Source organism: Suncus etruscus, chromosome 2, assembly GCF_024139225.1.
Source record: "Suncus etruscus isolate mSunEtr1 chromosome 2, mSunEtr1.pri.cur, whole genome shotgun sequence".
NCBI lineage: Eukaryota > Metazoa > Chordata > Mammalia > Eulipotyphla > Soricidae > Suncus > Suncus etruscus.
The window spans coordinates 82,440,223-82,512,311 of NC_064849.1; positions in this window are offsets into that span (position 1 = coordinate 82,440,223).

Genomic DNA, 72,089 nt, shown 5'->3' on the forward strand with positions numbered 1-72,089 from the left:
AAAATTTAATTTGGGGGCTGGAGAGATAGCATGGAGGTAAGGCATTTGCCTTTCATGCAGAAGGATGGTGGTTTGAATCCCGGCATCCCATATGGTCCCCTGAGCCTGCCAGGAGTGATTTCTGAGCATAGAGCCAGGAGTAATGCTTGAGTGCTGCTGGGTGAGACCCCCCCAAAATAAAATAAAATTTAATTTGTTTTCTAAAATAAATAAAAAATATTGCAGGGTTCCCAGAGAGATAGAACAGCAGTAGAGTGTTTGCCTTGCATGCAGCCCATCAAGGAAAGATTGTGGTTCGAATCCCGGTATCAAATATGGTCCCCCGAGCCTGCCAGGAGTGATTTCTGAGTTCAGAGTCTGGAATAGTCCCTGAGCGCCGCTGGCTGTGCCCACCCCAAAAACACTCCAAAATATATATATTTTATTGTATTCTGTTGTTGCACACAAAAGTGACTAAATACATGCATAAAGTATGTGAACATAATTAGCATAAACAATGAGAGAACATACTAAGTATCAATCATGTGAAAATTATTCTGCATATATACATATATGTATATATATTCTGTTCTCATACTAGAAAAATGAAAAGTGAGCTAGGTGTAACCCCAAAACAAAACAAAATGAAAACACAAAATGATGAAAACAAGAAGTTATCACACAGAATATCACATTATATAAAATTGAGTGAAATATTTAGAAGTGGTTTATATGACTTTAATAAATGTCAAAGTAATCTTACTCGGCTTCCCAAGATAAGCATACCTTCTAGTAAAATGTTTAAGGCCTGCTGTGTTAAATTAGTCAGTCTCCTGAGCTGAAAAAACAGGTCAAAAGATCCTAGGACACTGGGGCATCATATATCATAATTGTGATTTTGTGAGAGTGATAAGATATACATAAAAAAAGAAACTTGTTTATAGATATATTTTCAATCATCACACTGTATACAATTGTAAGTGGAGGAGGTTCTCTCTGGGACCTAATAAAAATATAAGATTTCCCTGGACAGAAATACAGCCAGTTCACATAAATTGTTGAATATGACATTTGTGAATTCTGTAAAATTAAATTTACAGAAAGCTTAGGTGAGTAGGACATAGTAATCATATGTATATACTTCTAGTGAGTCAATTTACTATAATTGTACATTGAAGCTTCTCAATCATCAATTATCAATGACAAATGTCATGTCAACAAATAAAATAAGTTTTTTTATTTTAGATCTATGGAAAATATTTTTAAATTAGTAAAAAATCATTCAGAAATATTTTGAACTATTTCTCTCATTTTAATTTTTTATTGAAATCACATTGATTTATTAGAGAGGTGTCTTTTACTCATTTAAAATAGATATTGGTATATTTAGTTAATAATTAATACATATTTTAAGTTAGCTTAAAAAGCTAATCCTAAATATGTCTCTACTTTGGGATTCACCAAACCTGGAACTTTTTTTTTGAGATGTGAACTGTTGATTTAATCTTTTTATTTGGGTGTGTGTCGGGATTAGGCTAAATAATAGTCGGTGCTCAGGTAGGCTTCACTCCTGGCTTTTAACTCATAAAACACACCTGGCTAACAAGATGGGGTACAGAGGATTGAATGTAGGGTGACTGTGTGCAAGGTACAAGCTGTACATCACTCCATCCCCTTTGATTCAATCTTCATTCCAAATCAGATTCCACAGTGTATTACCCATGTAAAACTGGTCATGACACTGTTCACCTAAAATTCACTTTTCTCATGTGAAAAATAAAAATTAAAAAGAGGATTTAATTGCTTGCTGCTTGGTAACTTCATATAATTATTTTAATGCTTAGACTAATGCTAAGAAATATCAAGTGATTTAACATTTTTAATCTATTCTTAAGCAAATGATAACTGTATAGCTGACTCCAAACCCGGATTCTTTCATTATCAAATGCCTTGAGTCGTAAAAAGCCAAAAAGGAATGCAGAGAGGAGAGTATTTCAATGACTTTACTCATCAATTATTAGTTTTCCTTTAATTACTTTTCATTTTCTACCCCTTTCATCTGTTTTCTTCAGAACGCTGAAAGTACCATTCACATTCCTGATGAATTAAATTCAGTCACTTCTGATCAGTTAGAGTAAAAAAAAAAAAAACAGGCAGCATTACTAGAAAAATACTATCAAGTTTTAAACCTTGATTTATTAAACCTTGATTTTTTTAATATGTAAGAATTCACATTTATTTGTAGTTACAAAACAGTCACAAAACTTTTTTTCTGAACGGATCTTTAAGATAAATGATTTTTACTAATGATATTGGCCCACAAAATTAGATTTAATACCCATTTTGTCTGGTAGAGATGGAAATAAAGTATTTTCCTACACATTTTTATTCCTTATTTCCTCTTTAAGTGTCTGTGGTTTTAAGTTAGATAGTGAACATTTATAGGAAAATATTAAATCTTGGAAATATATTAATTCCAACTATAAAATACATCATTTATTTCTGGTAAATACTATTTAATATATTTTCAGCTCTTAGAATTTTATATGTAGAATACTTGTTTATTATCTCTTTCAATAGAATCAATTTGAATTTTGGCTTTTATGTAAGAATTTGCATGCTGAATGTTGGCAGAGAGCAAAAGCAAAATATTTGCTGAATGAATGGATAATTTAATGACAAGATGAATAAAGTGAATAAATGAAATAAATTGTCTTAAGTATAATTTTAATAAAATCTGATGAAATGAAATTTTAACTCCCACGCTGCTCTGTAAAATACTTTGTTCAGATGTGGTTTTCTGCCTCCATTTTACAAATGTTTTAGATCTATTTTTACTCTAAATGAAAATTATGCAAATCATAGTTCATCACTCTGTAAAACATTCTGAATGAAGTGTTTCCAGTTATTCACAATTAGTTTGATAGCTAAGGTTATTAAACTAGTTTTCATGCTTATTTAATCTTGCTGGTTTATTCATGCACTTGCAATTTTTGAGGTTTTCATAGTAATTATAGAGGAGGAAAATTTTTATAATAAATTAAAATACTCTTAGATACAAATAAGTCCTTACTGATGTCCATATTTGACTCAAAATTAGATATACAAATAAAACCACTGTGGTGATTTTAATCAACATCATTTGAAGCAAAGACAAGTATCTAATTGAGAGAGGTTTAGGTCAAAAAATTGAATAATTAATGCTTTAATTTGTAACCCCATGGTATTTTATGAGTTTAGTTATAAATTAGTAACTCCTGAATTCTTAAATATAGTTGGCCTATAATTTATTCAAATAATCTCATAAACTTTATAGATAAAAATTATATTTTATTAATGTGTATTATCTAATGTTAATTAATTAATGTTAATCAACTAATGTTAATTAATGTATAAGAGTGTATTAATTCTTTGGCCTCTATTCTCTCTTAAGGTAAGAACTTAAGAATAGGCCTAAAAATAATAATTTAATGAAATTGTTTTTCTAGTCTTCTATGCTAAAATCTATCTTAGATGGATTTGTTAATATACTTGTCTAAATGATTAAACTCAAAAAGTTCAAGAGATATCCATATAGAAATAGAACAGAATAAAAGTAGGTCTTTCTTAGAAACCAGAGCTACTTACAGTTAGGAAACAGAATAAAAAATCTACTGTGCATTTCAAAGGATATATGTGAAATCTTAATACCGAGGTGATTGGAGGTGGGACATTTGAAAATTGAGTAAGTCATTGGGCAGACCACTCAGAAATGGACAAATTCTGCTTCATAAAATAGACCTCAGAAAGGTCATGTTCTTACTTCTTCCATCATGTGAGGATATGATTATCTATGAATAATAGATGATTATCTATGAATTCATAGATGATTATCTATGAATCAGAATGTAACCTTTACCCAAGTTAAATGTGCTATCATATTATTTGGATACAAGGACCATCCTAGACTTTGAGAAATGCGCTTATTTCTATTATTTATAAGTCTGTAAATCTATGGCATTCTCTAATATCAACTTGATTACTATATATATGTAATATATTTAATATGAGCTTTCAATGTATAGAAGTCAAAGTTCGAGAACCTCTCTCTGTCTCCTGTGCTGTGCTGCATTCTTGGCCTGATTTCATCCTGTGTGTGGCTTCATCTGCGGATGGCTAGCCTTCCTTGGAGGTGAGTTGATATGCCCAGAAAGGAAGAAGCCTCTGAACTCTGCTGGAACTCTGATGCCAGCACCTCTATCTCCTGTGCTGTGCTGAATCCTTGGCCTGATTTCATCCTGTGTGTGGCTTCATCTGCAGATGGCTAGCCTTCCCTGAAGGTGAGTTGATAAGCCCAGAAAGGGAGGATCCAGAGGAGCGTGGCCGCATAGCAAAGTGGAGCTAGCAAAGCAGAGCGGCCATGCACATCATTTAGCCAATGAATACAACCATACACGTAGAAAAACCCACAGTTGGGCCCGGAGAGATAGCACAGCGGCATTTGCCTTGCAAGCAGCCGATCCAGGACCAAAGGTGGTTGGTTCGAATCCCAGTGTCCCATATGGTCCCCTGTGCCTGCCAGGAGCTATTTCTGAGCAGACAGCCAGGAGTAATCCCTGAGCACTGGCGGGTGTGGCCCAAAAAACAAAAAAAAAAAAAAAAGAAAAACCCACAGTACACGTGTGACATTAGGGAAACAACGCAGGCCAGCGCCAGACACAGAAAATGAAGATGGTAACTCTGATGACTGGAGCATGGTCAACCAACTAGTCAGTCTCTCAGATAAGGAGTTTAGAATCGCAATATGCAGGGTCGGTGAGGTGGCGCTAGAGATAAGGTGTCTGCCTTGCGAGCGCTAGCCAAGGAAGGACTTCGGTTCAATCCCCCAGCATCCCATATGATCCCCTTAAGCCAGGGTCAATTTCTGAGTGCTTAGCCAGGAGAAACCCCTGAGCATCAAACGGGCGTGACCCGAAAAACAAAAAAAAAAAAAAAAACAAAAACAAAACAGAATCGCAATAGGGAAGATGTTCACAGAACTCAAAGAAAGTATAGAAGAGAACACTAATAAGAATCAAGAGAATATGAAGATAGAAATAAAAAAAACTTTAAACTGAAATTTCAGGTCAAATAACGGGTCTGAAAAACTCAGTAGATGAATTGAAAAAAAAATGGATGAGCTTTCCCACAGATTAACAGCAGCTGAGGATAGAATTAGTACACTGGAAGATGAGATAAATAACAACTTCATACAGCAGAAAAGTTTGGAAAAAGCCTTAAAGTAAATGATCAAACAAAGGAAAAATTACTGAAAGAATGTAACAGATGAAAATAGAAGTCTATGATAAGCTCAACAGAAAGAACTTAAGAATCACTGGAGTTCCAGAGACCCAGGAAGAACATCTCCAGAAAGAATCAACGGTCAAGAACATCATAAAGAGAAACTACCAGAGCTAAAGAATACATGTGATCAAATCCTGCATGCCTGAAGAGTACCAACTAAAAGAGACCCCAGAAAAAACACCCCAAGATATATCATAGTCACAATGACGAATCCCACAGATAGAGACAGAATTCTGAAAACAGAAAGATCAAAAAGAGAAATTACATTCAAGGGAACATCCTTGAGATTTGCCACAGACCAGAAACACTCAAAGCCAGAAGGCAGTGGTGGGACATAGTGACAAAACTCAATGAAATAAATGCTTCACCTAGAATACTGAGGCCAGCAAAACTCACTTTCATGGTCTCAAGGTACGTTCTGCCCAGTCATGGTTGTCAAAGTCAGTTTTCTGTAGTTAGCGCTCTTATTTTTTTATAGTTCAATGAATGATACATCTTCTGATTTCCACTTAGTGTTAGGTGATGTGATAGGACCTCCTGGTCTTAGGTCAAGTTGTCATTTCCTTGCTGTCCTCGTCATCTTAACACTGGCACAAGTATATCTCCCAAAGAAGCTTAGTTCCTGGTGTTGTTGCAGTGGTTTGTTTCAGTTCTATGTCTGGGATCTGGGATTAGAAAATAAACTTACACTGTCCAATCACAAGGAAAACCCTATCCTAGGCTATAGCCCAGGTCTCCTACAAAAATCAAGACTTCTTAGTACAGAGGCCCAATTCTGACAACAGAGACTGAACCGTAATTTCCTAGACTCTGGCTTAGGGAACGAGCAAAAACATGGAGCACATGATACAAAAAATTGAACACACCAACAATGTTGGAACAGTACCTCTAGAAACTTAAAGACTCTATCCTAGGCTTTGTCCTAGGACCTGTGCAAAAACCAAGATTGCTTGCTACATTGGCCTTATTTTCTCATCCACAAGTGAGAGGAAAGGTTCCTGACACCACAAATAAAAAAAAAAAACAAACCTGGGATGTGGCAATGAGAAGGTGGTTGCTCCCATGACAATATGCTTCAAAAGTGGAGAAACACTGAATCACTTAGGCCACGGGATTTTCCTTTCTTCCCCAATACTTACTGTGCCTATATAAAAAAAAAAATGGTGGGGTAACACCAAGCCCTGCCACTGCACCACATTTTCTGCTTTTGTTTTGCTTTATTTTTTGTTTGTTTTTTTATATTATCTCACTTCTCTTTTTTCATCCACTTTTTTCTTTCTTTTTCACTTTTGTGGATATTATTAGGTGATTTTTTTCTTTCTATTTTAGTAGTTGATAACAAGTTTTTTCTTCTCTTTTCCTTAACCTTTTTATCTCCAACAGAAGAGCATAACTTGATTCATTCAGCCTCATAAATTGAGGGGGAAAAGAATGAAACCAGGACCAGTCATATGAACATGTAGTGTAAATAATAAATGATGACTGGAACACCAAACAGAATAGATACCCAATCTATAACAAGCTGTAAGGTGGAGACCAGTTACATTAGGATTCTGCGGGGTAAAGGAGGGATATGTGGGAGACAAGATGGGAACAGGAGTGGAGGGAGGACAATATTGGTGGTAGGAAAGCCCTTCATTCATTGTCACTATGTACTGTAAATAATTCTGTGTAATGAACTTCAGTTACAATAAGAAAAGAAAAGAAAAGAAAAAAAAGAAAAGAATTGGAAAAAACTCACTTTCAGGTTTGAAGGAACAATACATGGTTTCACAGACAAACAATAGCTCAGAACTTTACAGACTCAAAAACAGTCTTAAAAGAAAAACTGAAAGACCTACTCTAATACAAGAATGACCAACAGACACACCAAACTTCGATAGAAAGATAGCACTAAATCCCAGGACAATTCTTTCTCTCAATGTCAATGGACTAAATGCACCAGTTAAGAGACACAGAGTGGCTAAATGGATCAAAAAACTCAATCCATCCTTCTGCTGCCTACAAGAAACACTCCTGAATAGTAAGAAAAAGCATAGACTCAAAATAAAAGGCTGGAGGAAAATCATCCAAGCAAACAACACCCATAAAAAAGCTGGAGTGGCCATATTAATATCAGATAATGCAAACTTTATACTCAGGAAAGTTATAAGGGACAGAGACGGACATTTTGTATTAATCAAGGGTTATGTACAGCAGGAAAAAATGACTCTCCTAAACATATATGCATCGAATGAGGGTCCAGAAAATTATTTAATGCAATTGTTGACAAATCTGAAAAATAATATCAATAACAACACAATAATTGTGGGAGACCTCAACACGTCATGGTCAACACATGATAGGTCAACCAGACTGAAACCCAACAAGAATATACTAGACATGAGGAGAGAAATGGAAGAAAGAGGCCTAGTGGATATATATAGGACACTCCATCCCCAGAAACCTGGATACACATTCTTCTCTAATGTACAAGGGACATTCTCCAGGATAGACTACATGCTAGCAAATAAAATATACCTCCATAATATCAAGAGGATAGAAATTTTGCAGACTACCTTAACTGACCACAAGCTCTGAAATTATATGTGAACTACAAAGGGTCACAGAAGAAAAACTTTAATAAGTGGAAGTTAAACAGCCTAATACTGAATAAACAGTGGGTCCGACATAAAATCAAAGAGGAAATCAAAACTTCCTGGAAACAAATGTCAATAGAGACACAAAATATCAGAACCTATGGGACACAGCAAAAGCCGTACTGAGAGGAAAATTTATAGCTTTGCAAGCATACATCAGGAAAGAAGAAGGGGCATACCTGAATAGCTTAAAGACACAGATCATAGAATTAGAAAGTGCTCAACAAAAGGACCCAAAAATAGGGAGACAGAAGGAAATAACAAAGTTGAGAGCAGAAATCAATGAAGTGGAAACACAAAAACAATCCCAAATATCAACAAAGCAGAAGTTGGTTCTTTAAAAAAATAAACAAGATAGATAGACCACTGACAAAACTAACAAAGAAAGAGAAAGAGAGAGAGAAACTTGGTAACTCGTATTAGGAATGAAAAAGGAGAGATCACTACTGATATGACAGAGATTCAAAGGGTAATCAGAAACTACTTTGAGAAACTCTATGCCACTAAAAATGAGAACCTGGAAGAAATGGATAAATTCTTGGACTCATAATCCTCCAAGGTTGAATGAAAAGGATGTTCCATATCTAAGCACCCCCATCACTATTGAGGAAATTAAGACAGTAATCACATGTCTACCCAAAAACAAAAGTCCAGGCCCAGATGGATTTACTAATGAATTCTTTCAAACATTTCAAGAGAAACTTCTACCAATCCTAGCAAGACTCTTTCATGAAATCGAGAAAACAGGAACACTTTCAAATAGCTTTTATGAAGCCAACATCACCTTGATACCTAAACCAGACAGAGATGCTACCAAAAAAGGAAATTACAGACCAATATCGCTGATGAATGCAGATGTAAATATCCTTAACAAAATTCTGGCAAATAGGATTCAATGCCTCATTAAGAAGATCATCCACTACGATCAAGTAGGTTTCATCCCAGGAATGCAAGTATGGCTTAACATCGTAAATCTATCAACATAATACACAGCATCAACAACAAGAAAAAAAACACATGATCATATCAATAGATGAAGAGAAAGCATTTGATAAGGTCGAACACCCATTCTTGATAAAAACTCTCAGCAAGATGGGAATGGAAGGAACCTTTCTCAATATAGTTAAGGCCATCTACAAACAAACCAGTGGCAAATATTATCCTCAATGGAGAAAAGCTAAATGCCTTCCCTCTAAATTCTGGCACAAGACAAGGCTGCCCTCTCTCACCAATCCTATTCAACATAGCACTGGAAGTACTGGCTATAGCGATTAGACAAGAAAAATATATCAAGGGAATCCAGATAGGAAAGGAAGAAGTCAAGCTCTCACTGTTTGCAGGTGACATGATACTCCACTTAGAAAACCTTAAAGACTCTACCAAAAATCTTTTAGAAACAATAGACTCATATAGCAAGGTGGCAGGCTACAAAATTAACACACAGAAATCAATGGCCTTTTTATACACCAATAGTAATAAGAAAGAAATGGACATTAAAAACAACCCCATTCACAATAGTGCCACACAAACTCAAATATCTTGAATCAACTTGACTAAAAATGTGAAGGACCTATACAAAGAAAACTATAAAAATCGGCTCCAAGAAATAAGAGAGGACATGCAGAAATAGAAACACATACCCTGCTCATGGATTGGCAGATTTAACATCATTAAAATGGCAATACTTCCCAAAGCATTGTACATATTTAATGCGATTTCTCTAAAGATACCCATGAAATTCTTCAAAGAAGAGGATCAGCACATTTGAAATTCATTTGGAACAATAAACACCCTAGAATAGCTAAAGCAATCATTGGGGAAAAGAATATGGGAGGAATTACTTTCCCCAACTTTAAACTGTACTGCAAAGCAATAGTTATCAAAACAGCATGGTACTGGTATAAAGACAGGCCCTCCAGTCAAAGGAATAGGCTTGAAAACTCAGAGAATGTTCCCCATACATACAATCACCTAATTCTTGATAAAGGAGCAAGAAATCCTAAATGGAGCAAAGAAAGCCTCTTCAACAAGTGGTGTTGGCACAACTGGCTAGCCACTTGCAAAAAATTGAAATTAGATCCCAGTTAACATTATATACAAAGGTTAAATCCAAATATTAAAGATCTCAATATCATACCCAAAATCATAAGATATATAGAATAGCATGTAGTCAAAACACTCCAGGACATTGAGACTACAGGCATCTTTAAGGAGGAAACTGCACTCTCCAAGCAAGTGAAAGCAGAGATTAACAGATGGGAGTATTAAGCTGAAAAGCTTCTGCACCTCAAAGGAAAGGGCCACCCACTGAGTGGGAGAAACTATTTACCCAATACCCATCAGATAAGGGGATAATATCCAAAATATACAAGGCACTGACAAAACTTTACAAGAAAAAAACATCTAATCCTATCAAAAAATGGGGAGAAGAAATGGACAGACACTTTGACAAAAAGAAATACAAATTGCCAAAACACACACATGAAAAAATTCTCCACATCACTAATCATCAGGGAGATGTAAATCAAAACAATTTTGAGGTACCACCTCACACCCTAGAGAATGGCACACATCACAAAGAATGAGAACAAGCAGTGTTGGCAGGGATGTGGAGACAAAGCAACTCTTATCCACTGCTGGTGGGAATGCCATCTAGTTGAACCTTTTTGAAAAGCGATATGGAGATTCCTCCAAAACCTGGAAATTGAGCTCCTATATGATCCATCTATACCACTCCTAGGAATATACCCTAGGAACACAAAAATACAATATAAAAATTCCTTCCTTACACCTATATTCACTATTTACCATAGCATGACTCTGGAAACAACCAAGATACCCTTCAACAGATGAATGGCTAAAGAAACTGTGGTACATATACACAATGGAATATTATGTAGCTGTCAGGAGAGATGAAGTCATGAAATTTTCCTATACATGGATGTACATGGAATCTATTATGCTGAGTGAAATAAGTCAGAGAGAAAGAGAAAAACACAGAATGGCTTCACTCATCTATGGGTTTTAAAAAGATGAAAGACAGTCTTGCAATAATAATTTTCAGACACAAAAGAGAAAAGGGCTGGAAGTTAAAGCTCACCTCATGAAGCTCACCACAAACAGGGATGAGTTTAGTTAGAGAAATAAATATATTTTGAACTATCCTAATAGTGAGAATGTATGAGGGAAATAGAAAGCCTGTCTAGAGTATAGGCGGGGATTGGATGGGGAGAGGGAGATTTGGAACATTGGTGATGGAAATGTTACACTGGTGTTGGGTGGTGTTCTTTACATGACTGAAATCCAAACACAATCATGTATGTAATCAATGTGTTTAAATAAAATATATATTAAAAATCAATATATTATTTAATCACCATGAAAAAAAGCAAAAGACAAGTTTAGCATTTACAAAACCAGTCTGTACAAATTTTGTAACCAGAAAGGAAAAAATACTCTGTGTTAAATACAACAATTTTCTTCTAAAATAAAAAATAAGATTCCCAAACTGAAAAAAAAAAGAAGTCAAAGTTCAATTTTATCCACATTATATACAATTAGCAGCATGAACCTTTATAGAACTATTCTTTGATATGGCATTATTTAAATAAATTGCAATATAGAAATAATGCAAGTAAAAACAATAAATATAATAGACTGATAATAATATCTTTTATCAAAATGTCTCAAAACAGAAGCTGGAGGATAATATAGTGAGTTGAGCACTGGCCTTGCATGTGGTCAACCGTGGTTCTATCCCCAAGACAAATTTCTGAGTACAGAATCAGGAGTATTAGCAACCTTGAGCATATCTGTGTGTGGACCCCAACTGTGCCAAAGAAGAGGGAAGCCTGGGGAGATATTTTGGGAGTGAAGAACATTACCTTGCAATCACAAGGACCCAACTTTGATCTCATTACCAAATAGCTCCCCGAAGCATGACTAACTGTAGTTTTATGCATCTTCTAATCCAACTGTTCAGCTGCTGGTGATCTTAAGAATGACAATCCAAATGAATGAATATCACCTGATTTAGTACAAAGCCTCTTAACTTGGACTGCTAAAAACATTAACTTAGTTAAAAGTTCCAGAAGCAACCAGTGCAGTTGAGATGTGGTAAGGAAGGAATCCTCATTGTCTCTTGATGGGATTATAATTCATCAGCTATGAAAATCTATATTGAGACTTCTCAAGACATAAAAAAATAGGACTGCCATTGATTCATAAATTCCACTCTTTAAAAATCATCCCACAAAAATATTCTAATTTGAAAAAGTATATGGATCTGAAAATAAACCCAAGTGTGAATGATAATAAGATAAAAACAGATTAAATTTAGCATCTTTTGCTTCAGGATGGATAAAACATAAGGTAGAAGTAAATTGGAATGAGTACGACAAATATTAGATAATATTTTATATGTTATATTTAAAAGAGGAAAGTTATAGATAATATTCAGTGAACATAAAGTCTTGGACAATGGTAATAGAACTGAAAATTCTAAGTAGGAGAGAGTTATGGTGTGGGGAAAATGAAATAATTATGACAGAATATTGGAATTATATTAGTGCATGCGGAGTGCTAAACTATACACCTCCGGCTTGCGAGATAGTACAATGGAAAAAGTGCTTGTATTGTTGATGGTCAACCTATATTTGATTTTCCTTAAACTCCTTAAATTCCAGCAGGAGTGATCTCTGAGTGAACAAAAGAACAAAGAACAAAATCCCAATAAAAATTAGTAACTATAAAATATATACACTGATAAACTGATTCACTAATGTTACCTCAATAAAAAGTAAAAATTGACCAATATAGAAGCCACTTAATATTCAGAAACAAATGAAGTAATAGAATGGACAACAAGGAACCAAGAACTTAAGTTCTTATAATGACTTAATGACCTCATTGGAGTCACAATAATTTTTATAAATAAACTTGTCCCTGTACTCTTGATTTTTCCTCTTCCTTCATTTTTTCCCTTTTTCCTTTCTTCCTTTCTCTTCTTTTCTAAAATAATTTTGCACCTATTTACATGGAAAATTTTTATTATGATCAACTATGTCATCTATGTGATACATGTTCTTTAAATAAAGTAAATTAAATTAAATAATATATGTAACATGTAGAAAATATAATAGGTTACTATTATATAATTTCTTTTAAAATTTATCTTATTAATCAATGATCTAAAAATACTTCAGAAATTATTTTGTAGAAATTGGCAGTGCAAACCTAAAATTTTATTAAACTTCTAAGGCCTAAGTGTTCTAGACCAATGTTTAAGACTAGAGATAATTTAGAAGGTGAGTGCACAGAGACACACATAAAATATTTATAAGAATAAAGGCAGGATGATACTGAGGAAGTGGTAAGACAAATAGCCCATTAAGTCTGAGCAGAGAAAACTGAACAAACCCACACATATATGATTGATTTATAACAAATATGTCAGAGTAAGACAATAAATAGCCTTTGAAATTTTCCTTTAAAAACAAACGATTTACACTTAATCATTTCCAGATTAGCTGGTGATATAAATGTGAAAGGCTAAAACAATAAATCTTAGAGAAAACAGGGCTATTTGAGTAGATAAACTTAAAAATGCCTCAGAAATTAAGAATTCTAAGCCATGTCTGAGAACATCTGATAAAAATAAAAAGGCCAGTTTTTGAATGGAAATAAGTACCAATAGGCATTATGTTTAAAAATTTTAAAAATATGATACCAGTGCCTTCAATGGATTAAGCTAAAATGTAGGAAAATAAATATTTGAATAGGCACTAAATATGGTCAGCAAACATATAAACTTGCTTTATTTTATTAGAGAACAGAAACAGTAGTGCTACAGAGTGACACAAAATATGATATAGATTCTCTTTAGTAGGTGACATTAAAGTGCAGTCAAGATGACATAAACTAGAATAACCGTAACTTTTGTACATGCTGATGAAAATGAAAATATGTTCAATTGCTGTAGAAAACACTTTATCAATATCTCTTAGCAATAAACACAATGATCTTTAAGTATGTACCCAAGCCCAAAAAAACAAATAGGTTTGTTTATGTTTATCTACACTATTTTTCCCCCTCTGGGTTGTTGTTGATAAGGAGGTAGCTCCAGAAAGACCTCTGAATATTAATAGAATTTTGTAATAAACAAGTTTACTAATTTGTAGATTACAAACTCTAAAATTCATTGAGTTCCAGATTGCTGATTTGATTGTGTATGTTTTATATTTTATTCAAAATTCAGAGTTAATGCTATGCGAGTTCTTCAAACACTGTTTTCTTGGTGGGTTTTTTTTTTTTTTTTTAGAAGCTGTGTAAAATCTTTGGGGGGGGACACATCAGGCCTTGCTAAGGGGTTACTCCTGGCTCTGTGCTTAGAAATGCTCTAGAAGGTTGGGAGGAGCATATGGGATGAAGGGTCCAGGGTCCTTCCTGGGTTGGCCACGTGCAAGGCAAATACCCTACCACTGTGCTATTACTCTGGCCCCAGAATCTTGTAGAATCTTTGAGCAGCAAGTTAGCACCATTGTAGGTTTGAATTCTACTTGTTTAAAAGCAGGAACAGAAGGATCAGGATGAGTGTAGAAATGCGGGGTACTTGATTGGTCTCCCCTGCAACCAGCAGCTCCTAGAATCCCAATGACTGTGACTTCTTGACATTCAACATGCTTATCATCTGAATACAAGCTATCATTTTATTTTATCTTGAAATTCCTCAATGCAGGCACTAGGCTTTGCAATCCACTCAAAAGGAAGGTCTCCTTATTTGTTCTCTTTGACAATGTGCCTCTTTACCCTGTGATTTGTGATAAAGGACAACCTTCACCGCTGACAACAACCACAACAAACACAAAACTCGCAGGGCTGTGCCCAAGTGTTCATTTCTGTAGGGAGTATGCCAGAGGCATTGATTATTCATTGAACAGCATTATTTGTATTTGACAGATGCATCAGGCATCTCCTTTAGAAAGCTCTGGATCCACCCTGAGAAAGCCAGCACACGCCAGCAGAAGGGACTTGGCAATGAGCACTTTAGCAGCATGAGGCCAGTCTCTGCCCGCTGTGAACATATTCAGAGCAGCCTCTTGCCAGTCCCAGAACTGCTGGGCAGGCAGCTGCTCGGGACTGGGACTCGTGGAGCTGCTGTTATTATAAAGCAATTCTTTCTCTTGTCACCCTGCAAGCTTTTCCAACTCAGGACTCCACTGTCACCAGCACTAAGCAAGGAATGATTGAGTAGAGAACCGTGCAACATAAATACCTCCTAGTTACATGGACACATCAGGGCCATAGCAGCTACAATCCTGAAACATTCAGTAGAGCAGGGGAGTCCAAGGACGTTCCAAGGGCACACACAGCAAAACAGGGAGGGCCCAGATGTCCCCATCTATGAATGAATCAGAACAAGCAAACCTCTAAAACTAAATATATAAGCATAGGGTTTGATGTTTAAAGAATGAGAAATCTCCCCCCTTAAATCAAACTTCATCATATACTTTCTGTAATTCAAGAGCACTTGACTAGTGTCCCAAAATGCTTTAGGATGGATGCCTTCCTCAGTAGCCTATTTAATCATTGTAAAATGTGCATATTTTGGCTACTTCCTGAACATATTTTTCTACATCCTATAGAATTATGTACTTAGTTTTCCTGATTTTCCCTTAAAGACTCAAGGTCGTTATTAAGTTCTACACAACTAAGAAAGCCAGGAAGAGTGCAAGTATTCTCCTGTCTTGATCCCAGGCATTATTTGTACATTCTACAACCAATGGGTGTCCCAAAGCACCACCAAGCCTCACAGCACTGTATGGCCTGTCCCAGCTCCAGATCTATTAGATTGGCAGAGTCAGGATGCTGTCATAGGAAGAGGCCCCTGGTCTCTGAACCTGGAGGAAGGACCTTCCCTAATCCCCATCTCAAAAGCCATCTGCAGAACTATGGTTTCAGCAAAACTCTAAACTCCTTTTATTTATATTTAATCCCCTAATCCAAATGTTTTTCTTTTCTAATCCAGTTACATTAGACAAGACTTCTATAGTATTCTAGATGCAACTGTTACTTTTGTCATAAGAATCTATGAAAGGAATTATTATATCTCTCTCTTACCCATACATATGCATGTTTCCAAACACAGGACAAAAAACATGTAATTCTTTCTCTTTCTAAAATAAATGTCCAGACAGTCTTCCAGCTGGGATGAGCCCTCTGTTAAGCTTATTATATGCCAAGAACAATCCAGAAAATGTAATTTAATTTTTTAATTAAACCTTCATTTCCATTTAATTGCACACTACACCTTCTTCAGTACTGACACATAATGAGAAGGGAGCAATTGGCAACGTGCTTAAAGGTCTTGCACTGCACCCAAGTAAAATTTGTTACCATAGCAACTGGAATACCACCCCCTATTTATCCCAGATAAATGACAAATCAAAAGTGCAACAGTAATATCAGGGCATTCTATTTCTCCTAACACACTCAAAAAGCTACAAACACTCCTATTAGCAGAGTTATCATTTGCAATAACCTAATCCGTGTAAAGAAACGGCCTTCCCAGGTTCAGTTTGTGTGACACCGTTTTCTTCAGTGTGGTGACTGGAAAGGTTGACCTTGACTTTGAGTTTCTAAAATGCCCTTGGGTTAGAAAAGCAAAGTAGAAATTATTCCCACCGTGGTAGATGCTTTCCTCTGCAAATGAGATTTATTTGTCTTAACCTGAGATGCAAATTAAATTCCAAATGACATCATCTAATAGCTACCGCTGCTACATACCCTTCACAGGATTATTGATTTGGAAACCCAACATTTGTGAAAAGCTAACATGGTCTCTGAGGCTAAACAAAGGCTTTCAGGCTTTTCTTTGCTGTCTTCATGCTTTAGGTATAAAAACTTTATCCCAGGAGACAGGAAAGGGCGCTGGTGGGAATCTACCAAGTTAAGAAATAACTCTAGAGTGAATATGGGTATTAATACATAGTGCAAACTGCAATTTTTTATACTTATTCACATGAAATCCTCTTGTGTATTCAAACATGTATGCATACACAACACACACACACACACACACACACACACAAAATCACATTTGCATCTCCAAAATAAAAACCAGAGCAGCAGTTCTCAAGAGAAAAAAAATTTTTTTCTTTCACATTTCAATTTCTTTGCAAATTCTTCTGTGAAAAAATGCAAATAATGTGGGAAATTATGAACATTTTTAGGAGAAATAAAGAACTCATTTTCCATCCAAATTGACAATTTACAGACAGAAACCTTCCTCTATTTTTGAAAGAAAAAATAGTTTGAAAACATTCCTTAAAAACAGAACAGGCACTGGAGCAATAGCACAATAGTAGGGTATTTACATTACAAGCGGCTGACCTAAGAGGGACCCAGGTTCAATCTCCGGCATCCCATGTGGTCCTTCGAGCTTGCCAGGAGCAATTTCTGAGCACAGAGCCAGGAGTAACCCCTAAGCATCACCAGTGTGACCCCAAAACAAACAAACAAAATAAGAAAGCAAAAACTACCTTCTTTCTAAACCTCAAAGATTCAGGTTTTACTCACTGACAATGCTGCTTATGATCAATAATCAACAAAAACAGCTGTATTTTTCATTGGCCAATAGGGAAAATAACAATTAGCTAACAGCTAATTGAAACACACCCATATGGGGCAGGAGACATAGCACAGCAGTAGGACGCTTGCCTTGCACTCTGACCCAGGCCAGACCTCGCATCCCATATGGTCCCCCAAGCCAGGAGGGATTTCTGAGCACATAGCCAGGAGTAAGCCCTGAGTGTCACAAAGTGTGACCAAAAACCAAACACACCAACCAACCAACAAACAAAGAAACACACCCACATGCAGGAGTGCTTTTGCATTTTGAATTTTGTTGTAGTTCTAGGAAGTCAGAGACAGATTGAGAGCTGTGTCTGCCTGAGCCTAGAAAGCAATGACTATTGTTCTGTACCAGAAGTGTTTCATGCACTGCTTGTCCACAAGTCCTTCTTTATGCAAATAATCTGACAGATACATAGAATTATTTCACCCTTGAACTGGTGAGCTCTTAAAGCCTTTCTTGATTTTTAAGCATCCATCTTCTTGAGCACCAGAATAATTACAGAATCAAGGACAATCACAGACCAGTGCAAATTTTTTTTAATGTATCGGGATGGGAATAAAATGGTGGCACAAATGGTAAGGCATCTGCCTTGCATGTGCTGACCTAGGACAGACTACGATTTGATCTCCCGGTGTCCCATATGGTCCCCCAAGTCAGGAGCAATTTCTGAGAGCATAGCCAGGAGAAACCCCGGAGTGTCACTGGGTGTGGCCAAAAAACCCAAAAAATAATAAATAAAAAAATAAAATATATAGTAAGACAAGCCATATATTATTTATTATTCATATATGTACATATATAATTAGCTTTCACAAAGCTAAATAGATAAAAAAATGCCAACTATAAGGATTTTTCTTCCCGGGGACTGGTTTGGGAACACACCCAGTTATGCTTGGGACTGTTACTGAATCTGCATTCAAGAAGTTCCAGAGCACCATACCCACTGTACTATAATTGTTCCAGCCTCCAAATAAAAAGATTGTTAGGGAAAACTAACATTAGTGGTCTGGAAAGTAGAGTTTAGACATAGTCAACACCATACCTATTTAAATTCACTATTTGCAAGATTTTGTACAGAGATTTAGTAAAGTATCATCTATCTGTTAATCAGTTTATGAAATACTGACTTATTACTAACGTCACTTATTCAAAACAATCAAATAGCAAAGAAAATCCAAGTTTTCATATGCTTACTAAAAATTACCTACAAATCCAATAAATAACTCAGACAAGTTATTTTAATTAACTATTTACTCAAGAAACCTCTCTGATGCTTAAAATGAGACAGGACAGGAAATTCTGGGCTGGGCTATTTTGCATGAACAAAACTTAAATTCACCTTTTCATCATCTCCTCTGAAGAAACAAACAATATTCATCTCATAATATTATTGTGAGAAGTAGGTAAAGAGATAGCAATGAAGGACTCAACTATCAGTAACCAGAACAAAGGCTCTGACAGGGAGGTTCTCTTTTTACGTCCTACCTTCTTCAAATGTACTTGAAAAAGGGGTAAAATAATAAATCTAGTGAAATAAATTTTTCCTCACTGATCAAGAGGTGCCTTTACCACTCCATGACCTAATGGTTTTCTTCTCCTGTCTCAGAGTCCCAACAAAAAAGCTCTCCATCTCTCCAGCATTCATCAAGTTTTATAAAAATAGAGAAAGAAAATGTTATTTTTAAATTAATACAAGACATAGAGATACAGAATATAAATTCAAGTAAATCAATATAGACTGAAACCTTAAAAGGTTCATTCCACTATGATTCGAGATACAATGAATGAAATGAAATACTGGCAGATCTATAAAGAGGTTGATTGGTTCATGCACAAAGTGACCATCTCCTCTGTGCATACAAGTAGCAGCTTTTGTTCCAGTTTTTACCTATTCTTTATTTAATGGTAATAATACAATAAAATATAATTTAAACTAGAGGAATTCGAGGTGAATTAATAAATCTTTTTTTTTTAATTTTTATTGTTACCAAAGTGCATTACAAATCTTTCACTGCATCATTTATGGTATATAGTGACAATGAATGATGGGCATTCCCACCACCAGTGCTGTCCTCCCTCCACCCCTGTTCCCAGTATGCATCCCATATCTCCCTCCTCTACCCCCCAGTATGCTAGTGCAACTGGTCTACACTTTACAACTTGTTGTAGATTGAGCATCCATTCCACCATCATTGGAGTTAAAAAGGATAAGAAAAAGGGTAGAAAAAAATTTGGTGGCAACTACCAAAAAAAGAAAGAAGAGAGAAAAAAAAAGAAAAATGGAAGAAAAAAGAAAAAAATGGACCCAGCAAATAAAAATAAATCTCTAAATAATAACCACAAGCGTGAAAAAGAAAAAGTGGAAATAAAAAGAGAAGGAAAATAAAGTCAAAAACTAACAAATCAAAACAAAACAAGAAAAAGTATGGGTGCTGGGGTGGCAGGGTTTGGCGTTCCCCCCACTTTTTTTTTTTTTGCATAGGCACAGTAAGCATTGGGGAAGAAAGGAATTCCCATGGCCTAAGAGATTCAGAGTTTCTCCATCCTTGAAGCATACCATCATAGGATCAACCCCTGGCTCCATATACACTCATTACCCCATCCCAAAGGCTTTTTTGTGATGCCAGGAAAGTTTCCTCTCGGTTGTGTGTGAGAAAATCAAGCCACTGTAGCTAGCATTTGTGCAGGTTATAGGTCAGGGTCTAGGATAGAGTCGCTAGAGGTTCCTATCCATCCTTGTTGCAGTGTTCAGTCTTCTGTAACACTTGCTCCCTGTTTCCGTTCATTCCCTAAGCCAAAGCCTAGGATATTATGGGTCCAGAGGTTCTGCTCAGTCTCTGTTGTCCAAGTTGAACCTCTGCAATAAGACATCTTGTTGTTGTTGTTGCTGTTGTTTTTTATGTGTCCTGGACTTCAGCCTAGGGTAGGGTTTTTCTTATTAGTCCCAAGGTAGTCTCTGTTCAGTCACAGTTGTCAAAGTCAGTTTTCTGTTGTTGGTGCTCTAATTTTTCACAGTTCAAAGGATGATAGCTCTTCTGATTTCCATTTAGTGTTAGGTGATGTGATAGGGCAGCCTGGTCTTAGGTCAAGTTTTCCTTTCCTCATTGTCATATCAAAACTGGCACAAGTTGGTGCCAGGGTAGTGTTATAAATCTCCCAATGGAGCTTAGTTCCTGGTGGTGTTGCCCGGAGCTGTATCATTTCTACCTCGGGGATCTGGAGTTTCAAATTGGACTAACACTGTCCAATCCCCTGGGGACTGGTTGTATCCACATGACACATGTTCAGGATGGGAGACACCCTTCTGCTATAAAAAGTGAGTTCTTATCCCTAGAAGATAAGATCTTGTTTCTGTGTCTATGGTTTCCCCCTTTTTTTTTTACTGTGTCCATATAAAACGTATGGTGTAATACTGTGTTGCTGGTGCTATTCTGGGTAAGGATGACAGGCTGCACACACAGTCTTTGTCCTCTGGTTTTGTTCTGAGCTTTTATCTCAGTTAAGGCTTTTTGTACCAAGCAGCACCAAAAATGGTAAGGATAGAGAAAAAAATGTATATATTAAAATAGAACAAATAAATAAAACTGAGTTAAAAAGAAAAGGTATTCAAATAAATCAAGTGGTGGAGGAGGCTACTTGTATATTTAGGAATACACATCTTAAGATGTATTGTTATACAGGTATTGAGCTTCCATAGGCAATATAAGACTCCCAATTAAGTCTTTTGATATATTCTTGTGGGGAGTAAAAGCCAAAGTACTTTTCGATTCACAGGTCTTGATTGAGTTTGAGAGATGCTTTGCTGCATTACGAGACCATAGTGTCTTTGAGCTGGGAGTTTTGCTGAGGCGGATTCCTGTATCGTGCGACAGTCCACCAATTGGTGAAGGTGAGAGGGGCCATCAAGCATGAGTCAGCAGGCGTGCTGGCTGTAGTTCTTTGCCGATGCATGAGAACAGGGGCCCAGAGGGTGTCTTTCACTGAGAAGCTGGAAGGTGGTCTGTTGGGGCAGGTCAATCTTGGTGCCTACCAAGTTAGGAACTGAGGGTAAAGAGGGTTAAAATAGGGGAAGATAACTGATCAGGATTGAAAAATGAGGAGATAGAGGAGACAAAGGGGTAGGGGAGAGGCAATACATGACAGCAGCTATATACAATACATATATATGAATTGTTTGTGATTATGGCTTGGAGTCAGTATAGAAAGTCACGTCCATAAAGACAAGTAGCAGCTTTTACAAATAAACTTATTTTTTTAAGGGAGAGGAGGTTGGTTTTGAACCACACCCGGCGATGCTCAGGCATTACTACTGGCTATGTGCTCAGAAATCATTCCTGGCTTGAAGAACCATATGGGACTCTGGGGGATCAAACTGTGGTCTGTCCTAGGTTAGTACGTGCAAGGCAAATGCCCTAATGCTTGCGCCATTGCTCTGGCCCCAAATAAATTTTTTATAAATAAAGATTGCAGGAAATGGGTAGGTGCAATAGCACAGCAGTAGGGCATTTGCCTTACATGCAGTTGATCCAGGCTGGACCTCACTTTGATCCCCAGTGTTTCATATAGTCCCCAAGCCAGGAGCGATTTCTAAATGCATAGCCAGGAGTAATATCTGAGTGTCACCAAGTGTGGCCCAAAAAGAAAACAAAACAAAACAACAACAAAAATTGCAGGAAAGCGATCTTTAGAAAAAATAAGTCATACTAATGGGCTGCATGGGTTGGGACCTGGGTTCTGAACAAAGAGGAATGACATTTTGCAAAGACCACATGCAGGGTTCTCTTCTATTCCGAACAAGGAGAGACAACATTTTGTAAGGATCACATGGTGTAAGCCACATGCTAGGTTTCCCTGGTCATACCAGGTATTTTATCAGGGAAGGAAACAAAGGAGCAGTAGGACTGTATCCGTAGACGATAGCCAATCATTTGAAAGATCATCAGAAAGCTGGACTCTCCCTATATCCCTTCCCTATATAATCAATCCCCTTCATGACCTTGGGCGGGGTTCATCTTCTGAATATGGCCCTAGCGGCCAGTGTGGGAGCTGTTGGCTGACAAATTTAAGTATTTAGCTTTACTCCAGTTGTGTAGTCTCCAATTCTGGACTCTAACACATGCAATGAGTATTAAATTACCTCCATGGAGCTGGTTGCTGCAAAACATTCCCTCTTATCTTCAACCCAGAAGAAAGTAAGGACTAAACTTTGAGGGAAATATAAACTAAGGACTAACTGACCTTAACCTTAGGTTTTGGAGGTAAGGGTAAGTTTTCTTGTTCTAAATAGTGAATTTAGCTCTTAACATCTCTGGGCTAGTTTTAGTGTTGATGAAAAATTCGAAAATAGTCATACTTTTTTTTTTCTTTTAGTTTTGAAGTGTATCCAGTGCTGTTCAGGGCTGGCTTTATACTCAGGGGTCACTCTCTAGTGACTCCTAAGCCCTGGTGGACTTAAGGAGCAATATTGGGAATAAGGGATAGACTCCAGATTAATGACATGAAAGATAATTGCCATACATTCTATATTATATCTTCAGTCCCATAATATATATTGTTAAATTAATTTTACTTTTGTAATCATATTGCAAGCACCAAATTTAAATTTAAATAAAAGATATGTAACAAATTATAGTAGACTTATAATATGTGTATATATATTTATCATGTTTACTCAAATAACAAGTATATACTTAGCTCACCAATAATGCCACATTTTAAGAAATGTATTTATACTTCCATTTTTTCCTTTTCAAAGTTTTAGTTGTTAATCTGTAAATTTCCTACATGAGGAACAATATCTTTTCTGTTCATTGCTACCATATACATCCCCACACAAATATCATTTGGCCAACAACAAATATAAATGTTTATGTAATTTTATTTAATTTAATAGACAATGTATTTTTTCTTACACAATTTTCTTTGTAATATTATTTGCATCTACTATCTTGTTTTATTATAGCTAACACATCAAGTAACTGATAATTGGTGTGGAAGATACGTCTTCTCAGGTACTCTTTCTAGTTTAGTGGAATATTTAAAATTTAATGTTTTAACTGTTAAATATTCAGCTGTTAAAACTTTATTTCTCTCAAGGGCATGCACAGTTCCAGAAGGTCTGTAATCATTATCAGGAATATAATTAGCTCCTATGCTGAATGCTTTCTTTGTTCGTTTCCTCCATGATATTGTAATATTCTAAAATTCCTTTTGCTTGGGGCCAGAGCAGTGGCGCAAGCGGTAGGGCATTTGCCTTGTATGTACTAACCTATGACAGACCACAGTTTGATTCCCCTGGAGTCACATATGGTATCCCAAGGCAGGTACCATATGCAATTTCTGAGCGCATAGCAAGGAGTAACTCCTGAGTGTCACCGGGTGTGCCCCCCACAAAAAAAAATGAAAACAAAACAAAAAACCTCCTCTTGCTAGTAGTTTCTTTCCCAAACCTCACAAGCTGATGTGCTTAAGATATGTATTTTAGGGAAAATGAAATTGCTCAGAGCTGTGAGCAATCTCTTGCAACTGCTGCAACCCCTAGGACTTGTTAGTTTAGGGGGTTTCTAGTCAACAAATCATCGTGAGTCTAAGAATCTCAGTCACCAGAGTGTCAGGAAGTAACTTCTGCTAAGAGAAAAAATTTTGAGAAGTTGAATCTTTGTAGTCATGCATACATGTAGTTAGCAGGAAGTACAAATAATATCTTGATGGTAACTCATGCTAAAAAGAGTCTTGTGTAAAGTCCCAACCATGTCATGGCAGTGGAAAAATAAATGCATAAATTTTGAACCACCCAATATTTTGCAATTTGTCAGCAGTACAGAAAAATTTCATTATTACATTATCCTCAGTTGTCCTTTTATATTTAATAATCTTCATATAGGTTATCAAAATTGTGCATTCCTAGGGATTTTTGTGGTATTAACATGTGTATACTAAAGAGTAATGGTATTTCCTTAGTCTTGAGTATATGAATTTATATAGAAAGGAAACTTTAATTTGTCTATATTTGATAGTAACTGTGCCTTTATCTGTATGCAAATCAGTGATTGCCTAAACAATCAGTGCTATATTAAAATTCTACCTCCTTTTATATTGATGCTAGAAGCAAGTTCTTTAAAGTGTAAAATAACAAAGGTGTTCCCTAACCAACAGTAACCTAAAATCTTATATTATTACTAAAGGTTGCATTATTTTACATATTATCCAATTTTAATAATAGCCAAAGTTATCTTTGAAGCATGTTAACAATTGATTCAATACAGTAACTCAGAATTAAATTTATCATACAACCCAAGTACAGTGCTACAAGGTTTAGCTGTTAAACACATATTATAGGGTGAGATAAGATAATTCTATAGTCGGTTATGTTGATTTCCAGGCTTTTTTTCCTAGTTCTATATCACTATTAGCATCTCATTATAGTTTTCAGGGCCAAAAACTAAAGGAAAATGAGGCATGGAAGAGGCATAAAAGAAATTGAGTGAAGGAGGAGAAACACAAGTACAAAAGGAAGGGGGACAGGAGCCAAGTGTCTCAGATCCATGGCAGAGATAAAATAAATTAAATGGCATATTCAAGCTAAAGTCAACAACAATAGAGACCCAAATTCTAACAATCTAAATATTAAATGGGCCTTTTTACTGGCAGGCTGGGGGGCAATGGGTGGTGTTTGTGATACAGTCTGGGAACATGCTGGAACACTGGTGGTGGGATTTATTGTATTCTGAAACCAAACTGTGCATAACAGTTTCAATAAAATAAAAATTTTAAAGTTTGTGCAGTTCTTAGATGATAAGAAGGGCTCACATCTTATTTGTCAGACTTACCTAACTATACTGTAATTTTAAAAGATGTAAATACAAGCAAGACTGCTGAATGTCTTTTATCTTGGAACTCAGAACACTACTGAGTTCTAATAGGTTTAATATGATGAAAACTAAAGTAGAACTCAATTCTAATTCTTCCTCTAAAAGAAGTGAACTTTTGGTTATTTCTGACCTTATTTAATACTATGCTTTAAAGAATCAGGCATCTTTCTTACTGAGGTTGAGAAACACAAACCTCATAAAACAGTCAGATGAACTGAAGGAGAAACCAGAAAAAGGAATAATAGCAGTAGGACCTGCCAGTTACTGCTTCTTGACAGTGAGAGATGAATGTTGTTAGTAAAGTTTTGTGGGCCTCAACACAACAACTGCTTCATTTATTTCTTGACTCCCCATATCTCAAGGTAGACTATAAAAACCAAATATGTGCTTATGACTTTGTAATACACCAACTTCTCTAGTTTGGATTTAAGTTCCCTGTGTTTTCTCTCCAGCATATCTAAAGATCTCAGGGATTCTGCATCTCATAGACTATATAATTTTAAAAATTTCAAGATGGAGTGATAGTACAATGCATGGAGCACTTGCTTTTTATGCAAGCAACCTGAGTTTGATATACAGAACCAGATATGTTCCCCTGAGCATATTTAGTTATGATCACTGCCAAGGGTCATCCTTGAGCACAGACCTAGGGGTATGAGCACAGTAAAGTTCGCTCACTACAAAATAAATTTAATTATTCACTCTTAGACGTTCTTTTTTTTTAATGTAGTAATATGAATTTAATAGTCACCAAAAACCGTATGCCATGATTAAGCAGAAAGCATCCTAAGGATGCAAAAATGGTTCAATATATGAAAATTAATTTACATAATGTACCAATTTAAATGGAAAATAAAATTTGGATGACCATATCAATTAATGAATACAAAGCTTTTGATAACATTAAATGATTCATGATATACATCTTTTTTGCATTTTAAATGTCTTTATTTTTTAAATGTTATAAATTTATTTTTTATGTATAAATATCTTATTTAAACATCTTGATTACAAATATGATTGTGATTAGGTTTCAGCTATGTAAAGAACACCCCCTTTCACCAGTGCAACATTCCCATCACCAATGTCCCAAATCTCCCTCCATCCCACCCCGCCCCCACCTGTTATACTCTAGACAGGCTTTCCAGTTCCCTCATTCATTCACATGGTTATGGTAGTTCTCAATGAAGTTATTTCTATAACTGTACTCACCATTCTTTGTGGTGAGCTTCATGAAGTGAGCTGGAAGTTCCAGCCCTCCTCTCTTTGTCTCTGAGAATTGTTGCAAAAATGACAAGATCTCTCTCAAAATGAGACCATGGCATATCAGAAAGTGAATGATATAATTAAATAGTGATTTAGGTAAATTTATAATAGTCAATTATTTATATTAGTTAAAGTAAAACCCTAAAATCAATAATCTGAGATCTTACTTTCAAAATTTGCAAAGAAAAGTATAGCAAATAAAACCCCAAGTAAGCAGGGGGAAAGGGCTTAAGGAAGATAAGAGAATATGAACAACAAATTCAAAACATATTAAACCAAAACATTAATGTCCTAATATGTCCTACCTTTTAGCAAAGTACAATTATTTTTTGTTTCTGACAATACTGGTTTCTCTCAGATATCTCGCTTGTTTTTGTGATCATGAAGCATTCTTTAAGCTGCTTGTGGGACCCCATGTGGTGTCAGGAATCAATGAGGATTAATTGTTTACAAGGCAAATGCCTTAATTCCCACATTTTCAAACCCCAAGAACAATGAAATGTATAAATATCTATCTGGCAAAATAATAAAAATGTCTAAACTAAAATTAGTTATAAATGCCTGGGGACATCATTATTAATCCAATAAACACAATAGGATAATAAATACATGTTATAATATTTGTCAATAAAATTGATTTTTAAAAATACTGTGAACTAGACAAAATCCTCTAAGCCACAATCAAAGCTAATTTACTCAGAAATAAATAACCTAAAGACTTATATTTCTATTAGAGTAATTGAATTTCTAGTGATACACTGTCCCACAAAGAAAATTCCAGATGCAGAAAACTTTTCTGCAAACCTTATATTCATTAAGGGGAAAGATACCATCAATCGTACAGTCTTCTATAGAGTAGAAAGAAAATTCTTAGAATTCCTCTTATATAACCACAAACTATACATTATACAGGCATCAAAATAAGTATATATAAAGTAAAGAAAAGCAAAAGCTAATATATTACATCATATAAAGCTTCCAACCAAAACTCCCACATATAAGCCATCAACCAAAACTCCCACATATCAGCAAGTAGTGTATAAAAATGATAATATAAAAATGATCAATGAAAGTTAAAAGTCGGTGTCACTCTGAAATAAAAATGTAATTATACAGACATATGTGTACAGTGTGTTTTTGTTTATATAATTGGATTAAAATATATCTATATATTTTAATCAATAAATTACTTAGGAGAAATAAAAAAAGAATAGTATCTGTTCTTGAAAACAAGAAATTTCTCAGCAATCTAGAAAAAATGGGAAAATCTTTTACTAATAAAGAGCATTTTTGAAAAATTATACTTGCACCATATTTTATAATAAAACAGAAGACTCTTTTGGTTATAATCCTTAACAGAATAATAAATATTCACTATTATCAATTTGTTTTATAAACTTACTTGATGCCACATAGTTGACAAAAATCTAGGAGCCAGGCCTGGGGCAATAGTACAGTGGATAGTATATTTGTCTTGCACACTGCCAACCCTGGTTCTATCCCCTGCACTCCATGTGGTCCTTTGAGTCTGCCAGGAGTAATTTCTGAGCAAAGATTCAGAAGTAACCCTTGAGCACCAACAGGTGTGGCCCAAACCCCACCCCCCCAAAATAACTAGGGGCTCTGTATGTAGCTCTGCTACAGAGCATTTATCATTCATGTGTGAGACCCTGTGTTAGAACTCCAGAAAAATCACATATATATGCATGCATATACAAACATACATATACATACACATGAACAAAACTAAAAGAAATATAAGTAAAAGAAATAAAATGCATCCAGATTGAAAGTAAAAAGTAAATTATATTTTAATAGATAATACAAAAGTCTATGTAGAAAACCTAAATGATTTATTTAAAAAATCTAATAAAGACTGGAGATAGTATGAGAGGAAAGTCATGTAATACAATCATGATAATAGAATATTTGCATGTGACTAACCCCCATTGGATCAGTAGCTACATATGTTTCCCAAACATTGTAAAAAATAACCCAAGCACAGAAAGCAGAAGTAAGCCCTTAGCACTACCAGCTGTGATCCATATTAATTTTGCATATTAATTTTTAAATTTATAAATAAACTAATAAAATAATGTTATGATTGAGGAATACAATATTATAGTAATAAATAAAGAAATATTTAAAGATATGCAATTTAAAATTATTCTAAACATTTTATTACAATTGCTTTAAAATAACCTCAATATGAGTAAAATGTGTGAAGATAAAATCAACAAATTATATGATACATTCGTACATTGAAAAGTGTAATCATTAAGAAAATGTAACATTTGATAGCAAAGAAGACATACTTATTAACTAAATATTTTTAATTTTTTAAATTAATATCTCTTTTAAGCATCATGATAAAAAACATGTTTGTAGCTGGGTTTCATTTGTGAAAATAGAACACCCTCTTCACCAGTGCAACATTCCTGCCACCAACTTTTTAAATTTTTGTTTGTTTATTTCTCAAGAATTACTCCTGGTAGTACAAAGGAAACAAAATTGCGCTGGGGAATTGAACCTGAGTTGGCCATGTGAAGAACAAATGTCCTATAAACTGTATTCCAGCCATAAATTTTAATATTTTAAAGAGGCATTCTTCCAATATGATATATAGTCAACAAATTAAAATCAAAATTTCTATGGTAAATTTGTAATATTAAAAAAACTAATTTTGCTGGTTATGTATGTTATATTTCCAAACAGCTTTCAAATAAAACAAAGTTGAAGAAATTTATTTAAAGAGGTCTGATCATTTATAGAGTTTGGTATTTATAAATGAACAAGTTTGTTGTCATAACCAACAATAGATAGATTTTTTTACTATTTCTAAACTTCTTATTTTTATGAATAGAATAGAATAGACAAACATATTTTTTGGTTGGAATGGAGGGCACATTCTGGTTCCTGAGGAGTTACGAACTGAGGTAAAAAGGATTAAATAAGGAGAAATAACAGATTAGGGGTGATAGAGTGAAAGGATAGAACAGAATTTGTAAAGTTAAGGGGCGGGGAGGAATAGTTATATATCAAGGGGAAAGGACTATATACAACCTAGACAGGCATTTTATACATTACAGACATTAGACAGACATAGAGGTAGCCAACACACAAACTCATGTACACATAGACAATGAAGATCAATCCATAGGTTATAGTTGAAAAAGTGACCCAGGTGGAATGGGGTCAGAACACTTAAAATCATAAAACCAGCAAGTTAGATGGAAAGGTTTTTCATTTTCTAGGCAAATCATCATTGATGAGGGTAAACTATACTTGAAGAAAGGCTTCCTAGGTTAGTTGTGCATGGAGCATTCTTAAAGCAATCATAATTTTCAAGTCTAGAATACTAAGCAATATGGTAATGAGCACTGTAAAAGGAGTCTACACCATAAAGGATTGTCTAACGGGTGTTGACTATTCAGGTTCCTTTCCTTAATGCAAACTGAAATCATGGGTATTATGATGTAATAGTAAACTAGCTTGAAATGAAAATAAATTGCAGTAGCAAACTCAATAATTGAGCATTGTACCAAATGTCTATGGCATGCAATTGCCTATTCCAATGTTATCTGTGAACCTAAACATTAGATCATAAGAGCAGGCATAATCAAATGGAAATAAATAGATTAGAATATCAAGACAATAGATTATTGAGCACTGTATTTTTGTTTTGTTTTGTTTGGGGGCCAAACCAAGTGCCAATCAGGGATTACTCTTGGCTATGCATTCAGAAATTGTTCCTGGCTTGGTAGGCCATATGGGACTCTGAGGGATAGAATCATGGTCTGTCCTACATTAGCACATGCAAGGCAAATGCCCTACTACTGTGCCCCACTCCAGCCCCTGTATTTTGAGTCTTATATTATATAGCACTGCAATACAAAGCCAGGGTGACCAACCTATATCTCCAAGAATTACTGTGAACAAAAATACTAGAGTTACTATGAACGTGTTAAAATTAAGACATTAAAACTTACAGCAAACACTGGAGTGGGAGTCTATGGCTTCCAAACCTATTCTACACATGTTTCTGTGAATAAAAGCATTAAAGCATTATTATATTCATCTATAAAGAGCAATTGATAGTACACCTGCTCAATCTAAACTGCTATATCTATTGCTTGAAGGTCTCTTTATATTTGCTATGTAGAAAATAATATGAGCTTTTGAGTTTCTCCTCATCCATTCAGTTCCTTTTCTTCTCCTTGCTATACTCTGGGACTAAAAGTGTTCAAGACAACTACCATTTAGACCATTATGTTTAAATAGACCCAAATTTTAACTGACTTTTAAAATATAGATAATTTCAGTCGGTGAATTGTCTTTTCAATAAATTGTGGTAGAAAAAAATTAAATGGCTATTGTATTAGCTCACTGGGACTGCTATCAAAAATAACACAAAGGAAGATTAAACAAAAGATATTCATTTTTCTGTTTCTGCCATTTGTACAAAATCAAGGTATTTATTATTCTTTTGGTTTCTCTTCAGGTGCTTGCAGGTGAACTATGAAAGCGTGTCCTCTCTACACATTCGTGCTTTCTTCCTTTGATATAAGGAGACACCTTTTTAATTATTTTTAATTTAAAGCATTGTGATTTAAAATATATTTATAGCTGAGTTTTAGGCATAAAATGTTTCAGCACCAGTTCCACCACCAGTGTCAACCTTCCTCCACCAATGTTCCCAGTATTCTTCCTTTTAAGTTTGATTGATAAAGAGGCTGAAGCGGTGGTGCAGTGGTAGGGAGTTTGCCTTACAAGTGGCTGACCTAGGACAGACCGAGGTTCAATCCCCCGGCATCCCATATGGCCTCCCAAGCCGATGTAATTTCTGAGCACATAGCTAGGAGTAATCCATGAGCATCACCGGGTTTCCCCCCCACAAAAAAAAAAAAGTTTGATTGATAAAGTTTGGCTCTCATAATTTCATTGTTTTTGACTTTGTTGCTCGGATATTTAGTTCTGTCCTTTCTTAACACAACCAATGTCCCCAAGTCACCTTGTCCCCTGTTCTCCATTATTTCACATCTCTGTCTTCCCTTTCACTCAATTTCTTTATTTCTCACTATAACTCTAGGGTCAAGAGTTTTCTAGACAACCCCCAAGCAGTTTTTATAAATACCACATATAAGTGTTATCAAAGAAGACACATTTTATTAAAGATAATGTTTAATAATGCCCTTTTATTTAGCTCAACTTAAGCTAAAATAGAGGCCCTAATGCTAGACTTATTTTAGATGAAAGCACAGAAAGTTAATTCTTGGGGGAACACTATTCAAATATCCACATGTTTTAAAATTCACCTTGTCTACAACTTAAATAGTGTAATTTAATGTGACTTTAAGGAAAGAATATGGGGGGGTTGAGCAATAGCACAGTGGTAGGGCATTTGCCTTGCATGCAGATGACCTGGGACTGACCTGCTGGGAATTAGGCAGGTCTATTAAATATAGATCAACTAGTATGAATTGTAACTTGAAAGAAAATAGCAATTGCTGACAATGATATATTTAAAAAAAATAACTCAAGCAGGGATAATCTATTGAAGTTGGGAATACAAATGATGCACATTAGTTAGCATTTGTTGGTTTCTTGGAAAGTTGAAGATACTGCTACTTATGGACCAATAAACAAAACAGTAAAATGTCTATGTTTCCACCAAAACACGTTTTGTTTAGGTTTCCATAGAAGCTAGGGTTATTATTGCTAACATTGGAAGCATACCAAATGGCTTCTTACTGGAGGAGAATGGATACTAAGTGACATATTGAACATTTTGCCATAAAGAGAATAAATCTGTTATAGAAACGAGAACATCAGAAGTATTCTAGAAACCATTTTAGTAAGTTAGAGGATACAAGATACTTTTTGCTTCCTGAACCTATAAAATAAAATTCTGCAAAAGTTGAAAATAACATGCCAACAGATTAGTGATTGGGTGGCCAAAAAAAAAAATTTAAAAAGTACATAGTTTTATCTGACAACTTTGGAGAGTTGTAGCTCTGCATCTAGCTGGTTGTGTTGGGCTCTGGGAGTTGAGACATTATTGACCATTTATGAGATTTTACTCAATTCATTGACTTTGGGAGTCAAAACTGCAAAATATTATATAAATTTGTATGAATTTTATGACCCTTAAACTTATATTTTATATATTCATGTAAAGAGTTGAGATTTTACAACTTATTTTTAACTAAGCTGCCATGATTTACAAAGTTATTCATAGTTGGATTTTAGGAATATAAAATTTGCAAACATCAGTCTCACCACCAGAATCAACTTCTCTCCACAACCTTGGGAATTCTTCAGGTTCGCTCCCTACCTTACCTCCATCCCAACCTGCCTTTATGACAAGCACATATTTTAGTTTGCTAGTTGTACTCTGAATCTCACAGTTTCAGTGTTGACTCTGCTGTGGATGCAGAGCAATTCACTCCTCCCCAACACCCGTGTCCTTGACCACTGCCTTTTCTTACTTCCAGTCCATTGCTTCTGCTACTAAGAGGATGGAATTGCCTCTAACCTAATACCTTGCATTCCCTCCTGCAGTTATTCAATAGTTGAGTTCTTAAAGCACATTCTGTCCCCAGAGTAGCAAACAGCTAAGAAATAAGTTTATATCCCTAAGATTACCACAGTTCCAACATTTGGGTAAGAACTATTTCACATTGAAAGCATTGTAGATTGGTGACTCTCAGATCATCTTTCAGTGGAGGCTTGTTTGAACTGACTCCTGAGCCCTCTACAAAAGTACTTATAAATGCTAGGAATCCGGAAAGGAATGCATTTTCAGATTAATCTGGGTAGAGTAAAAAAAATGAGTATTCTGTTACCTCAGCTCCCGTTTTTCCCAGGCTGGTATGAATTTGAAAAGGTAACAATAAATTTCCATCTAGTTATTCTTATTCATTATGAGGTGAGAATGTGCTGTTTAATTTCTCAACCATCAACTCATTATACAGAGTTAATCAGTGCAGTGACCACCACTGCTAAGTAAAGTCCTTGGCAACAACATATTCTCAGTAGGAATTGTTTTGCTCCAGAAGGAAACCCTTGTAGCTTGATATAGGGTTTCTTTGGAGTCTTTGTGTGTCAAATTCAACCATTGTTTTTTCCTAACCTATTTCAATTAGATAAACTGACATCAGATCAATTTGAATTTCAAATGGAAGTATAAGACTTTTATAAGAGGAAATTAATTTCATGGTGGAAAGAAAAAGTCATGTTTGCATTGTTAGGACATGAAAGGTGATTATTATGTAGATATACCTAGAGAATATAATTTTCATATAATATGTATTTATTCAAGCTAGGGTTATATGCCTAAATAAATATGCCTAAATAAAAAATGCTCATGAACGAGTAAAGCACATATGAGTCTTTATTATTAACTGTTATGAGTCTTTATTATTAACTGTTATAGAAATTCATATATACACTTCTATTTTACAGGGTGGATGCCACACTCAGTGGTGCTCTGAGCTTTCTCCTGACTCTGCTCAGGGTTCACTCCTGGGGGGGACTCAAGACCCAAATGTGTTGATAGGATTGAAGCCTCAACCAGGACATAACATAACCCTTTTTATTATCTCTCTGATCTCTTAGTTTCTTCACTTACAATCTCAAATACCATAAAAGTTATGCACCTATGTAATTTTAACTCATTAAGTGATAATAATAACATTTTATGTTAGTCTTTTCTGTAGCTAAAAAATAAAGTAAATGGATAAATAAGAACCAAATTGCGCCCCAGGTGATATTTGATAAATGAGAATGTGAAAGTACTCCAAATCTTATAATTTGGGGCTGAAGCAATACCGCAGTGATAAGGTAAGTTTGACTTGCATGCAGCTGACGCAGGACAGACCTGGGTTCAAAAATTGGCATCCTATAAAGTTCCCCAAGCCAGGAGCAATTTCTGAGTGCATAGCTTGGAAATAACCCCCTGAGCATCACTGGGTGTGGCCCCCAAAACAAACAAACAAACAAACAAAAACCAAATATTTTTTTCTTTTCTTTTCTTTTTTTTTTGGACACACCCGGCAGCTCTCAGGGGTTACTCCTGGCTCTGTGCTCAGAAATCACCCCTGGCAGGCACGGGAGACCTTATGGGATGCCGGGATTCAAACCACCATCGTTCTGGATGTAAGGCAAATACCCTACCTATCCAGGCTATCTCTCCGGCCCCATAAAAACCAAATCTTATCATTTGTGTCAATCAACAATTTATAACTTGTTCTAAAAAAAGTTTTCAATTAACTTATTTATTTACTTATTTATTTTTGGTGAAGCAACATATTTCAAGTTGAAGCTTATTTAGAAAGTTGTGAAGGGAAATAACAAGAGAAATACTGGTATATGTACAAGAAAGAGAGCAAAGACTTTTCCAGTGAGGAAATAAGAAAGGAAAAAAGATCACAGACTTGAAGAGTCTGCATCTAAACCTATTAATATAAATTTAAGGGGCCGGAGAGATAGCACAGCGGTAGAGCCTAGCAAGCGCTGACCAAGGACCAATGGTGGTTCGAATCCCGGGATCCCATATGATCCTCCGTGCCTGCCAGGAGTGATTTCTGAGCAGAGAGCCAGGAGTAACCCCTGAGCATCGCCGGGTGTGATCCCCAAACGATATATATGTGTGTATATATATTATATATTTATATATTTGGAAAATATAAATATATATTAATATATAAATATAAATATATATGTATTTATATATAAATTTAAATCTGTTTATTGGTCAAAAGTGTGAAATAAAATAATAATAAGAGTGAACATTTTATGGCACTACCATCTCAGATACTATTCTAAGTGTTTATTTCATGGATAACATTTCAGCAACTTGTCATAATAGTATTAAGGACTAGGTACCATAACTCATTTTTTTATATTTAAAGTCTTGATCATTGAAGTGACTTGCCAAAACAAATGTGACAATAATAATATTGGAGTCCTTATAAGATTTGCATAAGGTTTGATTCTCAAGCTGCTTAAAACTATCACATCATAATGAGTCTTTTAAAGTTCATAGGTTTATATTTTTATTTCTAATAGTTTTTTTATTAATGAAGTAAGATCATTTTTATTGAAAGAAATTTACTTAGAAAGATATGAGGGTAGAGAGAGTGTTATGTATTTTTAGAGAACACAGGCTTCTCCAGAGTTGGAAAAATCCTCAGGGAGAAGAAGAGGGATGTGAGTTGGCTTTGGGGAAAAATATATCTTCAAATAATCTTGGCTAGTTCTCCGTATATATGTATTTTTTAATCTTTATATTACTTTATTCAAACACTGTGGTTGTCATAATACAGTTGGTTGTTTTGTTTTGATTTTGCTGTTTTCACAGTTACAAATTTATTCGTGATTGTCAGTCATAGAAGAAACTAACATCCTTCAACAGTGAAGATTTTTCTGACACCAATGTCCCTTTTTCCTTCCCACACCCCACCTCCTCCCCGCCTTTAATCTGGATCTTGTTTCAGGAAGAGTCATGCACTGTTGACGACCAACTTAGATTTCTGGTCTAATCACTACCTTGAGATTTTTGTGTCGCTTCTCCTCTCTGAGGTCTGCTCCACTCTCTGTGTGGGCCTTGAGACTTCTGCATATGGCTGGTGCCTCCATTTCTCCATCTCAAAAGTGCTAAGAATTCGCATCTCAAAGTGATTCAGTTTACATGCCTTTGAGCTCCTTCATGGTTAAGCAATTTCTTCTTAAGATTCATGATTTCCCAAAAGCCCTTTACCAAAACTACCACCCCTATATTCTACCTACAACATTCCACCCCTAGAAATTTGACCCCTTAAATTTTTAAGGGGTACATACTTGAAGGTTTGTCACTGTAACTTCTTTATGCTGACAAGTAGGCGCAGACCCTATCTATGTAAGGGGGTGAAATCTCATGCCAATTAGTATTAATTAGAGCCCAGGCAATGTTTGATTGGTTTCAGAATTGTCAGCATAAAAGACAAAACATAAAAATTAGAAAAATTTCAAAAAAAGCATGTGGCTCTGGAAATGAAAATCATTTCTTAATCCAAGCAGGACAGAGTATTAAAGAAAATAAGAAAAATGGGTCCGGAGCAGTGGCTTAAGCGGTAAGGCGTCTGCCTTGCGCACTAGCCTAATCCTTAAAATTGGTTCAATCCCCAGTGTCCATTATGGTCCCCCAAGTCAGGAGTGATTTCTGAGTGCAAAACAATTTCTGAGAGTCACCATGTGTGGCCCCCCAAAAAAAACATTAAAAAAATGCCCATAGCTTATGTCCTTTCTTTTTTGTGTTGATAAAAGAAAGCATTGATATCTAATTCTTAAATGAATTTGGTCATTAGCATGAAATCTAATCTGTTTAATTCCCTGAAAGTTCTTATCTTATCATTTGTTATAAGAAGCATTTTAGCTTTAATAACTAACTTCAATGTTGAAGAATTTCAATGTTTGCACTGATGTTTCTGACCTTATGTAAACAAATTACATAATTATTGAAAAATTATGAATATTAACCACAATAAGTTTATTCATATATTTCCTCATATGTACCTACGTATTTTGTGATAAAATATTTAAACCTACTCTGTTTGCAAGTTTCAACGTTCACTATTGTATTATTAACCAGAATCACAATGTTAAAAATTATATTCCTTTGGGTTTTTTCTTTCCTTACTGGAAATTTCTATTGAGTCTTTTCAACCATATCATCCATCTGCTTCATTTGTCAATTAAAATCTCACTGCCATGTATTAATTTGATTTGAGTATCAATATGTTTTATTATTTTTATGTTTAAGATGTAAATGATATAATTCTTTATTTCCTATCCTTTACAAAATTATATATTAAAATTTATACATAGAACATTGCCTTTATTAGCAGTAGAAAGTTAAATTGATTCCATATCTAAACTTTTGTAAATAATACAACAATAATCAAAAGAGTGGAGCTAGAGTAATAGCTTAGTGGTAGGGTGTTTATTTGATGGACCCAGGACAAATCCAGGTTTGATCTCCTGTATCTAATATGGTCCCCCGAGCCTGCTAGGAGTGATTTCTTTTTTTTTTTTTTTTTTGGTTTTTGGGCCACACCCTGTGACGCTCAGGGGTTACTCCTGGCTATGCGCTCAGAAGTTGCTCCTGGCTTCTTGGGGGACCATATGGGACGCTGGGGGATCGAACCGCGGTCCGTCCTAGGCTAGCGCAGGCAAGGCAGGCACCTTACCTCCAGCGCCACCGCCCGGCCCAGGAGTGATTTCTGAGAGCAGATCCAGAGTAACCCCTGAGCTCTGCTGGGTGTATTAAAATAAAATAAAGTAAAATAAAAAATACTAATCTTTTAAGTGTTTATACTCTTCTGGGTTATTGTTTTAATTTTATTCAGATAAAATCAAAAGGTTGACTTGCTGTACCAAATGGTAAGAATAATTTCTATTTTTTGAGAAATCATTTCATCCTCATCAAGAATGAATAATGATTTTCTTTTTTCTTCATCTTCACTGTTATAGTCTGTGTTAATAAACATTTAAATGGGTGTAATATAACATTCCTTGAATTTGCATTTCCTTGATGATTAGTAATATTGAGCTACTTTTCATGTACCTATCAATTTTATGTATCTCTTTTTTGAAAAGTACCTATTTAGATAATTATTTCATTTATTGAATGGTTTTTTAATATACTTTAGAAATTAACACCTTATCAGATACATGAAACAAAAATACTTTAGCTGATAAAGTTGTTTATTTTATTTTATTGATAGTTTTCTTTGAGTGCAGAAACTTTTGAAATTTATGTAGCCACATTTGTTTATTTCTGCTTTGTTGCTTTTACTTTTGTTGCCCCCCAAAAAAGGTCAGAGAAATAATATAAAGATAAATGTTCTTGCCTTGCTTGTGAATTTGGATTAAACGCCTAGCACCGCATATGATGTTCAGTCTCACCTAAAGCACATTCAGGAATGATCCTGAGCACAGATGGATGTGATCCCAAAAGCGATGATGATGATGATGATGATGTTGATGATGATGATGATGATAACAATAATAATAATAATAATATATCCCACAGACTTGAATTAAGAAACTCAATGCCTGTTATCCTTGATGAGTTTCAGAGTTTCAGTTCATGCATTAAAATTTTTAATTCTTATCGCTTCTACCATCTATGGAAACAACCACAATTGTCTATAACATTACCAGGATCCAAGCCTCTACCAGGGAAGACCTACCACTGCTTTTGCATTGACTTACTCCAAAGAGTGCTCCCAACATCCAGACGACTCAGCAACAGTCTGCATGCAGAGCAGATCCCTCCGCATTTAATGGTATGCTGAAACTAGAGAATGCTCCACATCAGCCTGACATCGATGAAAGAAATGCACAGAATCCAGAGTCTTTAATTATAAGAATCTGATACCAACAATAGCTAAAGTGTGAAAAAGTTTCACCGGGACCTTGAGAATGACTTGAGTTGGACAGACTGGTATGCCTGGAACCCAGAGTTGGTCTTATGCCAATAAACTTCTGTGGTGAGGCCTTTTTATAATCAGGTCAAGGATTTTTTTCCATTTTCCCCATTTTTCTGGACCTATGCAAACAACAGCGATTGCCACTATCACACCTTTACTATATTTTTTTTACTCTTATCCTTTAAGGAAAAAAAAATACAACTTACTGAACTTAAAAACAAATAACTGTAGTAGAATGCCTGTCTCGAATACAGGCAGGGGATGGGAGGGGGGAGGGGGTAAAGTTACACTGGTAAAGGGGCGTGGGGTTCTGGTTATGACTGTAACCCAACTATGATCTGTTACTTAAATAAAAAATATATAAAAAATAAAAAGAAATTGCCCCAGGCTTGGGGGGACCATATGGGACGCCGGGGGATCAAATCGTGGTCCTTCCTTGGCTAGCGCTTGCAAGACAAACACCTTACCTCTAGCACCACCTCACCGGCCCCAAAAAGATATTTTTAAGATGTGAATTTTTCCAATTTGTAAGCTTGAAGCATTTTTCAATTTATTTGTGTCTTCAGTATTTTTCATTAACTATTGCCTCCAGCATACAAGTCTTGCACCTAGTTGACAAAATTTATATCAGTGTTCGATTTCATTATATTTTAATGAGTGAAAATGTGATTGACTCCTTAATTTATGTTTCTATTAATTATTAATGTGTAGAAAAGCAACAGATTTTTGTTCATTGATTCTGGATTCTGCAACTTTGCTAAAATGTTCAGTCAGTTTTAACAGCTATTTGGTTAAGCCTTTAGAGTTTTATCTAGGTTGTTTTATGTTATTTGCAAATAATGACAGTTTTGTGTATTCCTCATTATTTGAATGTTTTCCAGTTCTTTTTTGCCTAATTTCTCTGCTCAATATTCCAATGTGTTTGACAATACATTAGCTTAAAGTAGTCCTTCTGCTAAAGAATGGAAATGTCTGATTATTTTTTGGCCCTTCTACCACTTGGCATAGTTTAGAGAATAATCAGGATTGTTCCTTTGTGTAAAAAGTTGCACATTTGAAGCTAACAAGATGACAATGTAAATTTGCTTAAAACATTTTATGAATATCGCTCTGCTTGTATTAATATAAATTATATATATATTTATTATATTTTATATATTTTATTTTATATATTATTTTTATATTATTATATTTCATTTCTATTTATTTTATACATATTTATATATAATGTATATTAATTAACCTATTCTGTGAGTCAACTTGCTTAAGTTCACTTCCATAGAATTCTTATGATTACCATATACTTTTAGTTCTTAGAGTTTTGACACATCAATCTTATAAATAAATATGGCATTAACTCACATGACAATCATCTCTCTCAATGTCAATGGATTAAATGGACCAATTAAGAGGCACAGAGTGGCGAAATGGATCAAAAATATGAATCCAACTTCTGCTGCCTACAAGAAACACACTTGAATAGTCAGAACAAACAGACTCAAAATCAAAGACTGGAGGAAAATCATCCAAGCAAACAACAGCCTTAAAAAAGCTGGGGTGGCAATATTAATATTTGTTATGTACAGCAGGAAGAAATCGCAATATTAAATATATATGCACCTAATGAGAGACCAGCAAGATATTTAATAAAGTTTTGTTAAAGGGGAAAAAAGGATATTTATAAGCAAGAAATTCTGTTTTGGGGAAGAAGTAGTGGCACAAGCGGTAGGGCATCTGCCTTGCAAGCGCTAACCTAGGACGGACTGCCGTTCAATTCCCCGGCATCCCATATGGTCCCCCAAGCCAGGAGTGATTTCTGAGCGCATAGCCAGGAGTAACCCCTAAGTGTCACTGGGTGTAACCCAATACCCCCCCCAAAAAAAAAGAAAGGAAGAAATTCTGTTTTATGGCATTAGCAAAGCTTTGGGCAAGAGATAGCTTCCTTCAGATCAGTATGCTCATTTCATGTGGAAAATATTCTTTCTAAACTAATATGGTATTAAGAACCTAGTAATATGATATTAATATTAATAGGTGTTTAGCAAAGAACTATTTAAGATGTTTTTCATTATAAAAAAACACCTTAAACTATTCAGTGTCTGAAAATAATAATTTTATTATTTTTATTTATTTAATAATAAATATTAATTTTATTTTTTATTATTATTATTTGTTTGGGGCCACACCCAGTAGCGCTCAGCCTTTATTCCTGACTCTGCACTAAGAAATTGTTCTTGGTAGGTTCAGGGGATCAGATAGGATGCCAATGATCAAATTTTGATTGGTCTGTACAAGGCAAATGACCTATCCACTGTGCTATCGTTCCAGCCCCTGTAATACTAACTTTTATGGTGAGTAGTTTTCCAGTTTTAAAGACATCATATACTGAAATTCTTAACAGTAAGTCAGATACAGTATTTTATGGAGCTTGAATTTAACACCCCGTGGTGCTCAAGGATTATTTCTAGCTATGCGCTCAGAAATCGCTCTTGGCTAGGGAGATCATATGGGACATCAGTGGATAGAATCGTGGTCCATCCTGGGTAAGGCCTTGTGCAAGGCAGAAGCCCTACCACTGCACCATTGCTCTGGCCCATTAGTTCTCTATTTTTTAAAAAAATTGACATGTTGCTGTTTGGAATTTTTGTCAATTGCAGATAAAATTATATGGCCCATGGGCTAGAGAGAGGGTCTAAGGGGCTTGCCTTGCATATAGCAGACCCAAATTCTGTATCTGGCAATGATTGTGTAACCCGGAATGATTCTTGAGTTCAATAACAAAAAGTAATTGCTAATTATGACTGAGTGTCGCCTACCCACTTTTTTTGCTTTGTTTTTAAGTAGAAGTAATATAATATACATATCTACAAATTGTTATTTTTATAAAGTAATCTAGTTCTTTATTCATTGTATAGATAAAAATACTGTTTATCTACTATAGAAAGATTAGAAGTGAAGTATTATAGATTTTTTTTAAATTCTCAGTTATTTACACATAATTTTGAGTACAAGTTTAAATTAATTTCTCCATATATTGTTATTTCTATATATAACATTTGGAGTTATAATTTCTATACAACTTCATAATTATTTAATTTTATGTTCTCCCACAATTAACCACAATTTTTATGACTGAATCTATAACTTCTTTAGATATTTTGTACTGAAAAGAATATGATAAGTATTATTTACATAAAATATCATTGATTTAGTTTTATCTGGATGTAATACTCTGAAATCTCATAGGAAGTAGCTTTACTTTGCCAATTGAAAGAAACTTAAAATTGTTCAATTTCTTACAAGTCAAACCCTCAATACTAAAGTTGTTTCACACAGTTCCAAACACTACCAAGACATTTTATAGAAAATATGATAAAGTAACTGTGAAATCTAATTTCACACCTTCATCTTATTTTTAGATAACAGTCTAGATAGAAAGTTAACCTCAGGGGCCGGGCGGTGGCACAAGAGGTAAGGTGCCTGCCTTGCCTGCGCTAGCCTTGGACGGACCACAGTTCGATCCCCCGGCATCCCATATGGTCCCCCAAGCCAGGAGCAACTTCTGAGCGCATAGCCAGGAGTAACCCCTGAGCGTTACCGGGTGTGGCCCAAAAACCAAAAAAAAAAAAAAAAAAAAGAAAGTTAACCTCAGAAAATTCTCTGTACAACTACTTAATTATTCATAGCATATACATATTATCACATTTTGTCATTTTAAGTAAAATGATAGTTATGCATGCATAATAGGGACCAGGGAGATAGTTCAGGCATTCAGGCACTTGCTTTACATGCAACTAACCCCAGATTAATCTTGGCACCAGTGAAGTTCCCCTTAGCACTGTTAAGAGAACTCCCAAGCACAGAAGTACAAGTAATACTGAGTAATACTGAACATTGTAGTGTATGGCCCAAACCCCTCCCACCAAAATATATAAATGCACCAGAGAGAACCTATCACAAAGGATTAATATGAACTAGCAGTCATAGCAACATCAGTAGAAATAGTAACACCCAAAATTCCATATTATTATGATATATACAAGTACATAGCTTATTAGTAACTGACTTATTACCACTGACTGGCCTCTCTATCTTTCAACCATTATTTGTCACTCAACTTATCTTTGCGATCTATATTTTGGACTTTAGTTATTTAACAATTTATACAAAGAGCTGGGAACTAGCCCCTGGTGAATAGGTCTTAAATGGGAACATATTGAAAATCAAGAAAGACAGAAATGAGAGAGAAGAGTCATGGGATTAGAAGCTAAGAGCCTCATACATAGATTGATAAACTTGACTTTTCTCCATATACAAGATTTATTACTTAGAACCAGTAACCCTAAACACATGCTTTGGTTAAATGCTTAACTGTCTTAATCTATCCCAGTCAGACTTAGTATATCCAGATAAAATCATTGCAAGAGGTTTTTTTCCCAAGGGGAGATTCTTCCCAGAGAAGGAACAGAGAGATGCAGCAATTAAAGGATCCACATTGAGGTAGTTTTCTCCTTGGGTGCCAGTATTTTGGGCTCAACAGACTCATAAACTGCTCACCCTGGCTGTATCCTTTATATATCTTAGTGAATAACTCTCATATTTCTTATTTAATGTACCAGTCAATTTTCTCATTAATCCTAAATCTCATGAAATTAAAAAATAATATGCAGTTTTCTCTTCTGCAGTCCAGGTGAAAAAAAAGTTTGGCACTACAAAGATGTTATTTAGAAACCAAGAAATATTCTTAGAATATAATGAATTAAATTTTTACTGTAATTTAAAAACTATGTGGGTGAGTATTGGAAAAAAAACAAGTGTAGAAAATCATAAAAAGCTGTTTGCAAAATCTAATGTTTATGTTATATACCTATTGGTAGAAGATTGATAGAATAAAAACCTAGAAAATAAAATTGAGAGACGGAGCAAAAAGAATTAAGAAAAGATGAATAGAAGAACAGGTACTAGCCATTGCTTAACATAGCAGGAGAAAACCAGAACTAAAATGATAGCAAAGTCTGAAATAGCCTTTAGTTCAAATTTATCTTGAGTAACGGGTAAATTGAACTAAATTTTGAGAAAATTAACTTTGAAATTTTGGGGGAAATGCAGGATAAACAGAGAAGTCAAAATAATTTTTATAGTACCAAACTGGAATTCTGTCTCTTTCTAAAAAAAAGAAAACCGTATTTCTTGATGAATAGATTTCACATTTTCAATGATCCTGTACTATATTGAAAAGACAGGCAACTAAAAGTTTGAGTCTATTTTCACTTACTTGTAAAACTCAATGACTTTTTAACCTCTCTGTGTATTAGAGTTTTTAACTTTGGAAATAAATAAATATTTTACTTGCATTACCAGGAAATTTAGAGGGTCATGTGAAAAAAAAGTTATAAAAATTTGAAATTTGCAAATAAAACAATTTGCTTTTATATTATTTTAGTGACTCCACAAATCCTTTTGAGCATACAGATTTCATATTTTATAATTCAAATGATTCTTCTTCAAAATTATTCATTATATCAAATATACTTAATAAAAACTATTTTATTTATGTAAATGAAAACAAATATTTCTGTACTATAATTAGCCATTTTGATAAATTATGGTTGAGTAAGTTTGGTTATTCATTTAGTCTTATTTCTCTACATTGAATTTTTCTTATAAGAATGTCTAGTTAGGGGCCAGGCGGTGGCGCTGGAGGTAAGGTGCCTGCCTTGCCTGCGCTAACCTAGGATGGACCTCGGTTCGATCCCCCGGCGTCCCATATGTTCCCCCAAGAAGCCAGGAGCAACTTCTGAGCGCATAGCCAGGAGTAACCCCTGAGCGTCACAGGGTGTGGCCCAAAAACCAAAAAAAAAAAAAAAAAAAAAAAAGAATGTCTAGTTAACTAAAACACTTTGATGTAATCAGAAAAAATATTAGAATACAACTTGCATGCCTATTTAACTTTTTTTTCCTCTTGATTTTATTTCCAATAAAAGTAATGACACATGACCAAAAATAGAGTCTCTCATACATATAAAATAAAGTATTTCAGAGTCAAAATTTTCTCTAACCTAGATGATGCTTCTGGTACTATAAAAATGCAAAGTCCTTCACTTAAACGTTTAATAGGGTTTTACAAGGCTATTAATTTCATGAGACCAAAACTAGTGTGAAATTTTACTCGGGTCAGTTAGTTGTAAGTCTCCACTGCATTCAGGCAAATAAAAAAAACTAGCTTTTTTTTTTTTTTTATATTTTCTGGTAGAAGAGTATCTCTGTATAGAATTCATGTTAGAACCAAGTTATGGGGAATGTTGGATTTGTTCCCTCGGCCCCCAGATGCACCAACAATACCTTAAAGCATTGGTTCTCTTTTGCATAGGCACATTAAAATGGGAAAATATTACATATTTTTGTTCTTATCTAATAAAATGGGAACACAAATTTTGTAATGCAGTTAGGCCTTATAACCTGAACATTGCATACAATGAGGCTTAGGCCTCAGAAGAATGGTCATTGCCCATACACCCAGAGATTGCCACCTTTACATCTTTACTACTGTATTTTTTAACACTTATCCTTTAAGAAAGAAACAAAAAACAGCTTACTGAACTTAAAAAAATAACTGTAATAGAATGCCTGTCTCGAATACAGACAGGAGATGGGAAGGAGGGAGGGGACATTGAGGGTAGGAATGTAGCACTAGTGAAAGGAGGTGTTCTGTTTGTGACTGAACCCCAACTATAATCATGTTTGTAATCATGGTGCTTAAATACATAATTAAAAAAATAGTTCTAAATAGCTTTCAGATTTCAAGTCTGCTCTTTATCAAAATAATTTGAAAACACAATTAGTTCAGTGTATTTTTTATTTAAAAATTATATATTTATGTTACAATTACTAAAATAATATTCCATAAATTGTAAATTACACTTAATTAAAACAAATGACTATTGATTTCTATGCAATTTCTATCTTAGGAATGCTGCTGTTTTTCTTAACCAATATCCATCTATTTATCCAGCCCATAGTATAACATGAACTTGATGATAAAGTTATTATGAATTGCAATACTTCATAACTATGTCATAAAATATTATGTTCAAGTGGGGAGAAATATTTATTAATAATGTCAATATTATACTGATATGTTTAATTTGGATATTCTCATATGGTATTAAATATTATAACATTTTAGAACATTGACATAATCGGAACAGTATAGTTCTTTTACTAATTATTATTGCTGTTTCAGTAACATGATAACAATGGTATTAAAATTCATGACACTGATGTACAAAATGTCTCTGCCTCACCACCAACCACAGCTCCATGGAGCAATATTTTTAACAGGAATCCATTTGTCTTCATTATTGTCAAATATCTTCCTGTTCCAGTTCTGTTTAGTTCTCTATAGCCCTGTTACAAAATGAAGTCATCAGAAAATTAGAAATGAAAATTAAATTGTTCCAGACACTTCCAAGAATGTGTGTTATAATATTACCATTTGTTAATAGCCTTATTCATTAATGTAAATACTATTTATTAAAATATTTTAAAATACTAAGTAGCATTCACAAAATAAACTACTGTTCATTCATTATTTAAATGGATATTAAGGTCATATTTATTATTTTTAAAAAACTACAGAGATATAGAGAGGAAAAAGTTATCCATATAAAACTAATTCTATTATTATTATTATTATTATCATTAGAATCATATTAATGTCAAAATTGCTGCAGTTAGTTCTAAATATGCTCAAAATATTTTGTACTTAAGCACTGTATACAATTGTCTAAATGCATGGCATTATGATAGTCCATAGAAATTAAAGAATTCACTTGACATTTTATTTGTTTGGGGGCCATATCCAGGGGACTCAGGGTTTAATCATAGTCCTGAGCTCAGGGGTCACTCCTGGCAATGTTCAGGGATCATATGAAGAGCTGGAGATAGACTGAGTTATCTATCTGTACAGCAAATTTCCTAACCACTATACTATGTTCTAGCCCCAATTTGAACCTTTTAGTTGGAAAACAGAACAATGTTAAATGAACTTAGGAACAAAAATCTCAATATTCAAACCAAATTTTTATATATTTTCCAAGTTCAGAAACAGTATATGTTCTTTTCTCGTGACCTCATGGTGTCTTATGTTTCATTAAACATTAGCATTTTTTTCCTAACCACATCTATTTCCAAATAATCAGGGAGACTTTGTTCTGCTTAAAGAAGGATATGGGAACTGAGTATCCAGATGGAAATTATGCTTATGATGTGGCTGAAATCAAAAAAGAAAATAATGCTTAATATAATGATTAAATTGAAAGATTTTAATGTATTCTCATAAACATATTTAGGAAATCTAATTAATGTTTTCTCAGTTGCCAGAGGAATCTCAAAGCACATTCCAGTACAATTGGAACAGTAAGTGTTGGCAGGGATGTGGGGGAAAAAAAGAAATTTGCATTCACTGCTGGTAGAACTGTTATTGATTTAGCCATTTTTGAAAAATGGTTTAGAGATTGTTCAAAATATAGCAACAGAGCTTTTATATAATGCTTCAATGTAATTCCACTTCTGTACATCTACTTCAAGGGAAGTGAAAGCTTTCAACTAAATGAACATATACACACCAACCTTCATCATGGCATTATTTTCAATAGACTACTAACACATCAACAGAGAAGATAAAAGAAATGTGGCATCTACACCTCACAGAGTACTACTCATCTATGACAAAAGATCATATTATAAAGCTTGTTGCAACATGGCTGAAATAGCAGTAAGTCATGCAAAGGGAAGTGAATCCAAAAGATCAACATCAGCTGATCTCACTCTTTTGGAAAGTATCAAGAAACAGAATGGGTTAGGAAATCCTTCTTGGATGAATAGAGGGATTTGGGGCAACAGTGTGAGAATCCTGACAGGTGGGCAAATAGTGCTGCAAGTATAAATGGTAAGATTGATACCATTGTAAAACTCAACAACAGAGAGTGAGAAACACATTCTAATTTCAATTTCACATTTTGCCAAACAGCTGGACTTTAAATCTTGGTCTAATTAAGCTTTTCCAGTTGTGTGACTTTGGGCAAAGGCTTAAACTTGTTGTGTGCAATTTTCCATATGTTGAGAAAGAGGATGTGGAAAATTACATTTCTTCTCCCCTTCATTCAATATCTCTTCTTCTATTCTTCACTGCTATGAAGGAACTATATATTGCCAACTTCAAATCAGACATGACCCTGTGATCTTTTCTGATGAAAGTAATAAGCATGGAAATCGCTTGAGCATCACTTTCTGTCAAATTTGAAGAGCAAAAATTCTGCCCTCTGCCATATCTGACCATCTACTCAGACAATGTGGAATACATTTTCAGTAATCCCATCTTGTATGCATAACATGGAAAAGAAATATATTTTATTCATTAAGCAAGTTAACTGTTACAATTGACCATTAACGCTGCTTACTCTTGCAGATACAGGGGTATTCAAATAAAGCCAAATAAGATCATGCACGAAAAGAATTTATAGGAACACCTGATATGAAAAATAAATTTTAGGCATTTTACTATCTCAAATACATAATATCTATGAAATAATATCTACGAAATAATATCTATGAAAAAGTCTTTAAACATTTTATAAAGTTAACTTGTATATTTGTGGATGTTTATTAAAGTGGTGCCAGATTTTTATTATATTCATTTATTATTTCTCTTTGGATACTTTTCACTTACAATAATATTAAAAGAGTATTATTATATGTTTTAAAAGAGTTGGCATTCATCATTTTATAAGCCTTGTGACTCCATAAGTGTTTTTTATCGCTACCTTTATCTCTATTTCTCTCTCTTTTTTATGGTGTTTTGGCCTCACCTTTATAGTGATTGAGACTTGCTCCTCACTTTGCTTTTAGAAATCATACCTGATAGGCTTGAGGCACCTCATTTGATTCTAGGAACTGAACCCAGGTCAACTACATGCAAGACATGCACTCTTACAACTGTTCTGTTCTTTTTGTTTTGTTTTGTTTTGGTTTTTGGGGCCACACCTGTTGATGCTCAGGGGTTACTCCTAAGCGCTCAGAAATTGCCCCTGGCTTGGGGGGACCATGTGGGATGCAGAGGGATCGAACTGCGGTCCTTCCTTGGCTAGTGCTTGCAAGGCAGGCACCTTAACTCTAGCACCACCTCACCGGCCCCCTTACCAATCCTCCATCAGAATATTTTTTCTGAAGTGTAATTTTAACTATTCCATCATACTTTGCATTTAAATATCACACTAAAGATGATAAACTCACCTATTTATTTTCCTGATACTTCTGATCATGTTGGGCAGAACCTCACATGGGCAACACTGGCATTCCTGCTGCACTTTCTTTCAAAGACATGTTGTCTGCTTTTTGTGCAAATAAGGATGAGGAAGGCAGCTGTTTCTCAGTAACTCTTCAACCAGCATCAGCTCTACTTTGTTTCCTTCTCTCCATCTCCTTCTGTGTTCAAATGAGGTATTGAACATTATTTATAATTAAAGGTGTAATGATATTTGAAGACAAAATACCACCAATACAATCTTAAAAATATACATTTGACCTAACTTAGAGAACTACCTAGACATGAAAGATGTCATTTAAACAGTAATTGTCATGGTGAATTTAGGGGAGAAAAAAAAGAAAATAATTTGAGTGAAAGAAATGGCACTTCCCTATTAAAAATAAAAAGTTAAGATTGCCAATCATCTTAAATAAATTTGGATATTAGTGGTAGACACCAAACCTATCAAATTATCTATGAAAAACTTTATATATGATAAATTGGTACAAATACTAGAAAAAAAGAAGGGAACAACAAGGAAAAAAGATTCCATGTAAGGACAAAGAACCTTTTAAAAGATGGATGGGGGGGGAGAGACAAATGAGACAAATTCCTCTTTTGATCCTGAGAAATGACATACTGAAAACATTGTTTTTAATTAAATAGATGTAACTGGGGTGGGAGAGATAGTATGGAGGTAAGGTGTTTGCCTTGCATGCAGAAGGTCAGTGGTTCAAATCCCGGAATCCCATATGGTCCCCTGAGCCTACCAGGAGCGATTTCTGAGCATAGGGATAGGAGTTACCCCTGAGCGCTGCCAGGTGTGACCCAAAAACTAAAACTAAAACAAAAATAAATAAAAAGAAAAAATAAAATAAAAAGTATGTAACCAATGAAGGGCGACACTGTTATAAAACTAAAGTGTAGTAGAATTAAATAAGAAACATTGGGATAAAGGAAAATCAAAGAGAAAAAACAACAGTGGCCAATGGTGAAGACAAAGGAATAAAGATAATAATTCACTGAGATGGTAGAGCGGCGACATTACTTTTTTTTTTTGGGGGGGGGGGTTTGGTTTTTGGGCCACATCCGGTAATGCTCAGGGGTTACTCCTGGCTATGTGCTCTGAAGTTGCTCCTGGCTTGGGGGACCATATGGGACACCGGGGGATCAAACTGCGGTCCGTCCAAGGCTAGCACATGCAAGGCAGGCACCTTACCTCTAGCACCACCGCCCAGCCCCGGCGACATTAGTTTTAAGGGTAAGAATTCCTTATCTTGTCTGCCACATAAACCAAGGGGAAATAAATGGATGGTAACAGAATCAAACAGTTGTATGAACATTGAGTAGAAATAACAAAAGGATCAGATTTAAATACCAAACCCAAAGTCAATGACAAGAGAATCTATACCCAATCTTCCACAAGCTAGACACAGAGGGGACCAGTTATACTAGCAGTCTGGGGGGCAAAGGAGGAGGATGCTGGGAACAGAGTTAAAGGGAGGACAACTCTGGTGGTGGGAATACCCCTAATTCAATGTCACTATGTACCTTAAATATTACAGTGAAAGATTTGTAATTCACGTGGGTCACAATAAAATTATTAAGAAGAAAAAGAATTCCTCATCGTCAATGTTGGAGTTCTATGTATTGATACAGTACTAATCTTTTAGATAACGTCAAATGTTCAATTTATTGACCACACAACCAACAGGTTTAGTAATCTTAATAATGTCAAATTCAATAAATTTAGTCAAACCTAATGTTTGATCAAAACTCAACACTAAACATTAATTTTCCTAAAGGAGAAACTCTAAAAATCAAGTTTGTCATAAACTGAGTTCAATGGAAATGCAGAAAAATCATTTTCTTTTTGGTTTTGTTTTACTTTGTTTGGGGCCACACCCATCCAGATGCTCAGATATTAAACCTGACTTTACAATCAGATATCACATTTGATTGTTCTCAGGGGACATACGGAATGGTTTGTATATAGCATGGGTCAGCTACATGCAAAGCAAGTACCTTATCTGCAGAACTAGCACTCTGGCCCCAAATGTACTAAAATCTAAACAAGATTTTTAACAAGTTTTTAATTTTAAGAACAAAGTTTCTTTATTTAATGAGCATAAATATCATAAAAGATATAAAGTGAATTACATTAATCTAGGTACAAACAGTTAATGAGAATTGGAAAAAGACATATGCAGTGCACAAGGGCTATTCCTAGCTCAGTGCTCATGGTCAGTCCTGGAGATATTCAATAGTTCATGTATTCCTGGATCTCAAATACAAAGATCAGATGTGCAAACAAAAACTCCAAACCATTAACTTAGCTGACCAACCCCAATTAGTGGTTATATTTTAAAGCAGAGTAATTTGTTACTTTTTGCAAATTGTTTTAATAATCTGTGAATGGGTTTGTTTTCCTATGTATGGATTAAGGAAATTGGTTAACAGGTTAGGATAAGAAATAAATGTATACGTAAATTTTTTATTTGAAATTAGTAGATATGAAGGAAAAGGGAGTTATTAGAGGGGGTAAAACAAATGTCCTGTTCATGTAGACAACAACCTGAGTTAGCTACATGCAAATACTGGCATTGCTATGATCCAACAAGCAAGCCAGAAGTCATCATGGGTGTAGAACGAGTAACCCTTGAGCTCAACTTGATATACCTTTCTCACAAAACAAATAAGAAACAAAAACCAATTAGTAGATGTGGAACTAAATGAATGTGATAATTTAAAAATAATAATGCTGGAGAGACAGTACACATAAGAGACGTTGCCTTGCACATCACTAATTCCATTCTGATTCCTATCACTGCATATTTTTCCCTGAGAAGGACCAAGGATGATATCTAAGCTCATATCCAGAAGTAGGTCCTGAGTATTGCTAGGCGTGGTCTAAAAATCACCCCAAAGACAAAATGAAGTCAATTGCACCCATATTTCTAACTGAATAGTCCACACAGTAAGACAATCAGTGTCTTTTTGTTTGTTCTCTGACACTAAACATATTTGCTCAGCTTACATGATTGACTAGAAAGATGACAATATGAACCAGCTTCCTTTGAACTTAAGAGCATAGGGCAGGTTCTGGTGAGTAAGGTCTTATGTAAGAGTAGTGTGGACAGGGGCCGGAGTGGTGGCGCTAAAGATCCCCTGCCGGATCTAGCCTATGATGGACCACTGTTCGATCCCCCGGGGTCCCATATGGTCCCCCAAGCCAGAAACGATTTCTGAGTGCATAACCAGAAGTAACCCCTGTTGTGACAACACTGTTGGGACCTGGTGTGGCCCAACAACCAAAAAATATAATTAATAAATAAATAAATAAATAAATAAATAAAATGAGTAGTGTGTACAGCTATATATCAGTGTTTTTAAATGGACTGATGTGCATTTCTCCTATTTCCTTCTCTCTGGTCCCAGGAATAATGTGGTTGTGAAAAAATCCTGGTATTGCTAACAGTACTCACCAGAATAACTATAGAGAGGCATAGGCTAATATGGAAAAATAAGATTTCTAAAATTCTGAGAAATAGTCTTTTAAGTCCATGACTTTGACTTCTGTCCTTTATATATAACATAATAAGTTTAAGGACAGGACAATAATCCCACATCACTTTGAATTTTATATGTCCTCGATCATCTTAAGCAATGCAACTATCTCTATTTTATTTTGATTTTATCCAGAGCTAAGAAATACAAAGAAACATTTCTCATGGAAAAGAAGAAAGAGATTTCTTTGGGATATATGGAGTTTTAATTGCTGCTAAAACATACAAATTTCTATCCAATTAATTTATCTGATAAAAACCTAAAAGAAGATAATAATCACATAATAATGTGATAATTATTCATATAACCTTTTGTAGGAATAGAAGCAAAAGGAGAACTAAAAAGTAATGACTAGAAAACCATTTTAAAAACTTTTGGCAGCACAAAAGCCATGATGAGTGTTTGTTGCTATAAAAATTAAGTGTGATGGCAGATGTTGAAATGTCAAGGAAATTCATAAGCCTGTCTCTTGGACAAGGGCATATCAGTGGTGAAAGATGAGAAACCATTTCATACAAAAAGAGCTTGTGGAAGACAGATTAAAAGTATGTTGAGGTCTGAGCGACAGGTGAATAAGCTGAGAAGTCAGAACAGTGTTGTCACATAAGTGACCCAATTTTTCCTTTTGGAGAGAAAAATTTAGTTGCCATCCTCATACCTAAGGCAATATATTCACATTCTCATTTTTGTCCATTATTCTAAAATTCTTTTGATTCTTTTTCCACATTTTCCATCCTTGATTATTCTAAGCAATTAGTAATTCTTTGACATTCTAGCTAGGGTCTTAGAGTTCACAAATGAATCTTCAGATCCCTAAATATGCAATTAACATAATTTACTGATTCCTACCACATAGTTATTTTATTATTATTGACATTTTAGTCTAAAATAATTATTTCTATATAAGAAGGGTGAATATGTTAGTATTATAAGATATTTAGCAGCATTGCTAACCACTATTAATTGATCAGAGCATCATCCAAGCCATCTATGACAGTCCTTCTACAAATCTTACCCACTAGTCACTGGAAAATCAAAGTTGCTTCAACTGACAGAAGAGTCCTAGGGTTAAGAGCTAATTTGTCAAGAACATTCTAAAACTCATTCCAGTACAAATAGAAATTCAATTTTCCCTCACATTTTTTTATCTAGAAGTTCAAGTGGTAAGACCCAAAGTCTTCTATAAACTAACTTTACAAATTTTAATGGCCTTTGTTATTTCATCTCTGTTGGATTGCTTTTTCCTATTAGAAAAATTCTAAATCTTGCTCAGCAACCCTTAACCTTTTTTTCCTTAGAGCCCAATTCATTTCTTACTTTTTAGCTATCTAAACCGTACTTCACACTAGTCTCATTAAGTAATTTATTTTGAATGTGAATTTCTACCATGCTTTAAAAATCTACCTCTCAAAGAAGAAAAGTGCCTGTCACAGAGGTAGAATGAAAGAGAAACTGGGAAGATTTTGTGATGAGAAATGAACACTGGTGAAGAGATGGGTGTCTGAACAATGTATGACCAAAACTCAACCATCAACAACTTTTTAACTCTGTATCTCATGGTGATGCAATAAGTTTAAAAAAAACAAATAAAAACAAATTTACTGTAAAATAATTTTTTTCCCAAAAATAAGTATTCTTTTGTCCAGAGAATCCCATTCTTAAAAACACAATGTAAACTTCCCTGCTCTGATTTAGAAAGGTTTCTTGTTAATTTACTTCAGATATTCTGGAATGATTCTTGATATCCTATCTCATATTCCTTTACCTCAGAGTTGTTTACATAAATATAACTTCTTCAAAAAATATATCTCTACTTTGTTTCCCCTGTCCTGGACTATTCTGATCCCTAAATGAACTTGTACTGTGTAATATTAACATAGAAACATCCTTTTGCCTTAGTTTTTACTCAACTATGTTCAGAGAAAATAGAAGCTGTTAGTAATTTCATTTGTACCTTGATATCTTGCAAATACATCATCTTCAGGGCATCTCTTTTGTTCACCTCAGTGTTTTCTGCCCATTCATATGTTCACCGGCAGAAATGAAAATAATGGAAAGAATATATTCTCTTTAGGAACTGATGGAAAATTGTTCCTATCTTGCAGAGCAATAGAAGTTTTCCAATTGGAACCAAACTGCTTATTTATTGATTGATGGCCCAAAAGGAAATTGTTTCCTTTAGGTTAGCCACTGTAAAAAGGTCTTTCAAGAACTTTGTCTGAACACTTTACATGAAGTTAATAAAAGCTAATGGATAAAATGTGACTTCCTGTCACTACTGAATGCCCTAAATAACTCATTTCCATTTATGTTCAATTGAAGTTGTACTGAATATTATGGTATTGGAACAGCTTTGATCCAGAACATGAAAGCACTATGCTATTACTGAACTGACGGTGAAATGTTCTACTTAGATTTTTTAATCCATGGGCACAGAAGATTTAGCAGATTAACCTGCAAAATTTATACAGAAAAACATTATGCAATTGTTCCATGAATTCTATTTCTTCTTAAGAAAGCATATGCAACTTCTGTGATATTTTGTTTGTTTGCTTGTTTTTTGTTTTTGGGTCACACCCAACGATGCTCAGGGGTTACTCCTGGCTGTCTGCTCAGAAAAAGCTCCTGGCAGGCATGGGGGACTATATGGGACACCGGGATTCGAACCAACCACCTTTGGTCCAGGATTGGCTGCTTGCAGGCAAACACCACTGTGCTATCTCTCCGGGCCCTCTATAAGATATTTTGACAGATTTATCAGAACTTTGTTAAGAATAATTTGTTTAATTATTTAGTAATAAATAATAATAAATTTTAATAATTCTATATATTAAGTTTCTAAAAACAATATCTAGTAGAGAATTTGTATCTCTATTTTGTGTAGAGATGAGGCCAGAGAGATAGTACAGCTGTAGGGCGTTTGCCTTGCATGTAGCTGATCCAGGACAGACGATGATTTGAATCCCAGCATCCCATATGGTCCGGTCCCCCTTGCCAGCTAGGAGTGATTTCTGAGCACAGAGCCAGAAGTAACACCTGAGTGCCACCTGGTGTGACCCAAAAACAAAAAAAAATTTAAGGGAGAATGAAAAACTAGTTTATGAAACTCAGTGCCCTAAAACTTGGCTAATCTTTGGAGAGCTCTAACTAGTGATAAAGCTCAAGAAAAAAAGAAAAGGAAAAGAAAAACTGGTTTAAAGATAAGCCTTCTATTTTAAATTCAAGCATCTTTGCTTTGTTCTACTTCTTTGAAACCAGATAAATCATTTTTATATTGGATTTTAAATATTAATTTACTAAAGCATATGGTCATAGGCAGGAATTTAGTGAAGGGACAGCTCTCTCTATATGTCACTTTACCTCTCCACATTGCTCTCCACATCACACAAGACTAAAGAACAGCTGGAGTTTTAACCCTACTATAGTATTTCGGTATTTGTTCCTAAAAATTGTACTGTGATTTTAAAAATAGTTTTCAATATTTCTTAATCTGTTGGCCACAAATTACTAGCTGCAAATTATGACTGCAACATTTTTAAATATAAGTTCATTGTGCACTTGGAAATTCATTTTTATTATGTTTCTCCCAACCATAATGGTATTGGGATAGGGAAGTTACATAATTTGATCAGATAAGTAAATAGAAAAATATAGTCTGCATTGTGCCATCAAGTTTTGCCTGAAACTCTACATTAAATTGACTAAGTTTGTATATATTAAAGTGAACATAAAAAGGGAGAATTAGTACAACAAAAAAGGAGCTTGTTTTGTATGTAAAATATTCGAGTTTGACCATAAACAGTAAATTGGTATCCTGAGCATAAAAAAAGTGATGTCTGGGCACCAAACCAAAGGTAAGTAGTGAGCTGAGCTGGATTTGTTCCAACTTCTCCCCGCAAATTTTAAGAAAAGCCCATATCTGTTTTTTATAAAGTAATGATCATTAAACTATTATTCATATCTTTTTCTTATCAGAATCTGCCAACATATACACTTGTATAGCTCAGCCATATTTATGGTATTCACTTTATTCATGTTATAATTACTTTATATTTTACTTGTACCCACATAAATAGTGTGGCTTTGGGGCTCCTGAGAACAAACCCCAGTGTTCCATATGGTAGCCCAACCCAGGAGCGATTTTTGAGTGCATAGCCAGGAATAACCCCTGAATGTCACAGGGTGTGGCCCAAATAGCAAAATAAATAAATAAATAAATAAAATTTCATTTAAAAAAAAGGGAATAAACATTTGAGACCTGGAAGTTTAGCATTCTAATACTGATTAATATTCAACTTCCTGAAAAGTTTCAAAATAAATTTTTGATTTTTTTGTTGTTGATTATTTGGGGCCACACCAAACAGTACTCATAGATTACTTCTGGCTCTGCACTCAGACTTGGGGACCATATACGATGCTTGGGATCAAATGCAGTTCGATCTTGGGTAGCCTGTGTGCAAGGCAAACACCCTACCCCCATTTTATATTATCTTTATTTAAACAGAAGGATTACATACATGTTTGTAGTTGGATTTCAGTTATAAAAATGAATACCTCCATTCACTAATGCAAACTTCCCACCAATGCTCCCCAACTCTCTCACCTCCTGCATGTATTCCAGACAATACAGCCCAAAATTTTAAATTAAAAAAATGTTAATATATTATATTGTTTTTCATTTGCAATTGATTCATAATTCTCTTAATTTTTCCCCAAGGGGCTCACAATCAAATCTTAGTATTATCTTAGTATTGATGGTGGGAATGTACCTCTGTTCCCACACTTTGGGGAGTTTCTTATCAATTATTTTGTATATTCTGGAAAAGATACTGGTTTTTCATCAGAGCTTACTTTTTGTTGTTGCTGCTGTAGTTTTAAGGATAGAAGATGATATCTAAGCTCTTTACATAGTAGAGCCAAAGTCACACATGTCTGCTGGCAAAAGTTTCAACATTTTCACATCTTATTTTTCCCCCATTTTGGAGAGTTGAACCAAGACACTTCAGAGTGTAGTGAAGCTATTTTCATGCCCATAAACAAAGTAATTGCTGTCATATTGGCACTTGCAAGGGTTCATGGAAAATAAGCCTCAAGTTTTATTTGCTAGCATGTTTCATTTGTTATGTCTGCTTAATTGCATTAATGAGGATATAAGACAAATGTAATTTTAATGCATTGTCTTCCTAACAGTGATAGATTATGTAATTGAAATGCCCACTGAATACTAACTTCCTGCAAGTAAGTTCCTTCAAGACTGAATGATTTTTTTGGGTTTCATTTTGAGTTCAGTGAACATTTAAGTTGACAGATCCCAATAGGTTCTGATATGTGTCTCTTGGGTCTAGTGTACAGTGTGAATAAATGCTGGCTGCTTTTAGTCTTTTTTTATCAATTAAGCCATTTTTATTAATATTTTCTCTCTGTACCAGTATATATAACCCTTTTCTTCTAAAGAAGAGTCATTCTGTATTCCTACATTTTATTTTGTCAAAGCAAAAAGTAAATCCTTTAAAACTGTTATGTATATATAAGTAAAATGAAAAAATATGTGTTTCAAATGGTAAAACAAACAAAAGAATAAACAAAACATGCTGTTATGATAAAAATATAAATAACTACATCTTATTAGAAATGTTTATCTTGGACAAAACAATCTGAAAAATAAAATTGTATTATCTTCTTTTGTAACATAATTATTTCCAAAATTAAACACATAAACATTAGAAAGGAAGAAAATAGTTTGTTACAGTTGAGTAGAAAGAAGAGTAGAAACATTAGAAAGGAAGAAAATAGTTTGTTACAGTTGAGTATGTGGTTCCTCTATTGCTTTAAATGAAGTGGAATATATAAAATAGTTTGTTTTAAAAGTGATCGCAACTACAAAGTTTATGTAATAAGAAACAGTCACACAAATATGAAGAAATGGCCATATCTGGATGGCACTTTAAAGAAAATCATTTGAATACAGAACTTCTAATATGTTCAACTCTCATTGTTCCCAATAATTATGTGTTTCTTTTTAATGTTCCATTTACATGCTTATTAACATATATGATATATCTATGGTATTTATTAACCATAAAGGAAGAAAAAGGAAAATTTATATAGATTTCAATGCATTAGATACAGTATCCAAAGTATTGTGTATCGTTGAAGAAATAAAACACAATGCAAAGTTTTTAACTATATTTAACATTATTATAAACCTAAATATTAAGTTAATATATTTAGGAATATATGCAAATCATTACGCTCAATATAAAATTGAGAATAATAAAAGATGAGTAATGCTCAGATCATTTGTCAAAGAATTGTGACTACAAGAACATTTCAAACAATATTTGGATCAATCACAAACTATTGTCTGACATCCTGGAAATATGGTGTCAAGAAAGTTGTCATCTGGGACCAAAGTCCAGTGAATTTTTGTAATTCAAACTAGAGGAGAAAACAGTTGGATGAATAAAAAATGGAACTATAAACAATAGAACCCACTTGGGGCAAGGAAGGGGTAGAAACATTCATAAAAGAGGCCTCAATTGGTGTTGGAGAAATAGAATGGTTAAGTCACTTTATAATGGTGCCAATCTGGAAATCATATTATTGCAATGCCAGGACAAGAAGCAAGAAAATAGAACTTTTCTTAACAGTGGACATGATCTCCTTGGATCCATTAGATTTATTAAGAGAGATTTTTAGAAATGTCATTTTTTCCTCAGGGCTCACTGCTGCCTCTACGTTCAGGGCTCATCCCTGGTGAAACATAAGGACACCTATAGGAAACCAGGAATCAAACCCAGATTGGCCATATGCAGCACATAGCAAATACCCTATCCACTGAAATATCTTTTCAGCCTCTCGAGATGTCATTTGTGATCCTTCTGCTGCTGCTGCTTCTCCTTCTGCTTCTACTTCATCTTCTTCTTTCTCTTCCTTTTTCTCCTTCTATTTTCTTCCTCTTCCTCTTCTTTTTACTCTTCCTCCTCCACCTCCTTCTTGCTCCTCTTCCTTCACTTCCTCCTTATCCTCTTCTTCCTCTTCATCATCCTCCCTCTTCTTTTTTCTTCTTTCTCTTCTTTATCTTTCTCTTTTTTCTCCTTTCTTTTTAATAAATTTTTATTTTTAATTGTGGAAACAAAGATGCAAAGAAAGAGGACAAGGTAAAGTTACAGTGGAAGGACAATCACCCATAAACAGAAGTCTCAGAAATCTCCTTGCTGATATCTGAACTTTGAACTTTCAGCCAAAGAACATTAAGAAAAATAAACAGAGCCCATGTACAATTATTTTGTCCCACAAGTCCCCAGATTGTAATACATATTATTTCTTAGCAGCACACAAAGCAATATAAAGCCATAAAACTCATGTAACTCCTTAAACATTGAAGGCAAAGTACTTTTTTTACATTTCCATGCACATGCATATTAGTTTAAGTTAACCTCAGAAGTTTAAGTGGGTTGTTTTTCTTAAGGATTAGAGTCAAAGGAACACAGTAAAAACGGTGTTAGAGTGGCAATTATTGTTTGCATAAGCCCACCAAAATATGAGGGACATGGAAAGGAAAAGTCTTGACCTAAATACAAGGAGACCCTACCCCTGAAGTTTCCTGGCATAAGACCAACTCTAGGCTTCAGGCAAACTAGTTTGTCTAATCCAAGTCACTGTCTGTAGTGCCATTACACTTTTATTTTTCACTCAGTCTAGTCTCTGTTGTTGGTATCATGTTTCTGTATTAAAGATCCTGAACTCTGCATATTCTACATTGCAGTCAGGATGGTGTGGAGCATCCTCTCATTTCACCTCACAATTAAAGGGCAATGCAGAGAACCCTGTCCTGTAAGCAGGTCGTTGTTGTTGTCAAGTCTTCTTAGTGTTAAGGGAAGTCTATTTTGAGCAGGTCGATGTCAGAGCAGTGGTAGGGTCTTCCCTGGTAGAGGATTGCTTCCAGGTGTTGTTATAAAAAACCTTGGATGTTTCGTAGATAGCTTTCCTGGTTCAGGGGTGAATGGAGGATGCCCATTCTTCTGAGGCCTGTGCCTGGTCATTATATCAATGTTCAGGGTGTAAGGTCCCATTGCACTACAAGATTTGTGTGTCCCAATCTCTATTAGATAAGAACTTATTTGTATGTATAGTATTTTCCCATTTTAATGTGCCTATGCAAACAGGAAACAATGCCATGTGGTGTTATCAGTGCATATGGGGGCATTAAGGACAAGTCCAACAATCCCCATGACAGGGTTCAATCATAAGCATTAAACTAGAGGGACTCTTTCACCAAAATTCCTTATTGAAAAGCTCACAAAGAGAAGAAAAAAATAGTGGGTAGAATCGTCACTGTAAAAGAATACTTAGTAAGAGTTATAGCTGTCAAAGAAAATACACATAATATTCAAAAGACATATGTGTCCATTTTATGTCTTTTGAAATAGTTGGGAGTTGTTAAATTCAATGTACGACTTTGGTCTGTGATTAGGACTGTGCAATGCTCTAGTTAAAAAGAGTAAATGTGGGGTACTGATGGTTGGGGGTGAGAGAGTTAAGGAGTAATAATGAGTTTTGTAGAGGTGTGCGAAAGGGCAGAATCTGTTGGGGCAGAAGGCCGGTCTTGGTGCCTAACAAGTTAAGAACTGAGGGTAAAGAGGGTTAATTAAGGGGAAGATAACAAATCCAGATTAGGAGATGAAGGAGTAGAAGGGACTCTGGTGTGGGGGAGGGGCAATATATCAGAGGGGCTCTATACATTGTATAGCTGAATTGTTTGTGGATTAGGGTTGGCAGTCAGAGAAGACCACTGTATAGGAAGTCACGTCTACATATACACTGATTTTAGGGACCTATTTGAATGTTATCCTCCAAATCTAGAGCATTCTATTTTTTTTCTTAGAAACAATCAAGAATTAAGAACATTTTTGGGTGAACTTAAAAAGTATATATGTATATACATAAATATATTATAAAGTATATATGCTTTTGAAAATGAATAATAGTAAGAAAAGAACTCCTGAATGGGGTCCAGTATGCATACAACAGGAGTGTATTTCCCCAACCCTCCCTGCAGGGCCCAATTTACCAGGCAGGCCCTGAAGACCAGTCTGGCGTGAGGGGGATCTCAGTCCCCTGGACTAAGTGGTCAGCCCAGGGGGCCTATGGCTAGCTGTCCTGCCCAGAGCCCCCGACATACCAGTGGAAGACACCCAGAAGTCTTGGCATGTGGAGTCTTCTGAGTGCAGCCCCTGCCTCTGTGGTTTGTGTATGCATAGGGAAGGTGATTCTCTCCTCCCACCCCCCAGGGCCTGATTTACCAGGCCTGGCCCTGAAGACCAGTCTGGCCAGTCTGGCGTGGGAGGATCTCAGTACCCTGGACTAAGGGGTCAGCCCAGGGGGTCTATGGCTATCTGTACTGCCCAGAGCCCCCAACATACCAGTGGAAGACACCCAGAAGTCCTGGCATGTGGAGTCTTCCGAGCGCAGCCACTGCCTCTGTAGTTTGTGTATGCAAAAGGGAGGAAATTCTCTCCTCCCATCCCCCAGGGCCTGATTTACCAGGCCCGGCCCTGAAGACCAGTCTGGCATGGGGGGATCTCAGTCCGCTAGACTAAGGGGTCAGCCCAGGGGGCCTATTGCTAGCTGTCCTGCCCAGAGCCCCCAACATGCCAGAAGTCCTGGCATGTCCTCCTCTTTGTTATTCATGCTACTCCTCCTCCTCTTTCTCCTCTTCTTATACTTCTTCATCCCCATCCTCTTCTTTTACTCCCTCCTCCTCCCCATTCTCCTCCACCTTCCTCCTTTTCTTCCTCTTCCTCCTCATTTTTCTCATTCTCTCTTTCTATTTCCCTTTTAGACACTGTGGCTTGGAATATTGTTACTAAAGTGTATCATATATATCACTTTACTTCCTTTCAGAACCCAATTCTTGTTCACAGTGATCTTTTACAACTATCATTGTCATGTTCCTTTCTCTGCCCTAACTGCACTCCCTGCTTTGTAACAAGCTTCCTACCATGAGCTCTTCCTCTCGGCCCTCATTTCTATTATGTTTGGGTATTATTACCATACTAGCTTTATATACAAAAATTAGTGCAATAATTATATTCTCCTTCTCACCCATTTAACTCAATATAGTACTCTCTTTCCAAAGGGTATCCTACATATCACTTTACCTCCTTTTAGAATCCAATTCTTGTCCACAGTAATCTTTTACAACTACCATTGTCATAGTGGTTCTTTCTCTGCCCTAACTGCATTCTCTCCTTTGTAACAAGCTTCTTACCATGAACTCTTCTCCTTGACCCCCATTTCTATTATTTTGGGTATTATTACCATACTCTTTTTGTATTATTACCATCTTATTTTATATACAAAAATCAGTGCAATCATTATATTCTTCTTATCACTCTTTTCACTCAATAGAATACTCTCTTTCCATCTATGTATTAAGGAAATTTCACAAGTTCATTTTTCCTGATGGCTGAATGCTTTTCCATCATATACTTGTATTTTTGATCCATTCATCTGTTCTTGAAGATGGGTTGTTTCCACTTTCTGGCTATATTTAATAGGAGTCCAAGAAATATAGAGTCCAAGAAATAAAGATGCCTTTTCTGTACTGTGTTTTCAGACCCTTTCGGTATATTTCCAGAAGCAATATTGCTGGGAGCTCTATTAATAGACTTGGAGGAAAAGATCAATAGCAGCTCAAAGTTTCTTGGTCAAATAAAACCGGTTTTTTTTTTATAAAATTAAGGTGAAAGTACCATCAAAATTATAACGTGAAGGGTTTCCTTGGAACTGAGTACTCAAAATGTTAAATCTAAACTCATCCTTCCAAGTTATTTGAGGTATAAATACAATTATCTTATGTAGGTCAGCACTAAAATATGTTCCGCTAAGAAATTTCAGTAGTCAGAGTTTAATTCTTTTCTACTTTCAACTATGGCTTAAAAGTAAAAAGGCCCCCAAATAAGAAGACCTTAAATCTGTTAAATTCACCAGCTATAGAATGATTATCAGTCATTAAATATAGTGCAAAATTTAGTACTTTGTAGATAAAATCGTTCATGTTTTTGTCTAAAATAAAATATATCTTCAATATCATCAAATGATTAATTTCCAGCTAGCATATAATAAAAGTCTGATGTCCACAGTCTAAGCATTTATACTTTACTCTTCTATGGTCCTGACACTATAAATATACCCAATGTACTAATTATGGGACAGTTCCCTGAGAAATCTGAACTGGACCCAACATTTTATTATCATAAATCTGTGTCATGAACTCCACATATCGAACAGTAAGCACAACTCAGTGTCCTCTGAACTGTGATAGAAGGTAGACTGCCTCCTTCTGTTGGTCACACTTGTCTTCAGAGTAATTCTAAAAGTAGCACATGTCACAGAAATTATACAAAGAAGTAAATGCTTTCCAAATAGGTAATCAATTACTTGGTTCCAACAGAGAGAAAGTGGCCAAGTAGTGATGCCAATGGCAGAGAAGTCCAGGAGAGCAGACTGGAGAGAAGGCTTAAAGCAGATGGGCAGAGTTGTAGCCACCTGGAGTAATTCTCTAAGTCAATTAGCAAGGGACAGTAGTAAATTTTAAACTGATATTTAAAGGAAAGGCACGGAAGGAGGAAAACTTGCCTATGAAGAGTTTGTATTTAAAAATAGGGATTGCAGTCAGGGTAGAGAAGGGTCCATTATGAAAATAATAGTTGAAACTTATCACTCTGGACAAAACTGGGGTATTGAAAGGGAACAAAGTGATATGCATGGTGTCTCTTTATTAACAATACTGCAAACAGTGTCAAAAGGGGGGAAATGGAAGAGAGAGATAAGTAAAATAACTGCACTTGTCAGATATGGATAATTTAATTAAGACTTATTAAAACTAAATGGTAATGAAATTACTAAAAAAAACTTGATTATGAGAATACTTGTAATATTGTCATATACTCAATTGGATCATTATTTTATATTTTAAGATTTACATTCTGCTGTTGGTTTTGTTTGATGAGTTTATGTGGATTCTATGGTAATTTTACTATAATTTGGAGGTATACAGGACTTTTAGAAAATGTGGAGCTGGGCCTATGAACTAATAAGCGGACTGTAATGGATGATGGGCATGGCTGCCAGAACTTCTTGAGGTATACAGGCACAGTTTGACCCTCCTGCAGCTGTTAGCCATGAAAACAGCATAACTGTAGTTTTGGGTAGTTATTTGTATAAAGATTAGTAGAAAATCAATGAAGCAGGGTCATTGGCATAGCAGCATTTGTTGAATATGGCTGGTTATGTAGCTGCCAGGGCTTCAGCAAGTCAACAGACTTGCCCTGACTGCCTCTTAAGGGTCCCCAGTGTGATCAATTGTAAGACCAACCTGTATTTGCTCCTTTCCATTATAACCTCCCTATTTTCACATTCATAAATGTGTCTGGTTATCGCCTTAATTTCTGCATAGAGGGAACCTCCCCAACCAGAAGTTTGTTTCCATATAACCATATAACTATATAACCATAGTTATATAATTCACAAGGTCCTTACTTGCACGGTAAGCTAATGGTTCAATATAAAAAGTATGAACCAAAGATAATTTTATGGTTATTTTAATCTTTTCAATTTTCAACTGCCTCTCTTAGCAAAAACTTCAACATTATTCTACTCTATTAATACCTCTTACCTCCTCATTCGAATGTTTATGCACCTACTACGTCCAAACATCTTTATATCAGGATCATATTTTCTGTCATTCTTTCTTTTTTTTTGGATGACTGGGTTTTTCATTACCCACATACAAAGAACTAGAACTCAAGAGTGCATTAATAGGCACAAGCAAGTGGCATTTATTTCAAATTTTCTTCGCATCTCAAGTTTACTCATCAATAAAAAAATGACTCACACTACTTGATATTAAGATTGTGAGAGAGATTTGGGCACTTAAGTGGTAGTGGGATGGAGTAAAATTGAACATAAATACCATAAATGTCAATAGTATTATATTAATATTGCCTAATGTAATAATAAAATATAATATAATATGATATATAATATAATAATACCATATAATAATATAATATAGTATAATATAAATATTCCCTAAACTAAAATAAAATGTAAATAAAATGTTTTAAATAATATTAAAAATACTTGTGAAAGATTCAAATTTCTAGTTGTGGGGTTTATACTTGGATCAGAAACATCAAAAAAAGTATTGACACTGGGGAAGATTTTCTATATTGGGGGAACTCAGGAAAGAAATGGATAACTCACAATGTTTCCTGGAAATTCAAATATATCACACACAGAAAAAAATAGCTTTTACAAGGTTGGAGAGCAAGTTCTGCATTGCAATAAAATGTTTCTGGTGGAGAATTTTCTCAGATGCCAACTAGTGACCTTTCCTTAGTTATCAAGGAAACTATGCTCCTTGTAGGATGTAATACTTGAAATGTGCTAATAGAGCTTGGAGAAAGGCAGAAAAGGTCTCGAGTTGTTGCTGTGAGTAAGGTGAAAGCAACTTGTCTAAAAAACAGTGATAAATGGAATGTGGATATATACATGCTGATTTCTAGTGACGTACACCTGAAACTTTTATATTGTTATAATGAAATGCTTCAGCTTAAAAGAAGTGTGATCTCTGATGCTAAGCATTTGTTTGTGAAAAATGTTTATAAAAGTACACTTAGAAATAGTTCATGCAAATATTCCCTTTATTAACATTAACTAAAGGTCCAGGAAAACTAAAACAAATATTTGTCAACTTATTATAAGATACATGATGGGAAGTTTTCTGTGATAGACCATTAGTTACAGCACAATTAGCCACAATATATAACTCAAATTATTTTTTAACATTTACAGGATAAAGTCACAAGGATTTAAATTAATGGCAATCATTAGATATTTCCGTTTGTTTGTTTGTTTGTTTGGTTTGGTTTGGGGCCACACCGGTAAAGCTCAGGAGTTACTTCTGGCCATGAGCTCAGAAATAGCTCCTAGTTCGAGGGACCTTATGGGAAGCCGAGAATCGAGCCTAGGTCTGTCCTGGGTCAGCAATGTGCAAGGCAAATGCCCTACCGCTGCACTATTGTGCCGGCCTTATTTTCTTTAAATAAAAAGGAAATGTGATGAAGATACCAGATGCCAAGCCTTTTCATAATCATGGGTACTTGTCTTTAAAAGCTATGTCTGCCTCATTATTTCTGATAATGTTATTCCACTGGAAACATTGTTCCCAAAAGTAATTATTCTTCAAATTATTCTCTAGTTATATGTGTTTACTGAAAGTATTTTTTATCTAAGTGTCTTTATTTTGCATTGTCATATGATTATATTACTGTCAGCTTTATTTTCAACAACTTTTGGACACTTGAAACTGGGATTCAGGAGTAATATACAGGGGTTAAAACAATTACAATTGTTTTACTTTTTGCTATGCAATTGCATTAAAATGCAGTCTACCCATCTACCCCAAGATTGATTCTTGGTACAGTAAATAGTCCTCTGAACACTTCCTGGAATGACCCATGAGCATAGAGTCAGGAGTAGCCTATGAGTATTATCAAATGTTACTCTTAATCATTCTTACTCCTTCTCCTCCCTCTTCCCAAAAAAATCCCATAAAACTTTGCTTAGAAACAGTCATCATAAAGTTTCTTATAAACTCCTAATGGGGCAAGAGTGATAGCACAGTGGTATGGTGTTTGCCTTGCATGCGGGCGACCTGAGACAGACCCAGGTTTAATCCCGGGCATCCTATATGGTTCCCCAAGCCTACCAGGAGCAATTTCTGAGCACAGAGCCAGGGTAACCCTTGATCACAGGTGGGTGTTGCCCAACCCCCCCCCAAAATGAAGCAATTAAAACCTCAAAGATTGAGGGGTTGCTAAGATAATACAGATATAACATGTTTTAGTTGCTGTCACTTGTAGCATAGAAAAGGTTAATAGCAGCTCATTTATCTTTAATCCTTAAAAATAATTCACAAGTATCTAATATTTTATATTTAAAACGTCAAACAATTGATAAATTTTGTCTGACCTCAGATTTATTTAAGACCAAAGTTGTGCTATTAAGAAAACATAGAGGCACAATGTAATAAGACTAATTTTGTTTAACAAGACAAAATTTCTGAAGACCACGATGAACTATGTTTTTTCTTGCCATTTATTGATGGCAGTCCTACTCATTTCATTTGCTTTAAGTCTTGGATTTTATTTCAAATTGCTTCAACTGTTAGTCAAAAAAATGAATTTAGAGCATAAAGAAAAAAAATGATGCCAGCAAGTTATTTCCAGTGACTTTGATGCAATTTCTAGGACTTCTGTCATTTTCAAAACAGAAACTTCCCTTTTTTCATCCTTGGAAAATTATATGACTAAATATTACATTTATTGGCACATTTCTTACAAGTTAAGAAATATCCCTTCATGGTATTATATATATCTTCCCTTCTCCTACTGGTCCCTCAAATCTTTTTAATGAAATACAGTAAATAAAAATAGGAGTAATATCTTTGATCTATGCTTCAAAGTTTGTTTATAAATTGAAAATAAAATGTTCATTTAAAAAAGAATAAAAATGAGGTTTGGGATACTGTTCCTGAACCCAAACTTAGATTTAATAACATCACTGAACATGAAATCCTCCTCTGCTAGACTGAAATAGTCTCAATCATGGTGGATCGTCTCAATCATGGGGTCCCCAGAGGAAGCATCATGAGTGAGGGACAGCAGGGAGGGGCACTCAAGTTGCATGTCAGGGCTGGTTTGTGGGAAATGAGCTGTTGTAGCTGCCAGTTCAGGATAGACCAATCATCCTGCTACCAGACTCTGGGGAAAATCGCTGAGCATGTGAGAATTAACTGAGACCCAACCTGAGAAATCCAAGGGCAATGAGCCATTCCACCTTTTGAGCACTTGTGTGTTGGCGTTGTCTAGTCCCCACAGGGAAAGCAAGAAATCAAGGTACCAACAGGCCAATGACTAGTCTTACTTGGGCACCAAATGAATTCTCTGTTTTTAGTGGAAATGGAAAGCTAAAAAGGCAATGAATTAACCTTTGTGGTATCTCAATAATTCAGACAGTGGGGGAATTCCTCTATAAAGATAATGTGTTTCTTCCTTAAGTGGAAAGTGGAACAACTACTAGTTTTAATTTTAAAATTCAAGAGATCTGATTGAATTGGAGTGCTAATACAGCAGGTAGGGCACTTACTTTGCACACAGCAGGCCCGGGTTCAATTCCTGGCATCCCAGATTGTCCCCTGAGTACCACCTAACTTGAATCCTTGAGTGTAGAGCCAAGAGTCACCACTAAGCAGTGCTGGTGTGGCCCAAAAAGCAAACAACATTAAAGAGATATGTTAATATTTTCCTTTAATCTATGTGCATTATATCAGTCTTGTATATATTTCTGATAATAAAATAAACAGAATATACTGTCTTTTAAGTTTCATTTAAGCAATATATTTTGCTTTGTTTAATTAGCTGCCACACACAATTTGCTCAGTTTTACTTCTGTTCTCAGAGATTACTGCTGGTGACCTAGGGGAACCTATGGGCTTCCTGGAATTGTCCGTCAGCCAGCCATGTTCAAGGCAAGCACTTTACCCACTATACCATCTCTGTGGGCATTCTGGAAACAATTTGAATACATTTTACCCACATAGAGTGGGAAACCAACTTGAACCATTCAAATCAAGATTGTATTGTATAGAATGAGTAAAACAAAACAGAAGAAAACTTCCATAGTACTGCTTTAACCAACATTATTTTATTTAGTTGTGTACCCTAAATAAAATTACAATGCTAATGTAGTTGAGAAGTTTATTTCAATTTCAAGTTTATCCCATCCTGATGATCTTAAAATATTCTTCCTGTCCCTTAACCAGAATTAAACTTTATCCTAAACACTCTCAAATTATTATGTAATTCTAATACTTAATAATATGCCAGATTTATAATACAACTTCAATTTTCTTTTTGTGATGTCTAACTTTTTAGTGTTTTACAAGAAATGTATGATGGCATAACTGTGTATTTTAAATGTAAAAATTATAGTTATGGCTTTATATTAATACTTAGAATTTTTTAAATTATTTTGCTTTCTTAATTGGTGTCTATGTTTCACATTACATATGTTCCATTAATAAATGCATTCAACTTAATTATTGCATAGCTTGAAACCCATGCTCATTATGCATTCTGTATGTAGATAATAAAATTGAAATTAGGGCTAGAGAAATAGTATAAGTAAGTGTTAAAGTGCTTTTTTGCATGTGGCTAAACTTCTAAATTTCCTGTACTATATATTATACAGTCTCCTGTTCACAAGGCTAGAATGAAGCGTTTATTTTGCACCCCAATCCCTCCTCCTCATTAAAAGAAGCTAATTTTCCCAAAGTCATACAGATATGAGCCCATATATTTAGACCTTTGAAGTTTATTACTGAGTATGATCAAATTTTTATTATCACTTAAGCTTAAATTATTCTTAAACTCTAAGAGAATAAACTAGGATTTTCATAATCTTCATCTAACAATTCAATTTAATCCTATAGTAAGTACACCCCAACTTATTTCTGCCAGCAAAAGAGGAACCAAATTTATTATCAAAAATGTTCCCTCTACTACAGAACCAGAATGTTGATTAAGTACCATGCAGAAAGAAAACATTTTTCTCATTAGAGTAAGATTTTTCTATTTGTGCCTAATCAATGAGTTATCAATGTTGAAAAAGGTTAAAATGTATTCCTATGCTATCCAGTTAAATTTAAAACAAGGAATATATTTCTATCACTACACTATTGATTCTGGGTTTCTGGATAGCTCTTTAACAGTAAATGAATTAAAGCACTTGTAAAATTTTTAAGAAACTCTAAGGGAAATATGCTTTTTCTGCCAGATGTTTTTGGGACCTCGCCAATCTACAGCAGTGTTTTAAATTCTGCCAACAGAATTTGAGGGTTCAGGCGTGAGATATTTCCCATTCTAACTTCCTTCTCGCAATATTGTCTTAGTGCAAGACATGCCATGACTGTATATCAACCCAAGACAAAGAAATAAGAAGAACTCAGTTAAAAGGTTACACTCAATGCTAGCCTGAAGCTGATTTATTTCAGATGTAAAGAAATCAACATATAATGCACACATGCTTGTGTGTTAATATATCTTTTAATAGACTATACTTTTGTCATTCTGTATTTATTAATTTATCATGAATAATAAGTTCCTCATTAATAAAAGACTATTCTCCCTTAAAGTCATTGTATTAGCATTTTTCAAAGTGATAAGGAAACTTGCAAATTATTATTTCTGTAGGGGCAAATTTTCCACTGACAATGCCAGCATGAAAAGGTAATCAGGAATAAGTGTTTTAACCAAGAGAAAAAGAGCCTTAATTTTTCCTTAACTGTGAAATTGTTTATCTCAAATACTAAAATATAGTTATTCTGGTCTTACAAAGTGTAAGAAAATAGTTGCCTTGAAAGATCGGAGATAATATATGTGTGTGTGTGTGTGTGTGTGTGTGTGTGTGTGTGTGTGTGTGTGTGTGTGTGTGTGTGTGCATTTTATAGTACATAAAGGAAGAAGAAAAATAAAGAAGAGAATACTATTTATCTAAAGGGCCCATAGGTGAAAAAAAACTTGTCAATTTGGGGCGATAATTCTCCAGTGATCTGCCATTTCTGTTAATCATTTACCCTCAAGAATTGATAAAATCTATTTAAGAATGGTTGCAAAACTTTTCCTTAGTAGGTAGGTAGCAGATTTGCTTACATGTCAGGATTAAGAAGTCAAAGATCTTATCTCATCTGCAATTGCTTTCCACGGTGATTAAGATAATGACTTTCTCCCATTTTAATGCCAGGTTTGATTTCTAGCCAGGACAATAAAGATGACTCTGGAGGAGAAATGGAATCCCTAATAGATTTATTGGAATATTAGGGCTTTCTAAATTCAGTTGTTCTTCTGAAGTAGCAAGAATACACTATTACAGGTAATGTTCACTGATGCCTTGTGAGTACTG